The sequence below is a fragment of the Bos indicus x Bos taurus genome, chromosome 5, assembly GCF_003369695.1.
Source record: "Bos indicus x Bos taurus breed Angus x Brahman F1 hybrid chromosome 5, Bos_hybrid_MaternalHap_v2.0, whole genome shotgun sequence".
Classification (NCBI taxonomy): domain Eukaryota; kingdom Metazoa; phylum Chordata; class Mammalia; order Artiodactyla; family Bovidae; genus Bos; species Bos indicus x Bos taurus.
Window position 1 is genome coordinate 97,975,567 of NC_040080.1, and position 72,089 is coordinate 98,047,655.

The following is a 72,089-nucleotide window of genomic DNA, read 5'->3' on the forward strand; positions in this document are numbered from 1 at the left end:
TTTTCCCCTTCTATTTGCCATGAAGTGATGGGACAAGATGCCATGGTCTTAGTTTTTGAATGTTCAGTTTTAAGCCAGCCTTTTCACTATCCTCTTTCACCTTCATCAGTTAAGAGACTCTTTACTTTCTCTTCACTTTCTGCCATTAGGGTGGTGTCATCTGCATATCTGAGGTTATTGATATTTCTCCTGACAATCTTGATTCCAGCTTGACCTTCATCCAGCCCAGCATTTAGCATGATTTACTCTGCATATAAGTTAAATAAGTAGGGTGACAATATACAGCCTTGGCATACTCCTTTCCCAATTTTGAACCAGTTTTTTGTTCCATGTACAGTTCTAACTGTTGCTTCTTGACCTGCATATGTTTCTTAGGAGGCAGGTAAGGTGGTCTGAAAGAGATTCCCATCTCTTTCAGAATTTTCTAGTTTGTTGTGATCCACACAGTCAAAGGATTTAGCATAGTCAATGAAGCAGAAGTAGATGTTTTTCTGGAATTCCTTTGCTTTTTCTATGATCCAACAGCTTTTGGCAATTTGATCACTGGTTCCTCTGCCTTTTCTAAATCTAGATTGTACATCTGGAAGTTTTTGGTTCACATACTGTTGAAGCCTGCACACAGTAGGTGGCAATAAGTAATAACTCTTGCTAATAATTCATAAGTTTCTGGCTCACTGATGCCTGAAATTTCCCAGTTTAGTTTCCTTCTTCTAGCACGAGACTATTCTGTAGGAGAAGAAGCCAATTAGACTTTATTGGATATGTTTTCAAAATTTTCTCTGAAAGCAGGTTTTAATAATGGGAGAGGACCCCATTTGGTTGATAGGAGAGAGACTGTCATCACCAAGAATTGAAAAATGAGAGGATGAGGAAGTTGGAAACGTGGAAAAATTCATGTGGGGTCTTCTTAAAGACTGCCTTCCACCAGAGCCCAAGCAATTAACCAGTCCTTAACCAGAACATAAAACAGGTCTATCAAAATAAGGTTTGTTGCCTTGGGTCTTGAAAAAAACAAAACTATGCTGTTCCATCATGGAATAGGAAATAAGGAGCTAGACAGAAGTTTGAATAGGGCTACAATACTTTGGAAATTTTTCTGAGTTAACTCATCTGTTGATTTAATCCTTTGTTTGAAAGAAATAAAAAAATGTCAGATGCATTCTCCTTTTAAGTGGAATTGTCTCAAAATACCTTCTAACATCAAAGCCCCATGATTTCTGGATTATCACTCATGACTCTTCTTCCTGTCATTGATAAGATTAATGCAGTCAACTAGTTTACTGGTCTCAGAGATCTCTGCCAATGAGGCTCAGCCAAGATGACATCCTTTCTCCTACCCAGTCTTCCTACCTGCAAATTTGGGCTATAGAAAATAAAATTCCTCTTCCATTCCTTTTTCTGCTCTGTCATTCCAAACAAGAGGCTCTTTTGTTCACGTAAATCCTGCGTTAAAGTTTGTCTTCTTTTGCAGATACTTCCAGGATGCTGTTCTGAACACAACTTGCTCCCCTGTCTATTGCTCCCCATTTCAGTCCCAGCTGTATAACCACTACTTATCTAGTAAACCAGTGGACTCAGTGAATATTTCCATTTAGAGTGCTGGTCACAGCTGTTGTTCTTTTTCTTTCTTCTTCTTTTTCTGGCTTCACCATGTGGCATGCAGGATTTTAGTTTCCTGGCCAGGGATTGAACCCAGGCCCCCTGCATTGGGAGCACATGGAAGATTTTAGTTTCCTGGTTAGGGATTGAACCCAGGCCTTCTGCATTAGGAGCATGGAATCTTAACCACTGGACCATCAAGGAAGTCCCCATAACTGTTTTAAAACCAAAATAATTATCATAGCCAATGCGTAGGTATCTAGAAAGCAAAACCAACAGCTACTTAATGTGGACATTTCCCCAGATTATTTCTATGAATTTGTGAAAGACAGTACCCTTTAAAAATGTTTCACATTACATGATCCTTAATTTTTATTCAACAAAACCTTGAAAGATTCATACACATCTGCAAGAAGGGTTTTTGAAATTAATAAATTTTGGATTCCTTGACACCCATCCGTGAAACATTACTTTTTCTAAGTAAAGAGTAGTCGGCAAAAATAATCTGAGACGTTTCCCATAATCTCTCAAAGAATCTGGCTCAGAATCTGAATCATGGGACCAAATACATATACTGACAAGTCAGGTGGGTTCCTATTTCATCCAGATGAGTTTGTTTTTCTTTTTCCTGGATGGATATTTTTAAAGTGCCTGCTGGTTATTAGTCAGGGAAGAAGGGTGTTATAGGCCATTAACTTTAAAAAAAAAAAAAGACATTTCTTCTCTTGAATTTTTCCCGAATGCTTTGGATGGATTTCTGTGGCTTTGGATGGATTATTGGTTGTGTGTATCCTTACGTGATAATCTCCTTTTAGTAGCTTCATTTACATTAGCTATGACTCTGGGGAGCCATAGTGACAGGCCACTGAATTACTCGAGAGAAATTGCTCTTGGAAGTAATCATTGTGAATGAATTTTTATCACTTGGTCTCATCATTTCATGCTGTTTTGTCTTTGTTTTTTGCCCCTGACAAAAGTGAAGCACAAAGAGTCCTTTGTTATTATCTCATTTTCCTTGGAAAACTTAATCTTATTAAGATAGCAGTCGATTTACACAAACACCTGAAGAGTATCACATATACACACACTCACCCCTGCAGAGTTTGTTTTTTTTTTTTCCTAATTTTATTTTATTTTTAAACTTTACATAATTGTATTAGTTTTGCCAAATATCAAAATGAATCCGCCACAGGTATACATGTGTTCCCCATCCTGAACCCTCCTCCCTCCTCCCTCCCCATACCATCCCTCCTGCAGAGTTTTTGAAATGAGTTTCATCTTCTTGTGGTGAGCACTGTTTTATTTTACTTTACTCTACCATATCTCATGTAAATTTGGTTTTCCTATAACCTAATCGGTACAATTTTATGTTTTAGGCACAAGGGCTTGTTTTAAGCAGGAGAATTGGACTTATTTCAACAAAAAAAATGTTGAAATGTTAAACTCTTGGGAAGAAAACCTAGAATATAGAAGAAATAATATTCAATAAGTATTTAACAAGCACTTAATGTCAGGTGCTATTTTAAAAGATTTCTTAAAGGGGATTTTTGTTACTGTTTATTTATTAGTTTTACATACTTTCATTTGCCCCATGAATTTGATGCTACAACTTTTGTTATTTTCCTTATTTTTCAGGTGAGTAAACAGGATTTCAGCAGATAAATAACTTGCCTAAACTCACACAGTTATCAAACAGTGGATCCAGGGTTACAACCCAAAAGTCTGATTTCTCAATCTTTCTACTACATTCCCTTATATGGTATCTGCTAAGGAACACTAAAGTGAGTGGAAAAAATAGAAATTAAAATTCTTGTCAGTTACTACTTATGTGAGATTGCAAAGCTACAGATTATGACTGACCTAGTTGCTGAACTGTTGAAAAGGTTTCTCCCAAAATGTAATATGCCATTTAATCAAAATGAAACTAAGTTCCTACATGGTACCTAAAAACTAGAAGTTCTGGATTTTTTTGTGTTTTTTTTGTCTTTTAAAATATCTAAAGAATGGGCCAACAATGAGTAACCATTGGGGAAAACAGACACCAACAGCTGTTTTCTTCACCAAAATACATTTGTGTTCAGGGTCACATCCAGCTGTACCAAGTCAGAGTTTTGTATGTTAAGAAACTGCTAGAAATTTTGACCAGACCCAATTTTTTAAAATAGAAACTTAAAGTAATAAAAAGTGATTACAAATGTTACTGTTTTTCATTGTTGAGTTTAGTTAGTACTGTTTCCGGATGTCTGCTCTGCATTTACTCCTTTCTGCAGACGGCCGTTGACACCTGCTCTGTGACCGATTCGGCCGAGGCCCCAGGAAGACAGTGGTAAACAGAACAACTGGCTTTCAGAGGTTCTGCTCTGCTGAGGGAAGCGCTAATTGATAAACTAAAAAGAATAAGCATGTAATATAACATCAGGAAGTGGTAAATTTAGTGAAGAAAAAAAAAAAACTGGGCAAAGCAATAGAGACAGGGTAAATAGTGAAGCCTTCTCAGATACAGTGACATTTGAAGGCTTTCTCTGCGGGCTTCCCTGGTGACTCAGATGGTAAAGAATCTGCCTGCAATGCAGGAGACTCTAGTTTGATCCCTGGGTCAGGAAGATCCCCTGGAGAAGGGAATGCCTACCCACTTCAGTATTCTTGCCTGGAGAATTCCATGGACAGAGGAGCCTGGCGGGCTACAGTCCATGGGATTGCAAGAGTTGGACAAGACCAAGCGACTAACACTTGCACTTTCTGAGAAGGTCACAGAATCTATACAAAAGGGTAATGGTTCACTTAACAAGGTGAGGCGTGGGAGAGGCCTTTCTGCATGTTTTTAAGATTTGAATGTAAATAACTCTGCCACTACCAGCCTCTCCCCTCAAATAGTCTTTTTAAAGCTCCATTCAGAGTGTAAGTTAATAGTTGCTTTGCAAAGAGCTGGCCCTTTAGGTTTTATTAATGTTTGGTTGTTTTATTTCCCACATGTGGAAAAAGAAACATGGTTTAACCAAATATTTGTGAATTCTTTTTCATCTTACAAATATTGTTAAAATTCCAGTGTGCTTTGATGCAACATTTGATATTTTCATTTCCCCAAGCATTTGCTAATCATCCATTTTGAGAGGAGACAAGGTTTTTCTTCATGGTTTTCAGGAATGGGGTGCTTTGACAAATGTCTTGCTATTCAATACAAATAAACTTAGTTTGGCTTCAGATTTAATGATAAAATGTTCTCTGGCCTGTGTTTATAAACACATACCTTAAAAGCTAGTCATTTGTAAAAACGAGTAAGGGTCCCAAACTTCATCTTCCACCTGGGTCTCCTTTCTTGAGCCCTCATTGAGTCAGCTGTTCTTGTTTCCTTGGGATTTCTGACCCTGCATTTGGTTCTCTCCAGTCTAACCACATTGGGAGAGCTCATAAAGCAGCAGTGTATTATGTCATGGATTCCACAGAGCTGCTGCAGCCTTCTTTCCCAACAAAAGTGGTTACAGCAGCTCTGAGGTCCTCTGTAGCTCTGTTTTTCAAAGATTCTCCTGTGTGTCATAGAGGGGCAGCACTTAACGATGGAAGGATACAGAGCTGGGACCTGGGCATCCAGAGGTTGAAGGAAAAGTAGGTTTGAGGGTTAAGGAGTTACAGCCCCAGTAAATGGATTACCCCAATGGAATCATAATGGAAATTAGGTGCTCCATACATCTGAGTGGCCTGTACAAGGAAATCTTGCTTCTGTTTAGTATCTATTTCCTTTCTCTCAGATTGAGTGGGACCTCCCAGGGTGACCAGATAGCCAGAACTGGTCAGTTCAGAGCATTTGAGACCCCTGCCTCAGGATGGGTACCTCCTAACCCAGGTCTGTGCTGTGAAACACACTCCCGGGCCTTCGGTTGGACCGTGGGGAGAGAGAAGTTGTCCTTTTGGGAATACTAAGCTGGTATTGTATGGATCTGGGGCTACCAGAGGCTGTTTTGCCACCTCACTGGGGACAGCCTGTCTGAAAAAGAATCCAGTAGAATGAAAAGCATGCAAGAGGTTGGGGATGCCGGATCACGTTCTATCACATCATCTGGTCTTGGATCTAGCTAGTTCTTTTTCTTTCTTTAAACATTTCTTTATTTACTTCTTTATTTTAGCTGCACTAGGTCTTAGTTGTAGCATGCAAGATCTTTAGTTGCAGCATGAAACTCTTAGTTGCATTGTGTGGGATATAATTCTGTGACCAGGGATTCAACCAGAGCTGCCTGCATTGGGAACATGGAGTCTTAGCCACTGGACCACCAGGGAAGTCCCTGGATCCAACTAGTTCTAAAGCCAGTTTTACTCATGGACTTCTTGGTTCTCTGAGCTCATAAATTTTTGCAATTTGATCTGGGTTTATGTCACTTACAGCTAAAGGACTCCTAATCAGATACTAACGAAGGGAAGACCAAAGACTGGTAGGCAAGCAATCTGTCAAAGCAGGATGAAACAAAAAGGTCTAGGTGACCAGTGGCTTGGGATTCACATGACTGCATGTTTTGAAATGATCATAACCAGGCAACAAAAATGCCTAAATAATCCTGATCCTAGGGTAGGGGCTACTTACACTCTGGCCTATATTTTTGCATGATGACTCTGAGGTTACAGAAATCTAGGATTCAGCTGGAGCTGGAGAGAGAATCTACAGAGGTAGACGTGATCTAGTCCTGGCTGGGGCCAGACAAGGACAGTTGGGATTATTAGGTGATTCTTCCTATTCCTTTGCTTGATTTCAGGACAAGCCTGGAGTTTCTGTTATTTACTACCTGTGACCATCAGTAAAGTATTTCATGCTTTTTGAGCTTATTTTCCTCTTTGAAATGGAAGAAAGTTCTATTATTACTCGACCCTTGAAGTAGTTCTAGTGTTATCCAAAGTGGGACATTTCATCATGATGAAGGCTTGTTGTTGTTCAGTTGCTAAGTCGTGTCTGGCTCTCTGCGACCCCACGGACTGCAGCACGCCAGACTTCCCTGTCCTTCACAATCTCCTAGAGTTTTCTTAAACTCATATCCATTGAGTCAAAAAGATGAAGAGCTAGCCAGCCTCAATTAGGGCTGTTCCAGGCAGATCAGGACCTATGGGACCCCCTTTCTGAGTCATTTCTCCTGGTTCTTTTCCAGCTGGGTTTTTCACACCTATCTTCTCCCTTCAATCTTTTTTTTTTTTTTTCCAGAAAAAGCATTCTAGGTGATTTCTCTTTTTTGCTGTGTATACAGCAGGCTACATCATGATGCTACTATGAGTCAGGTCCTGTTTTATATTCACTTTGTCTCATTGCATCTTCCCAGCATTGCTGTGAGGTAAGAATAATTTAGACTTGAGAAACAATCCTAGAGAAGTTGAATACATGCCCTCTGCACTGCCAGGCAGTGGTGGACCTGCCCTACAGAGCAGGCAATCAGAAGCCAGAGCCTTTGCTCTGCTCACAGTGCCTGGTTGCCTCTTTGTCATTCAGATGTGCAGATGAGAACAGTCAGCCTCATTTTCCTCTGTAGCATTTTAAAGCCTGGGGGTTCAATAAAAAGGAATGAAATCTTGCTATTGGCGCAACATGAATGGACCTAGACTGTATTATGCTAAGTGAAATACGATAGACAGAGAAAGGTAAATGCTGTATGATTTCACTTACATGGGGAATCTAAAAAAGGCAAAGCAGACGAACAAACATAACTAGACAGAAACAGAGTCATAGATAAAGAGAACAAACAGGTGGTTGCCAGAGGGGAGGGAGTGTGTGGAGGAGAGAAATAGGTGAGGGAGGTTAAGAAGTATGAACATCCACTTGCCAAGAGTATGAAATTTACAATGTGGGCAACATAGTCAATAATTATGTAATATCTTAGTATGGGGATGGATGCTAACTAGACTTATCATGGTGATCATTTGGAAATGCATAGAAGTACCAAATCACTATGTCATGTAACAGGGACTAACATAGTAATGTAGGTCAATTATACTTCAAATATAAACAAGCAAATAAAAGTATAGGAAAGTAGATTAGATTTCTGGGTGCCAGTGGTGGGAGGTGGGGGAAGAGAGAATTGAATGAAGGTGGTCAAAATATACAAACTTCCAGTTATAAGTAAGCATGGTGAATATAATCAGCACTTCTGTGTGTTATATATGAAAGTTGTTAGGGAGTAAATCTTAAGAGTGCTCATCACAGGAAAGCATTTCCCCCTCTTTCTTTAGTTTTGTATCTGTATGAGATGGTGAATGTTCACTAAACTTATTGTGCGATCATTTCATGATGTATGTAAGTGAAATTACTATGCTATACACCTTAAACTTATACAGTTCTTAGTGGTTAGTCACTAGGCTGTGTCCAACTCTTTTGCAACCCCATTGGCTATAGCCCACCAGGTTCCTCTGTCCATGGGGTTTCCTAGGCAAGAATACGGGAGTCAGTTACCATATCCTTCTCCAGGAGATCTTCCTGACCCAAGGATCGAATCCATGTCTGCACCAGGGAAACCCCAAACTTATACAGTGCTATATGTCCATTATATCTCTATAAAACTGGAAGAAAAAATGTCTGAGAGCTCATAATTTTCAAAGATAGAGGTAATATTTTTTAAAATCAGAGGTCTCCCTCAAAGTGTTTCCACTGTGGCTGCTGAAGGCTGGTGCTTTTAAGAAAAAAAAGGAGGCTCCTCTCGAAGTGTTGCTGGAACCTGGTTCTCTGGGCTCCAAGTGGTGATCTTTCCCTAGGTCTGCTGTGGCCCAAGCTCTGCCGTCTGTCACAGAGCCTTCTAGGAGGGTGACAATGCGAGAGAGTTTCTAGTTCCATCTTAACTGTTCCTGGAGGCAATGATGTGCTTGTGTGTTTGACAATGAAACATTTTCTACACCCTCTTCCTCTATTCCACGAATTTATTTTCAGTAATAATCCTATAATAATCAGTGAAAATTATTCTTTTTCTGATTCTTTAGTTTTTAAGTTCAGTTCAGTTGTTCAGTCATGGCCAACTCTTTGTGACCCCACGGACTGCAGCATGTCTGGGTTTCCTGTCCATCACCAACACCCTGAGCTTGCTCAAACCCATGTCCATTGAGTCGGTGATACCATCCAACCACCTCATCCTCTGTCATCCCATTCTCCTCCTGCCTTCAATCTTGCCCAGCATCAGGGTCTTTTCCAATGAGTCAGTCCTTGGCAACAGGTCGCCAAAGTTTATTGGACTTTCAGCTTTAGCATCAGTCCTTCCAATAAATATTCCGGACTGATTTCTTTTAGGATTGACTGGTTTGATCTCTTTGCAGTCCAAGGGACTCTCAAGAGTCATCTCCAACACCACAGTTCAAAAGCATCAATTCTTTGGCGCTCAGCTTTCTTTATGATCCAACTCTCACATCCATACATGACTACTGGAAAAACCATAGCCTTGACTAGATGGACCTTTGTCAGCAAAGTAATGTCTCTGCTTTTTAATATGCTGTTTATGTTGGTAATAACTTTTCTTCCAAGGAGTAAGCATCTTTTAATTGCATGGCTGCAGTCACCATCTTCAGTGACTTTGGAGCCCAAAAAAATTAAGTCTCTCACTGTTTCCCCATCTATTTGCCATGAAGTGATGGGACCAGATGTCATGATCTTCATTTTCTGAATGTTGAATTTTAAGCCAGCTTTTTCACTCTCCTCTTTCACTTTCATCAAGAGGCTTTTTAGTTCCTCTTCACTTTCTGCCATAAGGGTGGTGTCATCTGCAAGTCTGAGGTTTTGATATTTCTCCCACAAATGTTTAGTTGTAAAACAAATGTAAAGTAAATCTTTAGTTGTAAAACAAATGTCAATTCTATAAAGAAAGGAAATTATACTTTTAATGATACTGTGGAAGCTTGGAAAAATATTTCAGGTATTAAAAATTTATGGTTAAAAACCAAAAATATTACATCTTGCACTTAATTCTGCTTCACTGTTTGAAATTTTATATACAAATTAAAATTTCAAGCCATCCCACCAAATGACACATTTAATGCAATTCCAAGGTCTCTGTCTTTACAGTTACTGTATTATTTTTTCTAATTTTGAATCTGTGCTTTGAAATCAGGAATACATGGTACCAAAGTACCACACAGACGAGGGCCATAATTTGCCCCTGAGTCTGTGTAAGTTGAAGGCTGACTGTATGCCTGGATGTTTTCCACAATCATTTTTATGTCAGAGTCAATTAAATGATAAATAATGAAACTATGCTAATTTGAAGCTTCAGTTCAGTTCAGTCACTCAGTCCGACTCTTTGCGATCCCATGAATCGCAGCACACCAGGCCTCCCTGTCCATCACCAACTCCTGGAGTTCACCGAAATTCTTGTCCATTGAGTCGGTGATGCCATCCAGCCATCTCATCCTCTGTTGTCCCCTTCTCTTCCTGCCCCCAATCCCTCCCAGCATCAGAGTCTTTTCCAATGAGTCAACTCTTTGCATGAGGTGGCCAAAGTATTGGAGTTTCAGCTTCAGCATCAGTCCTTCCAAAGAACACCCAGGACTGATCTCCTTTAGAATGGACTGGTTGGATCTCCTTGCAGTCCAGGGGACTCTCAAGAGTCTTCTCCAACACCACAGTTCAAAAGCATCAATTTTTTGGCACTCAGCTTTCTTCACAGTCCAACTCTCACATCCATACATGACCACTGGAAAAACCATAGCCTTGACTAGAAGGACCTTTGTTGGCAAAGTAATGTCTCTGCTTTTGAATATGCTATCTAGGTTGGTCATAACTTTCCTTCCAAGGAGTAAGTGTCTTTTAATTTCATGGCTGCAATAACCATCTGCAGTAATTTTGGAGCCCCCAAAAATAAAGTCAGCCACTGTTTCCCCATCTATTTGCCATGAAGTGATGGGGCTAGATGCCATGATCTTATTATCTGAATGTTGAGCTTTAAGCCAACTTTTTCACTCTCCTATTTCACTTTCATCAAGAGGCTGTTTAGTTATTCTTCACTTTGTGCCATAAGGGTGGTGTCATCTCATATCTGAAGTTATTGATATTTCTCCCAGCAATCTTGATTCCAGCTTGTGCTTCATCCAGCCCAGTGTTTCTCATGATGTAATCTGCATGTAAGTTAAATAGGCAAGGTGATAATATACAGCCTTGACATACTCCTTTTCCTATTTGGAACCAGTCTGTTGTTCCAAGTCCAGTTCTAACTGTTGCTTCTTGACCTGCATACAGATTTCTCAGGAGGCAGGTCAGGTGGCCTGATATTCCCATCTCTTTCAAGATTTTCCACAGTTTATTGTGATCCACACAGTCAAAGGCTCTGGCATAGTCAATAAAACAGAAATAGATGTTTTTCTGGAATTGTCTTGCTTTTTCAATGATCCAACGTATGTTGGCAATTTGATCTCTGGTTCCTCTGCCTTTGCTAAAACCAGCTTGAACATCTGGAAGTTCACAGTTCACGTATTGCTGAAGCCTAGCTTGGAGAATTTTGAGCATTACTTTACTAGCATGTAAGATGAGTACAATTGTGCGGTAGTTTGAGCATTCTTTGACATTGCCTTTCTTTGGGATCAGAATGAAAACTGACCTTTTCCAGTCCTGTGGCCACTGCTGTGTTTTCCAGATTTGCTGGCATATTGAGTGCAGCACTTTCACAGCATCATCTTTCAGGATTTGAAATAGCTCAACTGGAATTCCATCACCTCCACTAGCTTTGTTCATAGTGATGCTTCCTAGGGCCCAGTTGACTTCACATTCCAGGATGTCTGGGTTTAGATGAGTGATCACACCATTGTGATTATCTGGGTCGTCAAGATGTTTTTTGTACAGTTCTTCTGTGTATTCTTGCCACCTCTTCTTAATATCTTCTGCTTCTGTTAGGTCCATACCATTTCTGTCCTTTATCGAGCCCATCTTTGCATGAAATGTTCCCTTGGTATCTCTAATTTTCTTGAAGAAGTCTCTAGTCTTTTTCATTCTATTGTTTTCCTCTGTTTCTTTGCCCTGGTCACTGAGGAAGGCTTTCTTATCTCTCCTTGCTATTCTTTGGAACTCTGCATTCAGATGCTTAGATCTTTCCTTTTCTCCTTTGCCTTTGGCATATTTAATCCTGCTCATTCCAATTTTGTCCATTAAATGTCATCTGTAATAAAGCAATGGGTACTGGAAAATTTTTTTGCAACTTCTATGAGATCTTCCGAGTGCTTTGTTATAAAGTACAGTTGTTGAACCCCTGACATGCATAGGCTAATGGCCTGGGATTCTCTCAAATGATAACCACACCCCCATCAGGAGGACAATTATCCCCATTCACATGCCTCCCCTTCTTTACATACATTTAATCACAACCCTGAATTTTGAACTATAGTCAACATACAGACTAACTGATTAGTGACTCCTTATTTCTTTATGTAATTGGCAGTGAAGACTTGTTGATGGTCTGTGTACTTGATTTTATAGTGACCCAAAGGTTTTTAATCAGTACTCAAACTCGATTTCGTTCACCCTAGCTCAGCCTGAACTTGAACTTCAGTTAAAAGTGATGAGGCAGTAGCAACATGGATCAACTTGGAGAGTATTATGCTAAATGAAATAAGTCAGACAGAGAAATATAAATATTGCATTGGCCAAAAATTTTGTTTGGATTTTTCCTTAAGATGTTATAGAAAAGCCTGAACAAACTTTTTGGCCAACCCAATACTGTATGATTATCACTTATACATGGAATCTAAAAAATATAACAAACTAGTTAATACAACATAAAGGAAACAGACTCAGCGTTGTAAAGAATAAACTAGTGGTTATCACTGGGGGAGGGGAAGCATAGGGTTAGGGGCAGGGGAGGCTCAAACTCTTGGGTGCAAGACAGGCTCAGGGATATATTGTACAACATGAGGAATGGAGCCAATATTTTGTAGTAACTATAAAGGGAAAGTAACCTTGAAAAGTTATATCAAGTTTTTAAAAAAAAATTTAAACTTAGAAGGAAAAACAAAGTGATGATTCTGTGAGTTCTTGGATCTTGTTCCTGGGAACTAGGCAATGAGAGAGGTAGTAACATTTCCTTTTGATGGAATTCTCTTCTTAGTGTCCTTGCTAAAAAGTTTGCCTTCCAAGCAATGCGATTTCAGGGTAAAAGCAAAGAACTACCTATGTGTACATTGTTATTGTTCAGTCACTAAGTTGTGTCCAGCTCTTTGCAACCCCTGAACTGCACCACGCCAGGTTCATTTGTCCTTCACTATCTCCCAGAGTTTGCTCAAACTCAGGTCCATTGAGTCAACGATGCCATCTCATCCTCTGTCACCCTCTTCTCCTCCTGCCTTCAATCTTTCCAAGCTTTAGGGTCTTTTCCAATGAGTCAGTCCTTGGCATCAGGTGGCCAAAGTATTGGAGTTTCAGCTTCAGTATCAATCCTTCCAATGAACATACAGGGTTGATTTCCTTTAGGATTGACTGGATTGATCTCCTTGCTTTCCAAGGGACTCTCAAGAATCTTCTCCAGCATCACAGTTCTAAAGCATCAATCCTTTGGCACTCAACCTTCTTTAGGGTCCAACTCTCACATCCATACATGACTACTGGAAAAACCATAGCTTTGACTATCTGGATCTTTGTTGGCAAAGTGATGTCTCTGCTTTTTAATATGTTGTCTAGGCTTGTCATAGCTTTTCTTCCAAGGAGCAAGCGTCTGTCTACATGACAGCAGGCAAAGGAAATGTTCAGACAGAGAGGATGCTTTCTGGCCGTGTTTCCAGGGTGACGGCCGCACAGGAGGAAAAGTGAAATGTGCAGGCGAGAGTAGGAGAAAGCTGTGTTGTGTGGGAAAGCAGCCATCATAACAACAGCAACACTGATTTGGAAACTAGAACCACTGCACACAGCGTACAGATAAAGCCAATGAAGCCTGAGAACGAAAACCACCCAACAAGAGAAAGCGCAGCTACAGCAGATGTTTCACATGACAACTCAGAACCAGATGACTGACCCCGGCAGCAGAACAGGAGCAACATGAGAAATGGCCGAGACCTGCACATTTTGACTCCTGGACTTGAGTTCAGACCTGTGTCAGAAGAATTAGTGACCAAAGGAAACTATCTTTGGTTTAATTATATAAGTAAGAATATAACTACTTTTATAGTTAGCCACATATGTTTAAGATCTTAATTTGTCTTTAGTTAAATCATAATATATTAGATTCAATCCTTTGAAATTGCAAACATGCACTTTTTTTTTTTAACTTAGAAAAACTATAGTTTTGCATGGTTCAAGCTCATAGATCTGAAGATATTCTTTTTTTTTTTTTTATTGGAGGACAATTGCTTTACAATGCTGTGGTGGTCTCTGCCATAGAGCAATGTGAATCAGTCATAATTACATATATACCCCATCCCTCTTGTGCCTCCCCTACCCCATTCTACCCTTCGAGGTCATCACAGAGCACCAGGCTGGGCTCCCGGTGTTACACAGCAGCTTCCATCTAGTTATGTATTTTACACACGATAGTATATATATGTCAAGGCTACTTTTCCAATTTGTCTTACCCTCTCCTTCCCATGTTATGTCTACCAGACCATTCTCTATGACTGTGTCTCCATTTCTTCTCTATAAAGAGGTTCACCAGTACTATTTTCTAGATCCCATATGTATGCACTAATGTGTGATATTTGATTTTCTGACTTACTTCACTCTGTATAACAGGCTTTAGGCTCATCCACCTCACTAAAACTGACTCAAATTTGTTCCTTTATGTGGCTGAGTAATATTCCATTATGTACTACAAGTTGTTTATCCATTTATCTGTCCATGGATATATAGGTTGCTTCCAGTCCTGGCTATTGTAAATGGTGCTATAATGAACATTGGGGTGCATGTGTCTTTCTGGATTGTCATTTTTTTCAGGCTATATGCCCAATAGTGGGATTGCTAGATCATATGGTAATTTTATCCCTAGTTTGTTAAGGAATCTCCATAATGTTCTCTATGGTGGCTGTACCAGTGCAGACATTTTGGTTTTCTTTTGAAGTCCATGTTGGAGACCCAAGGAGAACTTTAGCCTTTACTAAGGTTCCTCCCTTCTCCTGGAGTTTGTAATTTATGAATTTGATGCCATCTGGGGAAGTGACAAACCCATGGTGTCCACCCTGCCTCTGCCCTGGAGGTGAAATGAAGTTGGGGAGAAAGAAAAGTTCCAGCATTGGATAAGCTGAAGGAGGCGGTTGTAGCTTCTGTACATGTTTATTTCTTTTTATTGCTTTGTTTTTTATTTCTAACGCATTTGACTTGGGGTTCCAGATTTGTTTTTCTCTTTGTAAACTAGATTTTGAAATTATTATCTGGCCCATCTGTTTGCTTCTCTTAAATGAAACATAAATTGGCTCGTTTTAAATTTCAGGTACTTTAGATTTGATTCTACTATTCATCTCCTTTCGGCCTTGGCAATAAATTTTTTGCTGCCAAGAAGAGAGAAGCTTTGCTGTTTTGAATCTTTTTCTTTAAAAGAATGTGCATTTGGGTATTAAAAAGAATTCTCAGTTTTTAATAGTCTGATTTCTTTCTTCTGATCTTATGTCTACTTTCTTTATTCTCATTCTTTCCTATGACTCCACATTTATGCTACCTTTTATTTCTTTTCATATTCTCTACTTCCACAAGGAACTCAAGATGAGATACTATCTGTTCCTGTCTCAAAATTTAAAAGAAAAAGTGTGGGATCAGGCTGATTCCTGTGGGTCTCTGGCATAAATGATCATGGTACATTAGATAATGACCCTTCGTTGGCCAATCAATAATTATTGAGTCTCTAGTTTGTGCAGAATCCTGTACACACAATAGTGTGGGTAATAATAGGAACACATTTCATGGGAGACATTGAAATATTTATGGACATGGGCTTCCTTGCTACAATTGCTTTCGAGATCCACTTATAATGGACTCATATTTGGAATGGAAGGAAGCTTGAGACTCTCCGAAAGGTATGATGCAGTGCCTTTTAAATGAATCTAACCATTACGAAGCTTGGCATTATGTGTGTATCCATCACGGTGTACCACTGGTGGTGCCATGCTGTGTAAGGCATGCAGGTTACCAGGCAGACAGCTGTTCTGAGGGTGGGGAAGGTTCTGCCTTACAGAATATTCTCTCCTCGCCACACCTCTGTCATACTACTAAGATGTCTTCTTCTCGAGGATTATCTTAAAGGTACATTCTTCTACATAGTATTTTATTACCTAGAAGAGGTGCTTCTCAGCTCACCACACATTAAACGGAGCAAGTGGTCTGCTTCACATGGCAGGAAACAAGGCCATGAGCCACCAGGAGCAAGGATGATTTGACTTTTTTATTTAGTATATAGGTTTATTTTGGAACCATGCACATGCTTTACATAGTTTAACAAATGAAAGAGAAGTAAGACTTTGACCTCATAGAAATCGCTTGGGAAAGAGCTTAAAGAAAGGTCACCTTGCACTGCTCTTGGGAAGGAAAAAAAATGTCAGGACCTTCAACAAACAAGAGTAGTGAGAAGGAGGAACAGATGCCAAAAAAGGGAACTGAAGCAACACCGCCGAAGCATCCACTCTTGTTGCAATTTAGCTTTGGGCCAACCTGAGCAGCAAAGTTGTGTGAACAGTGCAGTAACTTGCTGGAGTGCGTGGGGAAGCTTTGATCGGCCATCTAGTTGGGGAGACGCACATGCAGACACCAGCTCATCCAGGTTTGCCTAGGACTTTCCTGGTTTTAACACCGAGAGACCCATATCCCCAGGACCCCTCAGTCCCCATGTGCCCCTACCTCATACCCCATATACTGAGAATACCACCATCTTTCTCACAAATGATTTTGCCAGGAAATCTGCATGAAAGTCATCGTTATATGAGCTATGTGAAATAATATGATCCAAATTCAAATCTTTTGTTTTTTTCCTGAGGTTTGGGACCGTCCTTGCAGGTTATACTGTCTTTTTTTTTGGAGAGCATTAGCCTTTCCTTCTGGTAGAATGTTACCTCACCTCCTCACTCCCCATAATTGTTTTCCTCTTTAATTTTAGAAATGGATTCATTCTAGGAATATCACCTCTTAAAGATATTGTTTGCCGCTATGTGAGCAGATTCTCAGAGGGCTCTAACTGGGATTGTGAAGCTGAGATATTCCAGAGGTGTCATTCTCACTAGAATCCAACAGTGGCCACCTATTTCCACTTGGAGATGAGTGTGAAGTGTGCTGTGACTTCAGGGACATCAGGTCCTTGGTCCCAGGAGGTAAGCAGTTAGTGATTTTCTCCCAAGAAGCATAGACTGTTTCAAGAAACACAGCATTTATAAAATATGTGCTTGCCTTTGTCCTGACAAGTCCTTGTTTAAGTTATCGTTTACAGAAAGACATTAAATCCCGGTTATAATCTTATATGTTTACATGAATCTGTAGCATTATCATAAAATCATTTATACATTTCATAACTGGAGAAAATTTAGAAAATTAAGAAAATTTAGAAAATTTAAGCCAGATTAAATAATTCACTAAAAGATCATCTGGGTGAAATCTAATACATTCTACTACTTGAAAATATGTATAATAAAATTCCATCCCACGCAAATTGTTTGCTACAAGATAGTCAAGTACTAATGTCCTTAACAGGAAAGACAATGGAAACATTCATAAATTAGGATTTTGCTCATAAAGTCAACTTTCATTAATTCGATTAACAGTGGAAAGAAAATGCATTGTTTTGTTTTAAGCTGAATTATAGTTAAAAGTTGACAAAAAGTGGTACAAAACTCAGTCAGTTAAAAATGCATCCCATATTTAGAAACACAATTACTATTGAATAGAGATCATCCCAAAGTAGAAAATTAATATGTCACTAAGTTTAGCAACATTAGACATTACATAAACTCTTGGTGAGGGGAACATGTGTGAAGTGGGGTGACTAGCTGTAAGGTTTTGATCTGTCAGAATAATCTACTACTGTTGGTGTTTCTCAGCTGAGCACTTTTTTATTCAAATATTTGAATAGTAAGAATCCTAATAACTACAAGCATATTGATTTCTGTGCGAAACATGTAAAGTTCACTGGGTTTGCTGGTTTTTACTTACATATAAAATCTCGTTTAAATCACCTAACAATCATATGAGGTAGGTACAGCTATAACTCCTTCACATTTACGTCTTGAAGGATAGGTGGTACCTACAAGGGTACCTACTGTGTAGCGCACACCTTCTGAATTAGTGTCTCTGAAAGTAAGCTCAGGAATCCTCATTAACAAGGTCCCAGATAATCCGGATGCCCTCAGAATGCAACGTGTGTGTGTGTGTGTGTGTGTGTGTGTGTGTATGTTTTGATAGCTCAGTCATGCCCATCTCTTTGCAACCTCATGGACTGTAGCCCACCAGGCTCCTCTGTCCATGGAATTCTCCAGGCAAGAATACTGGAGTGGGTAGCCATTCCCTTCTCCAGAGCATCTTCCTGACTCAAGGATCGAACCCAGGTCTTCTGCATTTCAGGTAGATTCTTTACTGTCTGAGTCACCAGGGAAGCCCTAGCAATTAAAGGTGTGTTATAACCATTGTTGTTGTTGTTTTTCAGTCACTCAGTCATATCCGACTCTTGTGACCCCATGAACTGCAGCATATCGGGCTTCCCTGTCCTTCACTATCTCCTGGAGCTTGCTCAAACATCTACTGAGTCAGTGATGCCATCCAACCATCTCATCCTGTCATCCTCTTCTCCTGGCCTTCAGTCTTTCCCATCATCAGGGTATTTTCCAGCGAGTCGGCTCTTATTATTACTCTCTAGTGACTTCCCAGAATTAGGCAGTACCTTGCTCTCATTTTCAGCCAGAGCAGATACACTCATTTCTCAAATTAGTCTATGGTGTAGAAGAGTTCTGAACATGAGAAGAAACTTTTCTTAATAGAACTCATACAAAATTTGGACGTAGGAAGTATGAGAGAGAGGGAGAGTTCATTTTTGATTCTTGATCTCCTCCTACAAATGCCATTCCTGGTAAAGTTTATGAAGAAGTTGACACTGAATTGTTTGAATATCTTTGTAAGAATATCATCTAGGAGGTTTATTTAAAGACAAGAAACACATGGAGCTAAAGAGAGCTCAAGAGCAGACTCAGTGGAGAGACTGGTTAATGTAAGGTCAGAGAGTTTGGGCAAAAAAGCATGTTCCTTTATGTGGCTTGGAGAAGTGGAACAAGTGTTTTGAAACCAGGGTTTTGAGAAATATTTCATAGTGGGGAATAGCTTTCTTTTTTAAAAAACTGAAGTAAATATTTACTGGCCTTTCCCCACCACCCCCACAAACACATATTTACTGTCATATAAACCTGAACTTCCAAACTTGAATTTCTGGATTCACCAACAAGGGTGCAAGTGCATTTTGCTCAACATGGTCTTTTAGGAATTGCCACCTCTCGTTTTATTGCCTTCTGTAGTGCAAAATCCGTGGCTTACCTGCCTGCCTCTCTCCTTCCTCATTCCTCCTGCCAACCTGTTTTTCCTCATTTCTTCTTGCCCCTGTTCTTTCTCCCCTCTTTCCCCCCACCCTCACATTTTTTTGTTTGGTTCTTCTCTCTGAATCTCACCCTTTCTCCAGTCACATGGCAGCCCCTCATCTCATCTTGCCAGCCCACTCTAGCCTGTAGTGATGTCTCCTTTTCCTGATTCGTCATATTACTAAATGTCTGCACCAAAGACTTTGGTGCATGGTTATTCTAACACACAGTGTTGTCCAGTTGTATTTCATGTATAAATCCAGTTCCCTCAACTAGATCCTAAATATTTGAGGCCCAGAAAGAGAACATACATTAATTTTACATTTTCAACAAGAGTACCTAACCAATGTTCAGGAAATATACAGTATTTTGAATCACATGAAATTTTTTACCACCTTCAAAGTCAAATGTGTCTCTTTCCTTGTTCTTATCCCGCCATGCTAATTTTAACTTGTAACTCCTTTGACAGGCTGAGGGAGGAAAAAGGAGTTAATAATCACAATCAAGTTATTCATTTGTGGAAAGCAAAGTGTTAAAGAATATTGCTATTTATTTATTTATTAAAGAATATTTATTCTTCTATCAAGGAATAAAAAAATAACTAATAAATTTAATTTAGACTGAAAATTTGTTCTCAGTTCACACAAGGAAAGTGAAGACAGTTATATTTCAAATAATGTTTAAAAGTTGAATGACAATAGACAGCAGTCAGCAGATAGATCCCAGATACTACCTAGAGAAGCTACAGATTGGCAAGATAAGTTTCAGCTCAATGAAGTAGCCATGTGAAATGAAGAAAGAACTTCAATCTATAAAAAAGCCTTTCCTACTAAATTTGACCATTGATTACATTTGATATGAAGGCTTTTTATATAATTATTAGATGTTGCATACTGAGATTAGCCATATTGTGGAACATGTCTGTTTGATTTTCCCCTTTATAGTCAAATAATGCTTTTTAATAACAATAAAACATTACTAAAGGAGAGTAGAGCCCCAGAGGAGAGTAGACAGTGATAACAGCCAAAGGACAAGAAGTTAGCAGGCTTCCAGTGAACTTACTGAGTGAGTGTAAGATTTTTAGAAATCACATATTCAATAAACACTGGAAATATATGAGATCAAATTAATTCATGATTCATTTCCCAGTGTTATGAGATGAGCACAAGCTGGGGTGCAAAAGAACTTCAGTTCAAGACCCATTTATCTGCTTTCTGGCTGTAAGACCTTGGTCCCAATACTTAATGTATTTGAATATTAATTTCCTCATCTGCAAAACATGTAAAAGTATTTCAGTGGGTTTTTGAAAGTTACCTTAGAAAAGTCTGTAAGTACTTGGTGAGAAAAAAAAAATTGCAGGTGCTTTTTGAATGATGTCATCCATACCTCAATTTCTCCATATTGCATGGGATCAGACTGACAAAGGATGCTATAAAACAGAGATAATCAAAATTTACAGTGTGCGACTCAAAGATCAAGAGAGATGACTTAAGGATTGAGAACTGATCTATGAATTGAATCTGAAAAATTGTGCTTCTCTGTGTGTCTGTCATCAAGGAAACTAACATTCACTATTTACTGTGTGAAAAATGGCCACGATTAACATGGAGGTCTACAACACAGAGCCACAATGAGGCAGGCTGGGGGCCACTGATAGCCCAGAGTGCTCAAGTGCAGGAAGCCTGATGGGAAGCACAGTGGGCAGCTACCCACAGTGGGCAGCAGTGGCACAGAAGCCCCCAAACCAGCGGTAGCATGGCACATGCAGCTCTGAAGCCAGGATTGTCCTAGACAGTCCTGTGGACTGACCCCTAGCCACAGTTCACATCTTTAGCATTTACTGCATGCACTGGCTTCCCTGGTGGTTCAGATGGTAAAGAATCTGCCTGCTAATGCAGGAGACACAAGAGAGGAGAGTTCAATCTCTGGGTTGGAAAGATCCCCTGGGGAAAGAAATGGCAACCGACTCCAGTATTCTTGCCTGGAAAACCCCATTAACGGAGGAGCCTGGCGGGCTACAGTCCATGGGGTTGCGAAGAGTCGGACACGACTGAGCGACTGACACTTTCACTTTCACTATTGCATGCAGGCATTGTGCTTTACATCTCTTTCCTCACTTAATCTGCTAAAGAACCCCATGAGGTAGGTATGCCTGGTATCTTCAACTTACTGATGAGTAAATTGAGGCACAGAGAGGTTATGAAGCTGGTGCTAAGGTACACGCCTAGGAAATCAGCAGTAAGAGTCGAGCCCAGGCCCAGTGACAGGCTGCTCTCTTAAATCCTTCTGAAAGGAAAAAACCTTTGGTACCTTTACATGAACACCAAGGGAGGTGCCTCCAGGATCTGGGACGGGGTGATGGATGTATGAAGGGAAGGGCTGTTTGCTCAGGTGGCCCTGTGTGATTCTGTCAGTCCAGTGTGCTGCCTACTCAGCAGAGAATCTGCTTCCAGACGGACGCTGGGGGAGAACGTCTGGCGATAAGAAGGGTTGTACGTGCTGTGTGTCCCAGCCACTGGGTGGGTTGTCTATTTCCAGGGCCTGGGGGCAGCTCTCCTTGACTTGACCCAGATAAGTGCCAGACATGGGAGCACAGTTGTGAGATCAACTGGTCTGCTTCTTGTGTGGAATTTTCCTGCTCAAAAAAAAAAAAGGAAGGTGCAGGAAAACAACAGCTTCCTATGACCTCATTCTGCTTAAAATTCCTGGATATGTCTCCGTTTCCCTTCTGGTTCCAGACTTTTTCTTACTTACTTTTATACTAAGTTCAGCTTCTCATAAAAGGAAACAAATATCAGCTTTATAAAGAAGTGGCATTAATTTTTTTTTCCAGAATATTTTGAACTATAGAGCCCAGTTATCTTATTTAATTGACCCCTGATTAAATTTTTTCCCCTGATGGTCAACCTTTTAAGACAAGGTGGTTCATATACTTTCTGCATTAGATTCAGAGGACATATTCACTAAATTCAGCCATTGATTTATCAAAGCTATTTACTGAGTGTATACTATGTGACAGGTGTTATGTTAGATTTTGATTGGTGGTCCTCTCCCCACACCTTCTGAATTAATATCTCTGGAGGAAATTCTAGGAATCCTCTTTTTTTTTTTAACTTCATTTTTTTATTGAAGGATAACTGCTTGACAGAGTTTTGTTGTTTTCTGTCAAACCTCAGCATGACTCAGCCATAGGTGTACACATATCCCCTCCCTTTTGAACCTCCCTCCCATCACCCTCCCTACCCCACCCCTCTAGGTTGATACAGAGGCCCTGTTTGACTTCAGGAATCCTCATTTTTAACAAGTTTCCAGAGAAATGTTATGCCCTCAGTGCTTTGAAAACCACTGTCCTTTATTATAAACTCTTCAAATATAAAGCTTGGGGTTTTATGTAACTTTGTTTCTAGCCTCTCACAGATTGCCTGGCAGGATAGTGTTGATGTGTGAAAGTGAAGTGAAGTCACTCAGTCGGGTCCGACTCTTGGTGACCCCATGGACTACAGCCCACCAGGCCCTCCATCCATGGGATTTTCCAGGCAAGAGTACTGGAGTGGGGTGCCATTGCCTTCTCTGTTAACAGCAGCTAGGCATATTATATTTACTTGGAGCTGGTATACTTGGTGACAGCCTTAGTGCCCTCGGACACGGCGTGCTTGGCCAGCTCCCCAGGTAGCAGCAAGTGCACGGCCGTATGGATCTCCCTGGATGTGATAGTTGAGCGCTTGTTGTAATGCGCCAGGCGCCACGCCTCGCCAGCGATGCGCTTGAAAATGTCGTTGACGAAGGAGTTCATGATTCCCATGGCCTTGGACGAGATGCTGGTGTCCGGATGGACTTGCTTCAGCACCTTGTACACATACACGGAGTAGCTCTCCTTGCAGTTGCGCTTGCGCTTCTTGCCATCCTTATTCTGGGCCTTGGTCACAGCTTTTTTAGAGCCCTTTCTAGGGGCAGGAGCAGACTTGGCCAGTTCAGGCATGTCTATAATGACAACACCCAACAACACAGAAAGATCTTGAAAAGTGTTGATGTGTGGTTGGTTACAATTCAGGGAAGAAACAAATTTCCAAACTCACTGCTTAGAGTGATAAAGGAAGATCAAACCTATCATTTCCTAAAAAAAAAAAAAAAATTATTTAGCTGGACTGGGTCTTAGTTGCAGCACTCCAGATCTTTAGTTATGGCATGTGGGATAGTTAGTTGCAGCGCACAGGGTATTTTTAGTTGTGGCATTCAAACTCTTAGTTGCAGCATATGGGATCTAGTTCCCTGACCAGGGATCGAACCTGGGCCCCTTGCGTTGGGAGCAGAGTCTTAGCCACTGGACTACCAGGCAAGTCCCTGTCATTTATTCCTGTTCATGTGTTTATACTTTTTAATTTGCTGGTCCTGGACCTAATTTAGAGAAGGAAATGGCAACCGACTCCAGTACTCTTGCCTGGAAAATCTCAGAGAGAGAGGAGCCTGATGGGCTACAGTCCAAGGGGTCACAGAGTTGTACACAACTGGAGAACGTAGATATTCTAACACCTGTAAATCAAAATCTGCTTCTTTCAGAGTTTTGATTTTTATTTTGTCCAGGAGGGTATTGATCATCAGATTGTGATTTTCTTTATTGGGGGATTCTCAAAATCCACTTTGCTTTATTACTCACAAATTAAAGAGTGTCAAACTTGAGCAGACTTTAAAGGAGAAGAATGCCAACCTCTCATCAAGTACTTAAATTCTCCCGACAGTACTGTCTTTGTATTAGTCAGAATAGGGTTACCGCTTTAACAAATAACCTTAAAATTTCACTGGCTTCATCACAATGAAGTTTATTTCTCACTCACAACTTATTCCAAGGCAGATAGCAGGAGGAGGCAGTGTCCTTCAGGGACCCAGGCTCCTTCTAACTTGTGGCTCTGTTCTCACTTAGATAACCAGGGTCTTCCCTGCTTTAGCCAGCAATGGTGTAAGGGGGTGAGGATCACACAGTGATTGAAAGGGCAGCCCAGTATGATGGGTACCACATCCACTCACGTTTCATGAGCCAGAACTCATCCACTGGCCCATGCCTGACTGCAGAGGGTACTGGCACATGCAGTCAGAGTAGATGATCAGATGCCCCCAGTCTTAGCTGCCAGGTAATTACATGGCCTCCCTAGTGACAGAGAACTCACTACTTTTTCAGTAAGATAACATATTCTTTAAACATCCCAGTTAGAGTTCTTTCACTGAATTAACATATATTTTGCTGCATTGGCAAGATTGCATAGTACTTAAGAGTGTGGCCTCTAAACCCAGACGGCTTCAATTTGTATCCAAACTGATCAACTTTGGCTACTCATTTCTTGGAATCTATTCCTCATAAATTAACCCATGTTTTTTTGCCTGGGTTTGTGCCTGATAAGTAACAAATTCTCAGTATATATGAGTTGTTAATGCTTGGTATATTGGCCCTTGTTCCACCTCTGTGCTCAAAAAATAGGCATCTTTGTCCTTGGATATTTAAATGTATCTCTGCCCCCTATTCTGAGTATCTTTCAGAATCTTCAGCTGCTCCTTATATGACCTTATTTAACATTCCTTCTTCATGCTGGTCACTCTTCTCAGGTTGTGGTCCGGTGTATCTATGGCCCTTTGAAGGGAATAGCCCTCTTACAAGAATATAAGATTCTAGTATGCTCTGATCAAGGGAAAGAGCAGCAAAACTATAACCTCCTTGTTTTTAGCTGCTATACATCTATGTATGTAGCCTAAGATCATGTTACTTTTTCTAGCTACCACATCACCCAATTGATACCTATTGATCTTATTTTCTACATGATAATTACATTTATAAATTATATTTATAAAGTATTTATAAATTTATATTTATATATGTAATTATAATTACATTTATAAAATTTTAAAAATGTATATAAATGTAATTGTTGAGCCAAGTCTCTTTTGTTGTTGTAGACTTCTTTGGATTCAAGAGAAGATTCTTATATTGCTAGCTATACATTTCTGGCATATTCTATTTGATCTTCTATTTTCAATGTTTTCAATCTGAAAGGAGGAGTCACTGCACCCTTAGGGCTCTTCTGTTTCTTAACAGTGGTTAATACAGGTTAAATCAATATCCAAGGGGAGTGACTAAGACTCACCTGTTAGTGTGAATTTCTTTTGGGCCAACACTTGCAAGTTCGCGCCCAGTCATGTCTTTGCAACCCACCAGGGTCCTCTGTCCATGGAATTTTACAGGCAAGAATACTGGAGTGGGCTGCCATTTCCCTCTCCAGGGGATCTTCCCAACCCAGGGATTGAACTCTCCTCTCTTGCATCTCCTGCATTGGCAGGCAGACTCTTTACCACTGAGCCACTTGGGAAGCCCTTTTGGCCCAGAGTACTCGAGAAAAGACCACTAATGCCAAGGATATTTATTAAGCTGGTGTTTGGGATTTTTTCCCCCTCTATTTTTGAAAAGCTGAAGAAAAAAAAAAAAAAAAAAGAAACCGCAGCTCATTTTCTTGACATGTAACTTAAATCACTGTCTTAACCCAAATTTCTTTAGCCTTTTCTTCTTTATGGGCAGGAGTTTCTGTGTGTGTTGCCACATCATGTGTGTTTAGGGAAGGATAAGAAGGAAGCAAAAGATGACATGGGATAAGCAGGCAGATACTGCAGATGCTACTTTGGGCAAGCTGCACCCAGCAGGCTCCTTGGTGGCCCTGATGACTTCTTGGAAACCTATGATTCTAAGACTCTGTATCATAAATAAGTGGAGTCCAGCTCCAGAAGATTCAGTGTACCAACCTGGAAAATGGGAACATTCTGATTTTTTTAAATCCTACTAAGTACTCTCTCAAGAATGATCTACTTTCTTTTTAAAAATTCCTCTGTGATCACTCTTCTACAGTCACTCTCTTCATTCTTGTGAAAACTTGAACTTGGAGCTTAATCTATCAAGCTTTCTGGTCTTCTTTACTAAAGTCAGTCTTTGGTAATGATTTATTTGAGACTGGTACACTGACCTTTTCTGTAACAATAGCAGAGAAAATAATAGTAATACAATAGCTAATACTGATTGAGCATATACTCTGTATGAGGGACGTGCTATGTGGTAGGTATTATATTATTAGCCACATGTCATAGAAGAGGAAATTGATAGATAGAAAATATAATTTGTCCAGGGTTACATAGCAGGAGAGCCAGTTAAATAGACTTTGCATCTGTAGAATGCAAATTACCACTCACAAATGAACAAAGGCCCCGCCACTCACCTCCAGATGGCTCAGCTGCCAGCCTGCCACAGTCAAGTCTCAGACCACATAACATGCCCTTTTGTGGACACTCTTCACTAACTTACTTGACTTTGATATATCATGCTTCAAAGTAGAACCTATTAACCCAGTGGTTGATAAGAAGCTAAAATGGTACTTTGGTATAATTTCTAAATTATCAACATCGAGTCCTGGACAACACTTGAATCAGGAGCACTTCAAGGAACACAGGGAGAGATTTTATAGCATATTAATGTGATGACTTAAAAAAAAAATTCCTTACAGAACTGAGGCTACTAATCCCTTGCATTCCCCTGAGCTGAGGGTGGGGAATCCCCAAGAAACAGAACGATCCAATCACCTTCTCCTGTAGCCCACATGCACAGCTGACTTCTGAGAAATGAATTTAATTTTTAGAGGTTTCATGATCAGCTGCTGGACAACATCCGGCACCAACCTAACTGCTAATCTCAGATCTCATAGCAACACAGATTGTCTGGAACCCAGAATAGTTCTGCCTAGAGCTCTTTTCACTTCTTATCACTTGAGCAAGAGCATGTGTAAGAAAGGTGTCTGTTAGCCGACAGCTGCTGATTCTCAGAGAAATGAATGGGCATGTGGCTGCTTCCATTTAATCAGTCACCATCTATCTCAGCAGTATGAATGCTTCTATTTTATACCAGACACATCCCTGACCGCATATTTCTTTTTATCCGAGAGTCCACTGGACTTTTTCAAATCCACTCACACGTGATACTTTCATAGGGCTTGATATTGAATGAAATCCCCTTTAATCCCAATCCTTCTTCACTTTATTTTGTTTCTTAACATTTTCCTTTTGTAGAAACACTAGGAAGTCTGACTTTGCTACAGGATCTTTAACCTGCCTGGAGCTTTGATATCTTCTGATTACAGCTCCTCCTTTTTTCATCCTTTGGCCTCAATTAGAGACTTCGCCACCATAAAATGGATTTTTTTCTGAATAAGGGCATAGTGCCCACTGTGATAAAGTTGCTTTCATGCATGATGGCTATGGGACTGGCAGCCTAAGAACACTTCACTTGATAGTAGGTACCATTTAGTTTTGACTAGAATTCTTATCTAAACAAAACTCTCTGGGCTTACTCAAGGACAATTTACGTCAGCAAGAGAAGTCAATAAAGAAATACAAACGGAGAATATTGTGGGAGTTTGTTGCAAAGGTGTATTGTTTTATGATGAAAAACCAATAAAGATTTTTTAATTGCATATTTCTAGATCACCTAAATAATTAGCTCCTACACTAAGTTTAATATAAGGAGACAACATGAAAAAAATTGTCATTTTCCCTTAATTTCTGCCCCTCCCCTCTAGTTACATGCAGACTCCATGTTCTTTGCCGTCCTTTTCTGTCCACCTGAAACTATTACAACCTTGTTAATTGGCCACACAATACAATATAATCATTTAATAAAATACAACAAAAAGTATTTAATTAAAAAACCAAGTAAATGCTGCTGCTGCTGCTAAGTCACTTCAGTCGTGTCCGACTCTGTGAGACCCCATAGATGGCAGCCCACCAGGCTCCCCCGTCCCTGGGATTCTCCAGGCAAGAACACTGGAGTGGGTTGCCATTTCCTTCTCAAATAAAGGCAAATAAAGAATACAAAATTTCTACAAGAGAAAGCAGTTGGATAGTTTTATTTGTTCTCTACAATTCCCATATGTTCTTGCTTTAAGGTAAAACCAAGGATACTTTGTTGTTTGTGCCATAGGAGCCAAAGACTCAGAGTTGAATTTAAATTAAACAAAAAGAGATCATCAAGCTCCAAACAAATCCTGGTATGTAAGGGTATGTTTATAAAGATCAAGAAGAACTGCTATATTGCAGAAATACCAAGGGTTTGGTAGAATACAGTTCAATCCTTAGGCAGTCATTAATCATTTATGATGAATAAGCCATTTTTTCAGTATAATGGCTATTATACTCTATAATCTATAGAATAATTATTATTCTAAAGAATAATCTATCCTGCCTTTAAAGCACATTTAAAGGAGAAGAGAAAAGGAGAAGAACGCAGGAAGAGAAGACAGTGGTGATGACACCACCTTCTTAAAGAATCAAAAAGTGGACCTGTTCATCCTCTCCCCAACCCAGACACCCAATCCCTGGTGATGTCCCAGGGATATGATATTTGATATTCACTAGGGTAGAGGAACAGAGGCTAGCAGGACCCTCCTAAATGCCTGCCTTGGCAATATTACCAGGTACCATCCCTCCTTGAGGTTTTAGAAGGGAAGTAATGTTTACCGGGCTCTTTGGCACTTTATGTGCCTTAGCTATATGGTTTTGTTTAATTCTCAGACAAGCTTGTGAAGGAACAATGTTTTCCCATTTGTATAGATTTAGTGAAAGAGGTTGAAAAACTTGCCCCAGATCACATAGCTAACAAGCCAGGAGCTGGCATCCAAATCTGCATTGAGAATGCTATGCCTGGGCTTGTCCCGTCGTCTCATATGCGCTTCATCTCTGCTCTACCAAGAAATTGATCTAGCACCTCCTTTCCAACCTGGTGGCCCTGGCTCTCTGGCATAGCTTGCCCTCAACAGTGTTTCCTGCACTGCTCCGTATCCCTATACCTCACTGGCAAGACCCTGCCCAAGCATATGCGCTCTGCTTTGGCCAATGATTCTCCCAATGTGGCTATGCATTTGTGTTTGTCACCACTTAAGACAGACCCTCCCTGAGACATGAACACTGACAGCACAGTGGATACACTGACAGTCACCACAAGGTCAGACAACTCTCAGTGGAAATGAAAATGCTGGGGAAAATGTGGGAAACGGATAAAGGCAGATGTTGTGTGATTTAATAATATACACAATGTTAATAAAATAATATTTTTAATAAATATTACTAATAAGTTTTAATAAAATATATCTCCTTTCTTTACTTCTAACCACATCAGAAAACGCTGTCATGCATGTTGCTATTTTGAGCTGTGAGTTTCTTTCTTTTTTTTTTTTTTTTTATGAAGGAAGGACTTTTTCAGGGTATGCCAGGGCACTTTGACTGAGATAGAAGAAATCCTCCCCCAAGATTGTTGAATTTGACATAATATTTTTCAAAGGGAGAATGTCAGGGGAAAGATATACCATCATAATCCATACTAAGGAGAGGGGAACATGAGTTGAATGCAAGAGGACTTTAAATTTATCAAATGCTCACTCTGTGCCTTGGTTTCACATGCAGCCAACTTTATTTTCTTTGTTCCTCTCAGCAATTCTGGGAGATATAAATATTCTACGTACAGTACCACCACTGCCACCGCCAAGACTCAAGCAGCAACACTTGGTCCAGGCTCCAACAGCTGTTGAATGGTAGAGCTGGGGTTTGAACCCCTGTCTCCCTGGGGTAATAGCGCTACACTGTGCAATTTCTTAATAAGCGGGGCTCTATTTAAGGTCTGGAGAATAAAAGGGTGACAAAACATACACCCTGTGCTCAAGAGGCTTACAATTCAGTAAGGAGACAAACAGATGTAAAAGATCAATAACTATATATACTTGCCAAAAATATGGCTAAGGAGAACCACAGGAAAGGTATAGGACCTCAATGGAGACATTGATTATGGAGACCCTGAGTGGTGAAAGAGCCCTGGTGAAGGACAGAGATTTGAATGACATTTAGAGGGAAAACGGAGAACTTGGAAATGGAGAAGAAGCCAGCAGTTGTCTAAAAATGGGGATCATCCTGAGCTAAGAATGTGCATGTTGGATTCAGGAAATAAGTGGAAAGTGGTGGTGGTTATCATTGTTGTTTCCAGAAGTGAACATAGAGGAAGAGCTGAGAAATGACTCTTTGGAAGGTGCCTTAGGCCTTTTCTCCTCAAAGTGTGGCACCAATGTCATCTCCATCATTCAGGAACATGTTTGAGATTCAGAATCTCAGGCCCTGGGCCAGGTCCATGGAGCCAGAATCTGCATTTTCAGAGGATTCCACATGTGATCCAGGGGCACAGTAAAGCCTAAGAAGGACCACCTTAGAAAAGTGGATCTGCTCCTCTTATTTTCCTTCCCATAAATCCCAAAACAAGAATGAAAAGAAGACAGGAAAGTTCTCTTTTCTGCCTTTCTGCCCCCTTCTTTTCTTTCTCTTTCTGTAGAAGCCCAGGTGGCTATTGGTGAACTCAGGGACTTGAATGGTGCTTCCTTTCTGCTGCTTTGCCTAAAATTCAACATCCTCTTTCTGCAACTTCTGTGCGTCACTCTCCTCTTCCTTTTCACTAGCATTCACTGATCTGTGAATGTCACACTGAAGAATGTGGAGAAGATGTATTTTGTACACAAATGTCCACAAAATGGAGCAACTCAATTGTCTTTCCGGGAGGCAATCCTGAAAAACTGGCCTATCGGTGAAGCTGGTTGATCTCCACACAATAGAACCTCCTGTGTGAACATTGCCCATTTTAAACAGTGGAGTTTAAAAGGTCAGTCTTCCCTTAGTGAGACTGTTTTGGAAACAGAGCACCTCAAGAAGACGGAGGCAGCTTCAAGTTGTGAGCCCTGCCTTGTGATTCACCCAATTTGTTTAATTCAGACTCTTTATTCCTGTTAATTTTATTGATCTTCTCGCTTGGGACCACCGCTACCATTTTGGGAAGAGATCAGATTTAGGAGAAACTTGAGAAAAGGAACACTGTACGTAAACGGGGGGCACTTCTAGTTTCTGAGCTGACACATAAAGAACTTGGAAGTCTTCACTTCTATCCACACAACAGGAACAAAACTGAACAAACAGGAAACCAAGAACTCTTCTTAGATCTTTCAGATAATTGAAGTCACAGGACAAACCACTGTCCCCCAAACTGGACAGACAGATAGATATGGAGAATTACAGCTTACCAGGAGCAGAAGCTTTTCAGAATCAATACCAGAGAAGGACAACCTCAATTATAATTGACAACTTACCAGAAGCTGTGTGTAGAGAAGTCTGAGAATTAAAAGCTCGTAGGAGAAGGCAATGGCACCCCACTCCAGTACTCTTGCCTGGAAAATCCCATGGATGGAGGAGCCTGGTGGGCTGCAGTCCCTGGGGTCTCAAAGAGTCGGACACGACTGAGTGACTTCACTTTCACTTTTCACTTTCATGCATTGGAGAAGGAAATGGCAACCCATTCCAGTGTTCTTGCCTGGAGAATCCCAGGGACAGGGGAGCCTGGTGAGCTGCTGTCTATGGGGTCGCATAGAGTTGGACACGACTGAAGCAACTTAGCAGCAGCAGCAGCAGCAGCAGGAGGGCCACAGTTCTATGAGCTTCACCTCCAGGAGCTCCATCAGGTTCCCGCTGTGAAGATGAAGGTGGTGGGAGGTTGGGGCGGCGGTCATTCTCTCCTGTTTCCTGCAGGGGGAGGACAACAGTGGCTACTTACTACACCTTAAAGTACCCCCAGAGCCCTCCAATCTCCTTAACAAGACCTGCCCTCAAGGAAAACTACTTTATCAGAGCCTGATCCACTGGAGTTTCACCAAAGGACTTGGAGGAGGGAATTGTCCAACTCAGTCAGTGAAAAACAGACCTAAGCATAGGACGTTAGAGTGCTTCCCCACCCCACATCTTACCAACCTGTCTACAGTGCTCCTGAATAATAACAAGAGAGTATAGCTGAAAGAGCTGGATGGGAGGGGAGCTTGGGGGGGAACGGACACATGTAATATGCATGGCTGAGTCCCTCTGCTGTTCACTTGAAAACTATCCCAACATTATTAATTGGCTATATGCCAATACAAAATAAAAAGATTTTTTTTAAAAAAAGAACTGCAAGCCTCAGACTCTAATTAAGGTCTCTGCGGGAAAACTCAAAGACAACCTGGGTGACTAAAATGACATGAGAAGAAATTTTAGCCTCTGACACCACATAGCATGAACATAGTCTAACTTAATATAATAGCTAAATAATAACTTAACAGCCAAATAAATATGAAACATCACACCAAATACTTATTTACAATCAACTGGGGGAAATTTGTAATGTAGGTATGCACTTAACCAGATGTAGTCTCTGCTCATGTAGCAGAGTGTTCTAGATTTTCTGCTTAGAGAGGAAACAAAGGACAGAGAGAAGCAGTCATATGAATTTGGGATTTAGACAGAAGAGAGAATCACCTTCCTGCCTACAGACTCTACCTTCTTTGAACTTGACAGCTGTCATCTAGCCACAGGCAATTATTTACCTGCAGTTCTTGCCATCAGTGAAATAACTTCAGCTGATATTTTACAGATTACAGAATCCAGGGGGTTTATTTGTTGCAAGTCATCAAGATTTCTATGAAAGTTTTGTAGTTGATTATAATAATGAGTTAGGTAATTAATGCTAAATATTTATAGGGATAACTTTATCTTGACAAACCTTATGTGTTCAAGTGTTTTTCCAGCCCATTTGTCAGACCTGCTTGCCAATGTGTGGGTGTCATGGGAAAAAAACAGATTCCTGAGAACTAAGGACATCTAGCTTCTAGTTCTGATTTTTCCAGGCATTTGTTGTATAATCAAGGGGAAGTTGCATGTCCTTTCTGGGGCTCAGTTTTCCTAGCTGTAATATAGGATAATAGTAGGTAGACTATTTCAGCCCCAAAGACAGAATCCAGTAAAGTCCTAAGATGTCATTTCAATGCACAGTTATTCATGTCTGTAAGCTTGTAAGTATGTATGTATACAATATGGTGGCAGTAAAAAAGAATTATGAAGATTAAACCTAATTCAGATGCAACTTAAAAGCATGTCCTCAGAAAATATGGATATTTTTGTAGAAATCACGAGTTTCTCTAAGTTTCATTTTATTTTTCTAATTTCTGCACCTTCTCCCCATGCAACTCTCTGTTCCATCTCTTTTTAAACCTCTCTTCAGAGCTCTACGTATGTTTTGAAGGTATGGTGGAGAAATAGAGTTTTGAGATTTGCAAACATCTTTGAGGCATGCCAGTCAGCTTAAATTTGGCTGTATGTGGATTTTCTCTAACAGGAAACCAAATAAACCACTCTTGACATGACAAACAAACAGTCATCCTGAGAGCAATATTTTTAGGAGCTAAGTGTAAATGAATAAAAAAAAATTGATGGTGATTTGTTTTCCCTGAAACATAAAAGGAAGCTAAAAAATAAACATCTCATCCCAAATGCAATTTGGATCTTATTGAATTGAAAACAATTGTGCAAAGTATTGAGGCCATTTGAGGATCACATCAGGCAGCTGGATCCCACATCCGCCTAAAAATCTTACCTCTTATATGTAGCACACAATTACGGGTTCGCTGAGCAAGAATAAGTCATTCCAGTGATCCAGGAGAGGACAAAATTGGAAAAACACAGCATTAGTCACCTCTCCCCAGGGATGCTCATGAAGACAGACCTGTGAAGGGAAGACACCAGGCTTGGGATTGGTCCTGGCTGTTCGTGTGTTAATGGGAGGTGGTAGTTGAGGCCAGGACTGAGAGCCCATCGATGGGCGAGGATCTGGAACTTGCGGTGAGTTCCATGCAAAATTGACTGGTGATGAAAATGAAGGAAACGGATCAATGCCAGGACTATTCATGTCTTCAGAATAATGTAAGCTGACATACAAGTTCAAACAAGGCTGTGAGCAATGAATCAAGCATTAAAGGAATCAGTTTACCCATGGGTTTTTGTCCACTACACCCGCTTTTCGGAAGTCAGGAGAGCACAGATGTTAATTAAGAAAGAGATCTGGAGTCAGATAGTAAACTCCTAAGTGCCTGCCTCAGTGTCCTTGTCCATAAAAGAGTGACTGTGATAATGATAGAGCCCAACCCACTGGGTTGTTGTAAACACAGTAAGAAAAGAATTTGAGCAAAACAAAGCACCTGGACTTGTGTCCTATCCATAGTGGTTATTGTTACACAGTCCTCTTTATCTGTTCTGTCCCAACACTTCCCAGCTGCCCTTCTTCCCTCTTCACAACCTCGTCTGACCTTAGGATTCCTTCTAATAGCCTGTGCTCTAAGCGTATCCCGACTAAGGCCCCTTTATCGTGTGTGGTTGCTAAGTTGCTCAGTCGTGTCTGACTCTTTGCAACCCTATGGACTATTGCCCACCAAGCTCCTCCGTCCATGGGATTCTCAAGGCAAGAATCCTGGAGTGGGTTGCCATGCCCTTCTCCAGGGGCTCTTCCCCACCCAGGGGTGGACCCTGCATCTCTTATGTCTCCTGCATTGGCAGTCAAGTTCTTTACCAGTAGCACCACCTGGGGCGTCCAAGGCCCCTTCAGACCTTCCTCCAACTCAACTTTACAAGGTTTTGTCGGACCAGCATTTTTCAACTCCAGTGTGCATAAGGGGCTTCTTGGGGAATCCAGATAAAGTGCAGATCCTCAGTCAATAGGACCAGCATTTTTCAACTCCAGTGTGCATATGGGGCTTCTTGGGGAATCCAGATAAAGTGCAGATCCTTATTCAATAGATCTGAGTATATCCTTGGGACATTCTGCCTTTCGAACAGGCTTCAATGCTTTGGGTCTCTGGGCCACAGTTTCAGTTGCAAGTCACTAGGTATCCAAATTAACCAGCATGTTCTTTTTCTGATCCACTTGAATGATTGAGTTCTTCAGTCAGATACTAGGTTACTGTCTGTAATCTACAAGTAATCTGATCCTCTTTCAGTCGTGGAATCCAGTTGCCAGATAGATTCCTCACATGGCTTCGTTTCTCTGTATGCCAAATTTAAAATTAACCACGTTAATTTAAACTAAGGTATTTGTGAGAAATGACACCTTAATGTGTAGACCAGCCAGCAAGTAATTTCGCATCTAAGGAAGCTTGGTCTAAGGCTCAAATATGAGACTAGTAATTTTAGGAAGATATATGTAAGGGCAAAGCTACTCTGTTAGCCATCCTGAAATTACTAGACAGGTATTTACAACATCAAGCCATCCCATAGTGGTTGGGAAAAATAAATGGTGAACACAGACAAATATTTTTTTCCTGTAAATATTTCCACACAGTTCAGTTTAGTTCAGTTAGTTCCATTTAGTTCCGTTTAGTTCAGTTCAGTCACTCAGTCACGTCCAACTCTTTGTGACCCCATGGACTTCAGCACACCAGGCCTCCCTGTCCATCACCAACTCCCAGAGCTTGCTCAAACTCATGTTCATTGAGTTGGTGATGCCATCCAACATTCAGGACCTTATTTAGAAATAAGGTCTTTGCAGATGTGTTTAGCTGAAATGAGTCCATATTGGATTAAGTGGGCCCTAACATTGGAGTTTTCACAAGTGACACAAGGAGTCCAGGGTGATAAGACACACAGGGAGGACAGCATGTGACAGTGGAGGCAGAGACTGGAGTTCGCTGCCTTAAGCCAAAGAATGCCAATGATTACCAGTGATCACCAGGAGCTGAGGAAGAGGCAGGGAACAGACCCCTCCCCTGAGCCAACCCTCAGACACCTGCATTGTGAACTTCTGGCCTCCTCAGCTGTGAGAGAATGAACTTCCGTCATTTAAGCCATCTTGTCTGTGGTAATTTGTTACATCAGCCGTAGGAAATGAATATACCATCCATGAAGGGAGAAGTTCAGTCCAGGTGCCGGCTGAACCCTTGGTGTTCAATGCTTAAAGGCCGTCTGCCCTTTTGATCTCTGGCAGCTGAGCTGGCAGTGGAGAATTAGGGGATACTGCCAACATGGATGCCCTAGTCCTCTTTAGTAACAGGGGAGAAGGGGAAACTTTTTTCTCTTTGGTTTGAAGAGGAATCCTTTCAAAGAAAAGATAATTGAACACTCATAAGAGAGAGTTCCACCGGGCCCTCAGCTTTCACATCTGGCCAAATTGCCTGACCACAAACCTCTCTGTGTGGTCAAGTCTAAGGGGAGGCAGGTAGCGAAGGAGAGGCAGTGGTAGAGGAGGCACTGAATGAAACCTCCTGGGGATGATACCCCTGGACACAAGCTAAAGGAGGATGATGAACGATGTCCAAGAGGTGAGGGGTGACAGCAGTGAGTGGATGAGATGGAAGCAGTCTAATCCATCAGTGCTATTTTAACCCCCCCCACCCCCACATTTGCAGGCACTTTGGTTTGTGCTTTCTTTAGAAGGAATGATGCTAAAGCTGAAACTCCAGTACTTTGGCCACCTCACGTGAAGAGTTGACTCATTGGAAAAGACTCTGATGCTGGGAGGGATTGGGGGCAAGAGGAGAAGGGGACAACAGAGGATGAGATGGCTGGATGGCATCACTGACTCGATGGACGTGAGTCTGAGTGAACTCCGGGAGTTGGTGATGGACAGGGAGGCCTAGTGTGCTGCGATTCATGGGGTCACAAAGAGTCGGACACGACTGAGCGACTGAACTGAACTGAACTGAACTGGTTTGTGCTTCTTGCCTCTGCCTGGGTACCAAGGCTTGCCTCCTAGGCTTTCACAAACTCAGACAACTTGGAAACTTTTGCTTTGACTAGTGAGGAGCCTGAGATCCACATTTATCTCAAGAAAACATATTCAATTAAGGAAAACAGACTCCTTACCCATGATTATTCTATATTCAGTAACGCTGGTTAAACATAGGCCTCCTGCCAAAAAGAGTCTTCAGTCTGTTTAAACAGAATGAGGAAAAGGCCTCAAATTATTCTTTTCCCATTTCCAGCCCAGTGTACTCTTATCTTCTTTATTCTACTGTGTGGTTTAAGGAAGAACAAGGCATTCAGAAAGGACCTTTTATCTATAGAAATTAAAATGTCCTGTTGAAGTGCTCTAAACACTTTTAATCTGCTAGGGTTGGCTGAAAATGTTATCACCACGTGTTTGAGGGGATTGCCAAAGTGAATATGTGCATCTGAGGAAATTCAAGTCCCATCCTCTGTCTTGAGTGGATCTGGGACTTGAGCAGCAGATTTGGTGTTGAAAGGACTCTCTGAGCTCAAGATCTGCCAGTTACTAAGGAACCTGAGAACATTTCTTCAAAGTCTTTGAGCCTCAGTTTATTATATATAAACCATTGACTACTTAGTTTGCAGAGAAGACTTTATAGCAGATTTATAAGTCATAATAGATCACCTAACCAATAAATCATTCACACTCATCATCTGAGTGCAAAAATGAAAAAAGAACTTCACTTGAGAAGTTTCATCATTTTCATCATTTATGAAACCATCCTCCTTTCTGTTGAAAGTTCTTCTTTCTCTGATTTTTTTTTTAATGTGGCTTGAACTATATTTACAATGGCATCAGCCCACTTCACTTTTTTTTTTTTTTACCAAATATGGCCTCATTCACAATATACTCTATATCTTTAGTCTGGGTTTAAAGACATATCTCTAGAGTTCTCTGCCCACCTTTTCCTCTAACCATTTAGATAATCAGGAAACATATGAGTATTAGTTCTAGAAGCTTCTGGTGTTGGTGGAGTTTGAACTGCAGTCTCAGCCTTATTTGGTGATTCAAATTCACCTTTCTCAACCATCGTCATGGAGAACAAAAGCAATAAAATATTTTGATTGTTATACACATAAAATGAGATGTTATATTTAAACATCCATTTAAAACTTTTAAAGCTCTCTAGAAATGTATTAAAAATTAAATGCCTTTTTCATTCAGTAAAAACTTTTTGAGCAAGGGAACCTGGCTGAGTTCTCCCATGTCACACTTTTCAGCTGTCTAGGCTTACTTCTAGCCTTTTGGTTGTATGGAAAACTGTATCCTGAGGGTATTAAGGATGTGTATATTTATTCCTATAACAAATATTTTCTGGGCATTTATTAAATAACCAGTACTTCTCTAAGCTTTGTGATAGCACAGAGAGAAAGAAGTAAGTCATAATTTCTGCCCTCATGAAACCTATGTTCTAGCAGTGGAGACCAGTGGTAAGTACACAAACTAATATAATCATTCCAACTAGATTTTGTATGATGAAGAAGATGAAAACAGAAGCTAGCAAGCCAGGAAAGAAAACCTTTATATGGTCCATCTGAGATGGCATCTCTGAAGAGGGATGTTTAAGCTGAGACCAAATGACAAGAGATAGACCTGTGTGAGTGACTTCCAAGGGAAGGATGTTCTTGAAAGAGAGATTTGCCTGAAATAGCAACTGAACAGAGAGATATGCAGCTGCAGTGTGGTGAGCTGTAGAAGGAAGCTCTTGGGGAGGTTAGAGAGGGGCCAAGGGTCAGATCCTACAAGACCCTTCAAGGGCCATGTGTTGGGTTTTATTTCAAAGTCGATAGAAGGCCATTAAAGAACATTAAGCACAAGTGTAATGTAATTTGGTTTATATGTCAGTAAGATCACTCAGAGTTCTGTGAAGAAAATGAGCTGGAGCGGGGACAAGAATGAAACCAGAGAACCAGTTAAGGAATTGTTGCAGTGCTCCAGGCAAAAGGTTCTATTGGCCTGTATTCTTTTTAATGTACAAAGATTTTATTGGAAGGAACTCCTATGAGAGGCAATGGGGAGGAAGCTGAGAAAGGCTGGAGAAGCTGTCAGAGCACCATGGAGCCTGACACTGAGGGATGGTTGGAGGGAAGGCAGTTGGCACCATGCTGGCTTGTACTGACCTGGCTGCAGAAGAAAATGTAGAAAGGCAGATACAACAGACAAGTTTTGGAATTGAGCTGAACAGGACTCATTAAGGGACTAACTGATAGCGGAAGTGGGGATGAAAAAAGGGAAGAATTAGGACTTGTCTATTTAGCACAATGCCTAGCACATAGTAGATGCTCAGTAAGCATATTCAGGATTTGTCTTTCTCCCATAAAAGCAAGATCTCCCAAACTGATAATCAAGGAAAGAACAGAGGATTGTAGAAAATAGATAGATAGGGTGAGTGAGAACCTAGAGGATGAATAAAGGAGGAAAAGACCCAAATTTCCTTTTGGTGAAGCTAGATAATGACTTTACTGTCAGTGGATCAAGGTTAAAATCTTTTTCCATGTGTCTCCCTCCAGACAGCTTTTCAATAAATGTCAAGACATCCTCTCAGGCCAGCAGAGGCAGAATTGAATATTGCATGGTGAATAAGCGACGGGACTGTACAGAGAAAAGACATTTTTAAAGTTACCTTGTGATCTAGGAAATAATTTTTCATCATTTCCTTGGTTGACTTTGAAGAGAGAGCTTAAGAATAAAGAAAAGACTATGAAGCATATAGTCTGAGAATGATGGAACCGAGCGATTCTGTCTTGGTCCATCTATTTGTATATTACAGGGGCATTTGTTAGCACTCCACTTTAGCATAAATATCGCATACATGCATAGCCACGTTTCTTTTGAACAAGACCACTAAAACAAAAAAGCCCTGAAATGGACAACATAATCCTTGCAAAGATTTTTAAATAGGAAGCACAAATATTCCCACACTTCAGACTGGCAAGGTTAGAAAAAAATAGATGAGGGTCACACATATTAAATACTAATGTAAGTGATTGCAAACACCCATGCTTTAATTGGCACCGTGGTTTAATTCAGGACATTTTAGAAATTCTGATAATCTTAGAAAGGAGTTTCAGACATCTATATTTGTCCTCAGTCTTTCTTCCAAGATTCAATTTATGGACCATTTTTTAAAATCCTGCTAGCTCTTCACATTGTGCCTTCTAAATTTCCTCTAAGTGAACTTAAAAATAAAATGTACTTGCCTTCATGCTAATACCATTTGGAGTCTAAAAATGGTATTCAGGACTTTAGTCCTGCTCTTTCGCCTCTGGCTGTGGTTTTTAGTCTCCTGGATGTGACTGACGCATTGGGAAGGGACCGCATCACACACATCTTCGTTCTACTCAGAACAGTGATGCTTAAGGGGTCTGCTTATTCTCTAACTATAGCTCCTTCACTACCCTTTCAGCCAAATGTTATCTGGAATATTGATAGCTTTGAAAAAAGTTATGTTTAAAAAGGGGTGACCCAGCCATTACAGGGATTAAAGGAAATTGTTGTTAGGTCGCTCAGTCATGTGGGACTCTTTTGCAACCCTATATACTGTAGCCCGCCAGGCTCCTCTGTCCATGGGATTTCCAAAGCAAAAATACAGGAGCGGGTTGCCATTTCCTTCTCCAGAGGATCTTGCTGACCCAGGGATCCAACCTGCATCTCCTGCATTGGAAGGCGAATTCTTTACCACTGAGCCACCAGGGAAGCCCAAAAGGAGATAATAAAGGTTGTAAAAGGGAAAGGAAGAATATGTCTAAGCATTGGGAAGTGGCATCAATAAACACTGACTTAGAGGCTGAAAGGTCCTTGGAAGGGTCCTTCACATTAGGTATCTGACTTGTTGTTCTCTTTATGCTGTGGTCAACTCTGAAACTCAGACCTTCTCCAGAGGTGCATTGTGTGCATAGACAGGCACAGTGCATGGCCAGTGTCCTCTGTGTGATATATCGAAGGCCACCCACGTTGACTTGTAGCAAGATTTCTAAAAATGCACTGGGTAGTCTGACCTCACTTTGCAACTACCTTTTTTTCCCCAGCCTGGAGTGATAGGAATGAAGGTTTTAGAAAATGTGTGTAATTGATGAGTAGTCCATAGCAGATATTTCTTCTTCTTTTTTTCTTGGAGTATAATCGCTTTACAATGTTGTGTTACTTTCTGCTGTACAACAATGTGAATCAGCTATAAATACACACACATCCCCTCCCTCTTGGACCTTCCTCCTACCCCCTCATCCCAACCCTCTAGGTCATCACAGAGCACCGAGCTAAGTGCCCTGTGTTGGCAGCTATCTATTTTCTATAGCTAGCTATCTATAGCTAGCTATCCTGCTAGCTATCTATTTTCCTATGGTGGTAGTGTATACATGTCAATACTAATGTCTCAGATTGTCCCACCCTCCTTTCCCTCCCTGTGTCCGCATGCCCATTCTCTATGTCTGTGACTCGGTTTCTGCCCTATCTTTTCTGACCCCTACTCCCTCCTTAGGTGGCATAAGATGGCCACATCCTTTGGATCATTTGGTACCTGGGCTTACTCCCCTACCCTACTACACACAATGCTTTATTGTATTTATTCATATACGGGGCTGTCTCTTTCCCCCACTAGTCTCCTTAGCAGAAGGGACTGAGCTTTATTTGTACTTTCATCCCTAAATGCAAGATATAGATGTCTCAGCCAGGTGAAAGGATCAGGAAGCATTCTCCACTTCCTGTATGAAAGCCTGTAAAATCCTGCTCCCATGGGACCTTGTAAAGTAGGAATTCACATAGTAGAAAGAGACAAACACATTAATTCTTCCCTGTTCCAAATCATCACTAGTGTGGAAGTTTTAACAGAACAACACGTACCACAAAATTTTTATCTATCCCTTGTCCTAATGATGAAGCAAAAAGGAGAAATATAGGGGGTCCTGGCTCCTCCAGGCTGAATTTGGGGGAGCCTGCTTCTGGCCTGAGAGAATCGGTGTTGAAATTTCACAGGGTCAGCCCGCCTCACAGCCCTGCGGAAGTGTAGGCTTGCTTCTTTATTGTTATCGTCAGCCAACACCTTATCTTAGCAGAGATGGGGATGTTCTGCAGCTACAGAGGAGCCAGTGGCTTTCATTTATCTTAAATGAACTTTCCTGAGTTCAGCCAACACTTCTGATGAATTTTAAGCCACAAACTCAGAAACCCAGAAGTCAGTGCCACCATTTCCAAAGGACAACCTTAGTCAATTTAACTCATTACCCTTGACTATGCAATCCCTGAAAATGCAGCATTTAAACCTTCACTTCAGAATAGTTTATTGAATGACAAGGGCTGCTAAGGTAATCATCTGATTTAATCAGCACTACAGTCTCTGGTCAGGAGCAAAGTGACCCTTTTAAAAGAGAAATTTCTGGTGTCACTGGAGGTGATGCCCAGTACATGTTTGGTGAGGGAATGAATGAAGCAGTGAATGACATCTCAGTTCAGTTTTCACTCTTTCACTCAGCACTCTGCATAATCACCTCTCCTGCCAGCAGGTGCTCATGTGTACTAGCATCACTGTCTGATTTTAGTTCTAGAAGACAGTAAATGTAAAGAAGAAACTTGGCTGCTGGTATCACAAAAGATGCATCCTATGAACCTAGAGCTTATTATAGAGAGCAAGTCAAAAAGAGAAAAACACATGTTGTACATTAATGCATGTGCATGGAATCTAGAAAGATGGTGCTGATGAACCTATTTGCAGGGTAGTGATGGGGACTCATAGAGAAGAGACTTATGGACGTGACAGGGGTGGGGGAAGGAGAGGGTGGGATCTACAAAGAGAGTAAGTAGCATGGAAACATATATACTACCATATGTAAAATAGATAGCCAGTGGGAATTTGCTCCATGATTCAGGCAACTCAAACGGGGGCCCTGTGACAACCTAGAAAGGTGGGAGGGAGGTTCAAGAGGGAAGGGACATAAGCGTACCTATGGCTGATGCATGTTGGTGTACGGCAGAAACCAACACAACACTGTACAGCAATTAGCCTTCAATTAAAAATAAATACATTAAGAAAACAGTGCATCCTAAAGAGTTTAGGTGACTCTCAGAAGGGGACTTTTTGGAATTACCATTTTTTAGTCAACAGAAGAGTTGGAGAAATTTTCCAGCCCTTCAAAAAATTAAGGGTTGATAGGTTTATAGTCTTTGTCCCTTGGGAATATCAAAGTATTATACACATGAAGAAAGTTGCAACACCAAATAATTTTTTTAAAATACTGAATATCTTTCTCCATTATTTCAGAATATGACATTAGGAGAAAACTCTGAATGATTCCTCAACAGGTCACTTTACTCATGGTACCATCTGTATCTTTTGTCACTTGGGTCATTAAGTCCTCTTCCCTTCCTTCTTCCCTTCCTTCCTCTCTTATTCTTCCTTTCTTTCTCTCCCTCTCATTTCCTTTTTATTAGTCACCAGGTTTAGATGTATTCATAAACATTATATAGTCCTCACAGCAATGAAATATAAGTATTAGTGTAAAAACTGAGTCTCAGAGACATTAAGTAACTTGTCCTGGGCTGCACAGTACAGCCAGAATTCAAAACCAGGACTGAAAGGCTCCAAGGTCCATGACCAGTCCATGTTATCAGTTTGTTTCTGATATTGTTCTTGAACTGACTGTTGAAAAACAGTAATGTGTTTTGCGGTTTATTAAAAGCTAATGAAAAAGAAGAAAAAAGTTGCAAAATATAAGATAAATCAGGAACATAGCATATTTTTATAGCCCTAAGCCAAAGACAGAGAAAAGCAGAATTAAACAAAAATTAAATGCTATTTCCTTCACGATTTTTCTTAATATATTGTAAAACTTGATCATGTGCCCTTAAAAGCCATAATACAATTATCTGGATGCAATCGTTTGACAATGAAATGCAATTCTTTGAGTCTATTTTGATATTCAAAGACAGCCACAATGGCCTCTAGGGACAGAAAATAAAAATACAGATAGAGACACGTGAAAGGACGTCATTTACAGGGAAGTCTCAAATATTTTACTGCCCTCATTTTTTTGGTGGTTGTTGTTGTTGTTTAGTCACTAAGTCATGCCCAACTCTTTGCTACCCTATGGACTGTAGCCCCCAGGCTCCTTTGTCCATGGGATTTCCCATGCAAAAATACTGGAATGGGTTGCCATTCCCTTCTCCAGGGGATCTTCCCAACCCAGGGATAAAGCCTGTGTCCCCTGTGTTGGCTGCCAGGTTCTTTTCCACTGAGCCCCCAGGGAAGCCCTCTTCTACCACTCACCATGGTTATTTTTTCCAGAGTGCCATGCCCGTGTTCCTTCCATCTCAGAATCTGCACCTTTTCATCATGTTTCCTTTGCCCATCCCCACCCTCCATTCCTGTCCTCCCCTATCTTCTCACCTCTGTCACCCCTTCTTATTTATCCTCCATGTCTCAGCTTACCCTTTCCTTAAAGAGGCCCCCCCACAGCACCAGCTGAGTGTGTCTCCCCATCCCACCAGCTGAGCACTCGCTAGTTCTGGACACTGTTCTAAATATTTCCCATGTGCTGCCCTTTATTCCTCACAACAACCTTCAGAGGGAGGTACTATTATAGCCCCATGGCATAGCTGGGGAAACTGAGGCACAGAGCAATCAAACAACTGGCCCCCTGTCTCCGGGCTGGTGTGAGGAAGGACAAAACTGGAGCTTCCTTGTTGTAATCCAGAGCCCATCATTCTCGCAACCATTCGGCTGCACTTCCTCTCTTAGGAAACCCTGCCTGCTCACTCCTAGCATCCATGAAGAACTGATCCTCACAATTGTTTGTGAAATTGTTTGTCTTTTTTCAATCTTTTCCACTATAATCTTTACGGAAGCAAAGTCTGATTATAGATCATAGTCCCTACATCTAGCATTTGTGCCTGGAGTATAGGAGATAGCTAATAAATATTTGAAGAGTAAATAAATAAATAGATGATCAAATGGAGGGACAGATGGATGGGCAGATGAATGACTTGGTTGGCTTATGTCTTTAAAAAACGGTGCCAGTGAATCTTGGATTTTAAGCTTTATCCCTGTCCCTGGGGTAGTAATATCATCATCTTACATGAAGAGCAGGGTGTTTTGGGCAGACTGGGTCTTGGTTCATCTTGATTTTCTTTTTCAATGGGAAACACTGATGTAGAATGTAGAATGTCCTACATCCAGCTAAACTTTTAAGAGGTCAACAATAAAATTGGGATGAGATAGAGAAGAAATCAGATAAAATGGTATAGTATTTTTTAGCTGAAAGAGACCATAAAGATCACCAGATTCAGTTTCTTTGTGTTACAGGAGCTGCTGTAGTAATGATTCTTAGGTACTTAGGCCAGATTGCTTCAACCTCATCTTCACCGGTTTTCAGCATAGATGGCAGAATTCAGAATTGTTCTGCCAGTGCTGTGCTGTCTGGCGTGCTCAGATGCTGTCAGATAAAGATAAGACATGGGCATTTTAGACAAGCCATATGACTCTGATATGACCCTTTCATCCAGCTATGGAACACACAGTGACTGATAATGACTTCAGAAACATCACCTGCTTACCAGGTGTCTGAACTCAAACATAAATCAACAATCTGAAGGGATAAAGCAATTATTTCACTGAAGTGTGAGGTTTGAACACAGGTTTCTACAGGAAAAGGATTTTACAAAGGTATTTCATTTGAAAATAGTATAGCAATTTTTGTTAAGATCAAAGGCTGATATCAAAGGAAAGACCTCTCTGAATATTTTCATTATTCGGGTGTCTGACCTGCATAGAAATACAACTGCAAATCCAAGTTTGCCTAGAAAAAAACTGCACAGAGAGCAGTATTCGATGGCGGAAAATTGTCCTCTTTCTAGCTGTGACCTTGGGAAACCACTTGATCTGAGTCTCAGTGTTCTCATCTGCAAATTGGAGTTAGTTCATCAACAATTACCTCTATGGTGTTTTCTTTGGGTGAAGTTTACAAAAGATGGCGAGTGCTACCATTTCTCAAGTGCATACCATGTTTTGGGAACTTTACCTACATAACCTTACTCTGTCCACAACAAAACCCTGTTATCGAGACATCGGAATTGCAGCTTGGAGAGTTATCAACGCAGTGAGTGGAAAAGCCAGGATTCAAACCCAAGTTCGTTGACCCCAAATCATTGCTTCTTCCACTCAGCTTGATATCCAGGCTCTTGTAAGAGAAAGGGCTTTGAAAGCTGTGAAGGGCTAGGTATGTGATTACTATTGTGTTTGTAGGTGGCCTTAACTGGATTTATGCTCCCTCCTAAATCCATTTTTTTCTCCTTATTCTCCCATTTTTATCTCAAAGGGAAATCCTTACGGAAAGTTTCTTTACCCTCTGCAGCTCCCCGGAGGAGACCTGGAATGGAGCTTGCAATAGCTTTGCCTGCCTGCCTGTCCTGTGGCTCTGCCCAGCTTCTTCTGTCTTTCCCAGAGGAGAAGAATAGTTGTGAGTGCTTCTTCACACTCCACAGGCTGGGACAGCAAGCCACGCCCTCCTTCTCTTTCTCTCTTTCCAAGGGTCAGAGCATCTTCAGGCAAGAGCCCCTCATTTCCTAGCAAAATCCTACACTTTGGGGAACACTTATTTTCTTGAAGATAATCTACCATTAAAGGTCTTGAATGTTTAAAGTATTGATTATTTTAATGTTTTCCAGCTTTATTGAGGTGTAATTGACAAAATTGTATATATTTAAAGTGTACAATAGGATGATTTGATACAAGTATACATTGTGAAATGATTGTCACAATCAAGTTAATTAACATATCCATCACCTCATATACTTTTTTTTCTTTTTTTATTTCTGGTGAGAATGCTTAAAATCTACTCTCTTAGCAAGTTTCAAGTATACACTATAGTATTATTAACTATGATCACCATATTGCACTTTAGATACTCAGAACATAGTCATCTTATAACTATAAATTTGTATCCTGTGACCAATATCTTCCCATCCCCACCCCCCAATGCCAACCCCTAGCAACCATCATTCTACTATACTATGTTTCTGTGAGTTTGACTTTTTTAAAAATTTCACATATAAGTGATAATGATACAATATTTGTCTTCCTCTATATGCCTTATTTCACTTAGCATAATATGCTTTAGTTTTATCCATGGTGTTGCAAATGACAGGATTTCCCTCCTTTTTTGTGGTTGAATAATATTCCCTTATGGGATTCCTATTTTACCCTTCCTCAACTGTGCTCCCAGATAGGCTTTTTTTTTCCTCAAATAGAGACAGTCTTTACTTGGATTCTTCAATTAAACAGACGTGAATTTTGATTCTAGCTTTCCAATTACTAGCTGTGGCAGTATTTAGGCAAGTTGCTTAAATATCCCCTATTCTCTGATTTCTCACGTGTGAGGTAGGAATGATGAGATTACCTACTTCATACAGTATTGTGAGAGTGAAATGAAGTACAGTGGGTAAAGTGATTGACAGTGCCTGGCACAGAGCTGTGTTCAATACACATTTGCTGTGTGTGTGTGTGTGTGTGTGTGTGTTCAGTCACTCAGTCATGTCTGACTCTTTGCAACTCCATGGACTATAGCCCACCAGGCTTCTTTGTCCATGGAATTTTCCAGGCAAGAATATTGGAATGGGTTGCCATTTTCTACTCCAGGGGATCTTCCTGACCCAGGGATCAAGCTCATGTCTCTTGCATCTCTTGCACTGGCAGGCAAATTCTTTACCACTAGTGACATTTGCTATAATTACTAGCTATTGTTCAGTGCTGATAAAAAGGCAGGGATTATATTATCCCTCATATTTTACCCTGGAAGACCAATAAATATCTAGAACAACATCACTCAGTGCTCCCAGTAAATTGATCCCTTTTCCTGTTTGACTTGTACTCTCACACTCCTAGTAATGTCTATAGTCTGTTATGCCCAACTGGACTTGTATCTATTTCCTCTCATTCTTTTCTTCTTCCTATCACTGATACCTAGGACTGCCTCACCCATGGAACATGCTCAGTAATTCAAATTCCACCAAGAATGAGTTACAAAAGACTGTCCAAATTCTTTGCAACTCAGTAAATCAGTGCCTCACTTTGTACCATGTCTTTGAAACTACCCCCATTGGCTCCTTTGGACTGGTAAGTACACACTTGAAGTAGACACCAGAATAGAGGTCTGGCCTTGGGCTGAGTAGGTCCATAGTCTGTTGTGCTGGGCACAACATGTGAGCTGGCAGCAACCACATGAACTGAAGTGGAAAGAACGAGAGTGTAGGAGCCAGCCTGGAGTGTTTCCTAGCAGTTCTACCAGCTTTGAGACTTCGGCAAACTTTAGAACACTCACTGAGCCTTGCCTTCCTCAGCTGAGAAGTGGAAATGATAACTATATTTTTAGTTAATCTGAGTTAAGAAATGATATCAAGTATGTGACATGTTAGTGGGAGTGCAATAAATGGTAACTACTGCTCTCCTCGACTTAAGAGAGGAGGTAAGAATTCCTGGCAAGGCAAAGATCAATTTGCAAATTCAGTCACAAAGCAACTTAGCCAGAGTTATCAACACCCTGGAAGCAGAAAACAAGAGAAAGCTTGTGTTGAAAGTTGACCAGAGGGTGGAGAGGTACAGGGGCGGTGATGCAGGGCGGGGATTCAGGATGGGGTGGGGAACACATGTATACCTGTGGCTGATTCATGTTGATGTACAGCAAAAACCATCATGCTATTGTAATTATTCTCTATTAAAATTAATTAATTAATTAGAAAAATAAGTCTAAGACTGACCCAAGATTGCAAAGATTAAAAAAAAAAGAAAATTGATCAGGTTTCAGACCAAGGATCAGACAAAATTATTTAATTAAAAAAAAATAAATCTATGAATGACCCAAGATTGCAACAACAATAACAACAAAAAGAAAGCTGACCAGGTGACCAGGTTTCAGAGCAAGGGTCAGACTTCTGCCATAAAATAAACCCAAATCCCCAGCTCAACATGGGTACCCAAATCAGGTTAACCAAGGCATTTTGTTGTACATCAATCTTAGGATAAATGCTACCATTTAAACTCTAGCCTTACTACCTAAAGTGCAGTCCAGGGACCTGCAGCTTCAACATCACCTGGAAGCTACTCTTAGAAATGCAGGTCCTCAGGCCTTACCTCAGACCTCTAAGTCAGAATCTGAAGTGCATGATGATCCCTTAGTGATTCACATGGAATGTTCCATGAGTCGCACAGATCAACCCCAGTGCAGACTCGGGGGAGGGGGAGTATGCAAGGGTGTGAATGCCCTTGAGGAAGGTGGGGAGGTGGGACTAGTGAAAGGCCACCTTCAGGTCTGGGTCCCACATGTGTGCACCTTATGAAGCACTTAAACAGTGCCCTGCACGTCCCAGCATTTTGGCCAATATCATGACCATTATTTGGTGCTTCAAGCATCTGGGGAAAAGTTTATTTATATCTGTTGAGCATCAGGATGTCTCAGTGAAATCAGTTTTAGTTGAGAGGAGAGAAGAGGACAGGGAGAAGAAATATACCCTTCAATAAACCAAAAGAGGGTAAAAGGACTCAGCCTGCCAAGAACAGAACGAGGCAGTGAAAGCTCTGGCCAAAGGGGAGAATTTGACAAATGGTGGAAGGAAATAGAGTTAAGGGGTGCCACGCTGGCAGATAGGGGTATTTGAGCACGCTTACTGACTGTAACGACCCACCCTGTCTTGGTTCTCCTCTTCCTTCTCAGACTGAAATGTTTTGAACAGCTCTGCGGGCTCATTCTTCCTGCATCCTGGAATGACCTTCCCTACTTCCAAGACTGACAACACTCCCGCCTCTTGGCAGTGTCTCTCTCTCTGCTCTCACAGTGCACCCTTTGTACCTGTGACCTGACTCTTATTTTGTTCTGTTTGATTTGATTGCCAGTTGTTTACCTCCATCTCTAACATTAAATTTGAACTTCCTGAGCCCAAGGACTGTGTCGTATCTAGTTTGAGACTTTCCGAAGTGCCTGACGAGTAGTAGATCCTCTATATATGTTGGTGGGAATGACATGTGACTGCGATTCAAGTTCTGTGTTCTTTCATCTAAAATGTACAAAGCCTCATGGTCTTCTTATTAACCACCAAATTAGTCAACCTCCAACAGAAAATAATGATTCCCTCTCCTCACACACACATTCCCTTTTTGGAGCCTGTGACTGTGCAGAATTAAATCGGGCAGTATTTATGACTTTAGCTATGATGGTGACAATTGATGTTGAAATTAAAAAGAAAACTGTAAAGTATTCTTTTTTATAACTTTTTAAAAAACTTTTTATTTTGTATTGGAGTAGAGCCAATTAACAATATTTTGATAGCTTAAGGTGGACTGCAAAGGGACTCAGCCATACATATATACATGTGTTTATTCTCCTCTAAACTCCTCTCCTGTCCAGGCTATCAGATAACATTGAGCAGAGTTCCATGTGCTATAGTAAGTCCTTGTTGGTTATCCATTTTAAATATAGCAGTATAGTTTTCTGTGTAAAAGTCTTCCTTCATAGGATTTATTCCTGTGTGTTTGATGATTTTTCTTGGTATTGTGTCATTTTTAATATTCATTTTCTAATTATTCTTATATGGAAATATGATTTATGCATATTAACCTTGAAAAAAAAAGAAATTAAAAAGGACACAGAGGGACAGATTACCTCTAGACAAAGAGGAAGACTGGTTTAAAAACAGACTATTTCAGACAGCTGTGGGCCAGTCAGGAACTGAAGCAAATGTTTCATTGAGTTTTGCTTATAGTTGCCAATTCTTGTACTTTTTCCCCTTTATGTATCTAAAGCCATGTGCTTATAATATTCCTTAAGCACCCTTTTCATCATTACTTGCTTTTACTTTTCTTTACCTGCTCCTGGTAATTCCCTAATTAAAAATCCATCATAATACCCAACTTTCTTTTTGTGAATTGAAGGAAGTTTTTATTTACAGTAGATGGAATTCTATTATACCTTTGCCATTTTGGCTACATGGTATCCTTTTCTTCTCCTAGGACCCTGAGTCCCAAGTACTTTGTAAGGTCTGTTCATGGACAGGCACCCTGGGGCATAGCTTCAAGGGCTTTCCAGGTTGGGAGAAAAAAAAATCACAATGATCTCACTCTTGGAAGCGCAAGTAGGCCAAGTGTCCCAGGACAGACCCTGTCAACAACACAGAGTTCAGTACATGTGACCTTAATCTGCCCCATCGTTGAAGTCCTTGTCCTGAGACTCAAACTCAAACCTTGTGACTAGGTTGAAAGTACGGAGCTGTGAGCCCCACCCGTGGGTGGACTCCAGAATTAATTAGTCCTGGTTGCCAGTCCTGCCATCTGCGGATGCCTTTCCCCATAACGTGCAGGGAATTTACAGGCATCAGTCAACATGAGTAAGGGCTGAGTATTAGGATGGGACTTTGTGTTTCTCTTTTCCTATCTAGTCCTTTAGTTGGGTCCAGCGTGAGAGGCAATGCGAAATACTTAATAGAAAGAAACACCAATCTAGAGTCAAGCTAATCTAGTCTTCCTCTCACTTCCATTTCTTATTATTGTTTGGTCTTGGGCATATTATAATCTCTTTTCTTACTTGGAAAATGGGAATAATAATGCTTGCATTATTATTCATTACAATAATTAAATGACCAGAGGGATGTGCAGATGGTATTATTTTTGTTTCTGTCTTCCCTTAGACTGGAGTTCTGTCCTTCCAATCCAGGGGGTCCAATGAGGGTAGCACCCCAGATCCTATCCTCTGGTGCAGTGTCCACCCGCCAGCTCCCTCCATTGATAACTTGACTTCCACTTGAGTGCACTTCCATAACTCCTTGGAAGTAACAGCGGCCCAAATAAACACAAGGTCATTGTGTCCTCTGGACTTGTTATTCTGGATTGGTGGTTGCTTTCCTTGGGGCACAGTTTGGCTGTTGATTCAGTTTTCCCTCTCTTAGCCTTAGCTGGTTCAGGACCCTCCCATCCCTCTGCTCAAGGCCAGTAAGACACAGGCAAGCAGAGTAGAATAGTGAGTGTTCAAGTTTACAGGCGTTGAGGTTGCACAGCTTGAGCTTAATTCCCATTGCCACTACTTCCTTACTGTGAGACTTTAGGCAAGCCTCTCAACTCCTCTAAAGCCTCAGTCCTTCCATCTTTAAAGAGAGCTTCAGAGTATTATGTAACTCTAAGACGGTGGGGAGAGTCACTTGAAAAAATACGTATGAAGCTCTTAGCAAAGTTGTTGTTGTTCAGTCACTAAGTCGTGTCCAACTCTTTGTGACCCCATGGAGGACAGCATGCCAGGCTTCCCTGTCCTTCACTGTCTCCTGGAGTTTCCTCAGACTCGTGTGCATTGTGTCAGTGATTAGCATAATGAGTGCTCAATTAGTACTGGCTACTATTTTATGCTTTGTGGCTGAGCCCAGCTGTGCGCTGATAATAGGCACTAATCATGAAGCAGTATTTCTGTCCTGAATACTGCTTACCTGTCAGTATTGGAATCAGGCCACTACTGTCGTCTGTCAAGTTAGGCAGTTTCAATTTTGTGTGATGTATTTTGGGTAAAGGGATGAGTGATTCACTGGCTACATGTACACTGGAACATGGTTTTCATTTGCTTTACCTCCTCTAGTCACAACTGACCTCAGAGTTTGGGTTTGAGGTAAGGAAAGAGTAATCAGTCAAGATTCTTACTTTATCTCCGTTAGTATGTTTATTTCGTTGTTGTTCAGTTGCTAAGCTGTGTCCAACTCTTTGCGGCCCCAGGAACTACAGCATGCCGGGCTTCCCTGTCCTTCGCTATCTCTCAGAGTTGGCTCAAACTCATGTCCATTGACTCAGTGATGTCATCCAACCATCTCATCCTCTGTTGCCCTCTTTTCCTATTGCCCTCAATCTTTCCCAGCATCAGGGTCTTTTCCAATGAGTCAGCTCTTCGCATCAGGTGGCTAAAGTACTGGAGCTTCAGCTTCAGCATCAGTCCTTCCAATAAATATTCAGGTTCATGAGGCTAAAGGAAAAATTTGAATCTAGAAGAAAAGTGATCTGTAAGCAGTCTATTGTGATAATCTCAGTGAGAATCTCTCAAGGCCTCAGCTAAGCAGAAGGATATGAGAGTAAACGTCCCCATGAATTCTGGGCTTTAGAGCACCCTGCATGTCAAACTACATTGATGAAAGAATACCTGGGAGCCTCTGTGACTTGGAATCCTGCACTCAGGGCCAGCAACCACATGACGGAAACCCAAGACACCATTCTTTTGCTAACACCATTGGAGCCCTAGGAAAATACTTCTCCAAGTCAACAGACTTGGAGAAGTATTCCTCAGAAGAAACAACAGTTGCATCCATATGCCATAAAGGTTTGTGGATTGTGCTGCTGCTCAAGTGGAAGTCAGAAACTGTTTAGAAAGACAGGGAGCACATTTGGCTGGCAGGAGCACCCAGATTAAAAAAAAATAAAAATCAATTGTTTAACTTGTCAAATTCTTCCTCTATGAAGCAGGTGTGAATCAAGATATTGGTTCCTTACATTGGCAGCTAAATGTAGAATTGTGTTTGTTTTATAAAAGCATTAAATAATCTATGTAACTTTTTGAAGAAAATAAATCAGAAATTTTATGTAATAATTTTGATTTATATTTTGATACTTCATAGTTATAACTTGTGTTTGTCATTTAATTTTAATAATTTTATGTTTGAGAGAAAAAATGACTTTTGAAAGCACATGAAAAATACTTTTTTACATTTTAGGTTTGCTTTATTCTGTATTTTTTATTAAAATATATTCAAATTTGTCATGCTTTGGACATAATTACACTTTCATTTGTATTGCCTTAGATCACTATTATTAATGGAATGAAACTCTATGAGAATTTTGAGAAGAATAATATAAATAATGATGTTGCTGAAAGGAAGGCAAAAGCATGAATTTTGCGAAATAAATATGCAATAATTTTTTATTATGTATGCTTAAATTATGTATGCTAACAGAATCAGAAGATATTAAGAAGAGGTGGCAAGAATACACAGAAGAACTATACAAAAAAGATCCTCATGACCCAGATAACCATGATGGTGTGAACAATCACATAGAGCCAGACATCCTGGAATGCGAAGTCAAGTGGGCCTTAGAAAGCATCACTACAAACAAAGCTGGTGGAGGTGATTGAATTCCAGTTGAGAAATTTCAAATTCTAAAAGCTAATGCTGTGAAAGAGCTGCACACAATATGTCAGCAAATCTGGAAAACACAGCAGTGGCCACAGGACTGGAAAAGGTCAGTTTTCATTCCAGTCCCAAAGAAAGGCAATGCCAAAGAATGCTCAAACTACCACACAATTGCACTCATCTCACATGCTAGTAATGCTCAAAATTCTCCAAGCCAGGCTTCAGCAATACGTGAACCATGAACTTCCAGATGTTCAAACTGGTTTTAGAAAAGGCAGAGGAACCAGAGATCAAATTGCCAACATCCATTGGATCATCGAAAAAGCAAGAGAGTTCCAGAAAAACGTCTACTTTTGCTTTATTGACTATGCCAAAGCCTTTGACTGTGTGGATCACAACAAACTGTGGAAAATTCTTAAAGAGATAAAAATACCAACCACCTGACCTGCCTCCTGAGAAATCTGTATGCCGATCAAGAAGCAACAGTTAGAGCTGGACTTGGAACAACATACTGGTTTCAAATCAGGAAAAGAATATGTCAAGGCTGTATATTATCACCCTGCTTATTTAACCTATATACAGAGTACATCATGAGAAACATTGGGCTGGATGAAGCACAAGCTGGAATCAAGATTGCCGGGAAAAACATCAGTAACCTCAGATGTAGAGATGACACCACCCTTATGGCAGAAAGCGAAGAAGAACTAAAGAGTCTTGATGAAAGATGAAAAGTTGGCTTAAAACTCAACATTCAAAAACTAAGATCATGGCATCTGGTCCCATCACTTCATGGCAAATAGATGGGAAAACAATGGAAACAATGACAGAGTTTATTTGGAGGGGCTCCAGAATCACTGCAGATGGTGATTGCAGCCATGAAATTAAAAGATGCTTGCTTCTTGGAAGAAAAGCTATGACTAACATAAAGCATATTAAAAAGCAGAGACATTATTTGCCAACAAAGGTCCATCTAGTCAAGGCTATGGTTTTTCCAGTAGTCATGTATAAATGTTAGAGTTGGACTATAAAGAAAGCTGAGCACTGAAGAATTGATGCTTTTGAATTGTGGTGCTGGAGAAGACTCTTGAGAGTCCCTTGGACAGCAAAGAGATCCATCCAGTCCATCCTGAAGGAAATCAGTCCTGAATATTCATTGGAAGGACTGATGCTGAAGCTGAAACTCCAATATTTGGCCATGTGATGCGAAGAACTGACTCATTGGAAAAGACCCTGATGCTGGGAAAGATTGAAGGCGGGAGGAGAAGGGGATGACAGAGGATGAGATGGTTGGATGGCATCACCAACTCGATGGACATGAGTTTGAGCAAGTTCCAGGAGTTGGTGATGGACAGGGAAGCCTGGGTGCTGCAGTCCATGGAGTCACAAAGAGTGGACACACTGAGTGACTGAACTTAACTGATGCTTTTATTTGGGCTTTCCAGGTGGTGCTTTGCTCTTTGCTGGAGCAGCCGTGAAGAGATACCCCACGTCCAGGTTAAGAGAAACCCAACTAAGATGGTAGGTGTTGCAAGAGGGCATCAGAGAGCAGACACACCAAAATCATAATCACAGAAAACTTAGTCAATCTAATCACATGGACCACCTTGTCTAGCTCAATGAAACTAAGCCATGCCATATGGGGCCACCCAAGACGGGCAGGTCATGGTGGAGAGGTCTGACAGAATGTGGTCCACTGGAGAAGGGAATGGCAAACCACTTCAGTATTCTTGCCTTGAGAACCCCATGAACAATATGAAAAGGCAAAATGATAGGATACTGAAAGATGAATTCCCCAGGTCGGTAGGTGCCCAATATGCTACTGGAGATCATTGGAGAAATAACTCCAGAAAGACTGAAGGGATGGAGCCAAAGCAAAAACAATACCCAGTTGTGGATGTGACTGGTGATAGAAGCAAAATCCAATGCTGTAAAGAGCAATATTGCATAGGAACTTGGAATGTTAGGTCCATGAATCAAGGCAAATTGGAAGTGGTCAAACAAGAGATGGCAAGAGTGAACGTCAACGTTCTAGGAATCAGAGAACTAAAATGGACTGGAATGGGTGAATTTAACTCAGATGACCATCAAATCTACTACTGAGGGCGGAAATCCCTTAAAAGAAATGGAGTAGCCATCATGGTCAACAAAAGAGTCTGAAATGCAGTACTTGGATGCAATCTCAAAAATGACAGGATGATCTCTGTTCATTTCCAAGGCAAACCATTCAATATCACATTAATCCAAGTCTATGCCCCAACCAGTAACACTGAAGAAGCTGAAGTTGAACGGTTCTATGAAGCCCTACAAGACCTTTTAGAACTAACACCCAAAAAAGATATCCTTTTCATTATAGTGGACTGGAATGCAAAAGTAGGAAGTCAAGAAACACCTTGGGTAACAGGCAAATTTAGCCTTCGAATACGGAATGAAGCAGGGCAAAGGCTAATAGAGTTTTGCCAAGAGAACACACTGGTCATAGCAAACACCCTCTTCCAACAACACAAGAGAAGACTCTACACATGGACATTACCAGATGGTCAACACCGAAATCAGATTGATTATATTCTTTGCAGCCAAAGATGGAGAAGCTCTATACAGTTAACAAAAACAAGACTGGGAGCTGACTGTGGCTCAGATCATGAACTCCTTATTGCCAAATTCAGACTTAAATTGAAGAAAGTAGGGAAAACCACTAGTCCATTCAGGTATGATCTAAATCAAATCCCTTATGATTATACAGTCGAAGTGAGAAATAGATTTAAGGGACTAGATCTGATAGATAGAGTGCCTGATGAACTATGGACGGAGGTTCATGACATTGTACAGGAGACAGGGATCAAGACCATCCCCATGGAAAAGAAATGCAAAAAGGCAAAATGGCTGTCTGGGGAGGCCTTACAAATAGCTGTGAAAAGAAGAGAAGCGAAAAACAAAGGAGAAAAGGAAAGATATAAGCATCTGAATGTGGAGTTGCAAAGAATAGCAAGAAGAGATAAGAAAGCCTTCTTCAGCAATCAATGCAAAGAAATAGAGGAAAACAACAGAATGGGAAAGACTAGAGATCTCTTCAAGAAAATCAGAGATACCAAGGGAATCTTTCATGCAAAGATGGGCTTGATAAAGGACAGAAATGGTATGGACCTAACAGAAGCAGAAGATATTAAGAAGAGATGGCAAGAATACACAGAAGAACTGTACAAAAAAGATCTTCACGACCAAGATAATCACGATGGTGTGATCACTGACCTAGAGCCAGACATCCTGGAATGTGAAGTCAAGTGGGCCTTAGAAAGCATCACTACAAACAAAGCTAGTGGAGGTGATGGCATTCCAGTTGAGCTATTTCAAATCCTGAAAGATGATGCTGTGAAAGTGCTGCACTCCATATGCCAGCAAATTTGGAAAACTCAGCAGTGGCCACAGGACTGGAAAAGGTCAGTTTTAATTCCAGTCCCAAAGAAAGGCAATGCCAAAGAATGCTCAAACTACTGCACAATTACACTCATCTTACACGCTAGTAAAGTAATACTCAAAATTCTCCAAGCCAGGCTTCAGCAATATGTGAACCGTGAACTTCCAGATGTTAAAGCTCGTTTTAGAGAAGGCAGAGGAACCAGAGATCAAATTGCCAACATCTGCTGGATCATCGAAAAAGCAAGAGAGTTCCAGAAAAACATCTACTTTTGCTTTATTGACTATGCCAAAGCCTTTGACTGTGTGGATCACAATAAACTATGGAAAATTCTGAATGAGATGGGAATACCAGACCACCTGACCTGCCTCTTGAGAAACCTATATGCAGGTCAGGAAGCAACAGTTAGAACTAGACATGGAACAACAGACTGGTTCCAAATAGGAAAAGGAGTATGTCAAGGCTGCATATTATCACCCTGCTTATTTAACTTATATGCAGAGTACATCATGAGAAACGCTGGGCTGGATGAAGCACAAGCTGGAATCAAGATTGCCGGGAGAAATATCAATAACCTCAGATATGCAGATGACACCACCCTTATGGCAGAAAGTGAAGAGGAACTAAAAAGCCTCTTGATGAAGGTGAAAGAGGAGAGTGAAAAAGTTGGCTTAAAGCTCAACATTCAGAAAATAGATCATGGCATCTGGTCCCCTCACTTCATGGGAAATAGATAGGGAAACAGTGGAAACAGTGTCAGACTTTATTTTTGGGGGCTCCAAAATCACTGCAGATGGTGATTGCAGCCATGAAATTAAAAGATGCTTACTCCTTGGAAGGAAAGTTATGACTAACCTAGATAGCATATTCAAAAAGCAGAGACATTTCTTTGCCAACAAAGTTCTGTCTAGTCAAGGCTATGGTTTTTCTGGTGGTCATGTATTGATATGAGAGTTGGACTGTGAAGAAAGCTGAGTGCGAAAGAATCGATGCTTTTGAACTGTGGTGTTGGAGAAGACTCTTGAGAGTCCCTTGGACTGCAATGAGATCCAACCAGTCCATTCTGAAGGAGATCAGCCCTGGGATTTCTTTGGAAGGAATGATGCTAAAGCTGAAACTCCAATACTTTGCCCGTCTCATGCAAAGAGTTGACTCATTGGAAAGACTCTGAATCCGGGAGGGATTGGGGGCAGGAGGAGAAGGGGACGACAGAGGATGAGATGGCTGGATGGCATCACTGACTCAATGGACATGAGTTTGAGTGAACTCTGGGAGTTGGTGATGGACAGGGAGGCCTGGCGTGCTGTGATTCATGGAGTCGCAAAGAGTCGGACACGACTGAGGACTGAACTGAACTGAACTGAGGTGGTGCTAGTGGTAAAGAAACTGCGTACCAGGGCAGGAGATGAAAAAGACCTGGTTTGACCCCTGGGTTGGGAAGATCCCCTGGAGAGAAGGGCATGGCAACCCACTCCAGTATACTTGCCTTCAGAATTCCATGGACAGAGGAGCCTGCCAGGCTATAGTCCAGAGGATTCCAAAGAGTGGGACATCATTGAAGCGACTTAGCCTGCACACACACATGGTTTTATTTAATTACTCACCTTAAGTTTGGCAGCCCATCAACTGACTGTTTAGACATGTAAATATTTTAAATTAAATTCAGTCATCCTTGATAATTTTTAGACTTTATATAAGCTATAAAAACCATAGCTTATATAGTTTTAACAAATGTGTCATTAGAAAGATAGACTCTTATTAAGAGAGGTGATAGAATCAAGAAGATAGTATCAAGTAGTCTGTACGCTTGAGTTGTACTTTTACTCCATTCGTACTCCTGAAGTGAGAGCAAGGTTGGGATCTGGTGGTTTATACATCTTCTCATCCAAGATTGTTAAGCCTGAAACAGAAAAATGAAGGCAGTGATGCCAATTTGAAAACCAACCAACTAGCCAAAGACAGAACAGAGAACAACAAAAAGCAGTCACTGAATCTGTTTCCGCCTGCCCTCATAATGTACTTTAGATCCTAAACACAGACACTCTGAACTCCAAGTGCATTGCCCATAAATTTTAGGCAAATTTGCCCTTTATTATTATTATTTTATTTTTTTACAAAAAAAGGTAGGCACAATCTACAGAATGTTTCATTCCTGATTTGCTCATGTTTGACTGCTTGCTAACAGTGGAATTCAGTTGTAATGCACTTAATTCAGAAAGCCAGTATCCAGGTATTTTGACATTCTTAGAATAAGGATGCAGTCATAGATAATGATTAAAGGTGACCAGGGACACAGAGCTCCAGTTAAGACAGATTGACCAGACAAATTTTCTGGTTTAAAATTTTCAGAGATTAAAGGGCAAATTTCTCATCTTGTGTCCCTCACTCAGTCAACATTTTTCAAATAAAGAGGAAAATGAAAAAGTTGGCTTAAAACTGAGCATTCAGAGTAGTAAGCTCATGGAAGCCAGTTCCATCACTTCATGGCAAATAGATGGGGAAAAAGTGGAAACAGTGACAGATTTTATTTTCCTGGGCTCCAAAATCACTGTGGACAGTAACTGCAGCCATGAAATTAAAAGATGCTTGTTCTCTGGAAGAAAGGCTATGACAGACCTGGAGAGCATATTAAAAAGCAGAAACGTCACTTTGTCAACAAAGATGCATATAGACAAAGCTATGTTTTTTCCAGTAGTCATGTATGGATGTGAGAGCTGAACCCTAAAGAAGGCTGAGTGCCAAAAAATTGATGCTTTTGAACTGTGGTGCTGGAGAATACTCTTGAGAGTCCCTTGGACAGCAAGGAAATTAAAACAGTCAATCCTAAAAGAAATCAATCCTGAATATTCATTGGAAGGACTGATGCTGAAGCTGAAGGTCCAATACTTTGGGCACCCGATGCAAAGAGCTGACTCACTGGAAAAGACCCTGATGCTGGGAAGATTGAGGACAGAAGGAGAAGCGGGGGAAGAGGATAAGATGGTTGGATGGCATCACCAATTCAATGAACATGAGTTTGAGCACACTCTGGGAGATGGTGAGGGACAGGGAAGCCTGGCATGCTGCAGTCCATGGGATCACAATGATTCAGACATGACTTAGTGACCGAACAACAACTTGGATACTACTCAGATGTCAAATGGCATTACCTTCTGTACCACCAAGGACAGCACTGCCTTTCCAGAACAATTAGGTGGTCATCAAGGTAGAAGCGGAGAAGGCAATGGCACCCCACTCCAGTACTCTTGCCTGGAAAATCCCACGGATGGAGAAGCCTGGTAAGCTGCAGTCCACGGGGTCGCTAAGAGTCAGACATGACTGAGTGATTTCACTTTCACTTTTCACTTTCATGCATTGGAGAAGGAAATGACAACCCACTCCAGTGTTCTTGCCTGGAGAATCCCAGGGACGGGGGAGCCTGGTGGGCTGCCGTCTATGGGGTCACACAGAGTCGGACACGACTGAAGTGACTTAGCAGCAGCAGCAGCAGCAAGGTAGAAGACACCTAAAATGTACAACAAGCAAGACCCACCCCCCACCCCCCCAACACACACAGATATATGCATAGTTACAAATGAAAAATACCATATCATCAGTTCAGGGTTCTGAGTTCAGAAAGATCTATGCCAACACACTTTGTAATTTTAATGTTCTACAGGGCAGTGGATAGAGAGCAAATTTATTCTTCCTGAAAGTAGGTGTTTAAGAAATTAGCAAGGATTAGGAAAGCCTTTTGTAAATATCTCTTTGGACTTATTTTACAAGGTTCTGTGAAACAATGAAATCAGTGTTCTGCATCAGAGTCTGATCTCCTTGAGTTTAACATTTTACTATCTGGTTCCACTGCTTTGTAGTTGAGTGTGTGTTCAGTCTGTGGTCTATGTAGAAGGCACAGGGACGAATGGGTTCCTCCCATAGTCCTCACTGCCACATTCTATATTTGTAATCAGACAATCAATATGTCTAACTTGTGCCAACTTCCCTGAAGGAGAGTGAGTGATCATGTTAGAGATTCGTGATACTAAAGAAATAATGTGAAGAAGCCGTGTGAATGGGACTCATTGTTTGCCTGTATTTTAAATGGTCTCATTTTTCGTAACATTTTATGGAGAGCCCTTAAAAGGCCTATACTGATAGAGATACTCATTAAATGTCAATTTTAAAAGAGATGTTGTTGATGTAGTGTAATATAATCTGCTTTTGCATAAGGCTTTTCATCCCAGTGTTTGAGGAGTACTTTGCCAAACCAATCCTATCACCAAAATCCCAGACGGAATTCACAGAAGCTAAGAAAACTGCCTTCTAGATTTAAACTCAGATGCATGGGACATTTGTTAGATCCAGTACCCAAAAACGACTAGCATAAATTTAGTATGTGACTTTCTATCTCTGTGATAATTAGACATCACATTCAGATATCGTTTATTGGGAACCTACCATATACCAGGTGCAGTAAAAAAAAGCTGGTATTTTTACCTTATGATGACAGGGATAGACTTGTGGGTACACTGATAACAATGCAGAGCGGCAACTGCAATTATGTGCAGTTTAAGTAATATAAGTGCAATGTAGGAACCTATGCAAGTTAGTTTAAACAGAGCATGTGTGTGTGCTAAATCACTTCAGTCATGTCTGACTCTTTACTACCCTACAGACTGTAGCCTGCCAGGGTCCTCTGCCCATGGGATTCTCCAGCCAAGCATAACTGGAGTGGGTTACATGCCCTCCTCCAGGGGATCTTCCCCACCCAAGGATCAAACCTGCTTCTCCTGCGGTTCCTGCATTGCAGGTGGATTCTCCACCCCTGAGCCACTGGGGAAGCCCATACATAGAGCACTCATTCTCAAACCATGGTCCCAGGCCCAGCAGAATCAGCATCTGGAAACTTATGAGAAATGCAAATTCTCAGGCCTCAGAACTACTGAATTCTAAATTCAGAGAGTAAACCCTGCAATCTCTGCTTGAACAAACCCTCTAGCGGATCCTGATCCTTGTTCAAGTTTGAAAACCACTGACCTAGAGCAGTGTGGAGAAGGCGATGGCACCCCACTCCAGTACTCTTGCCTGGAAAATCCATGGACGGAGGAGCCTGGTAGGCTGCAGTCCATGGGGTCGCTAAGAGTCGGACATGACTGAGCGACTTCACTTTCACTTTTTACTTTTACGCATTGGAGAAGGAAATGGCAACCCACTCCAGTGTTCTTGCCTGGAGAATCCCAGGGACGGGGGAGGCTGGTGGGCTCGGTTTATTTGACAAACCATCTATGGGGTCACACAGAGTTGGACACGACTGAAGTGACTTAGCAGCAGCAGTTTTGGACAACAAATAGAGCTCATCAGCATTATATGCTCCCAGAAAACAAAATATGTATGTTAATACTGTTTCATTTCCTTGTGTTTCATTACTTCCCAATTTGGGATCATTTGAAATTTTAGTAAATTTTTTTTTCTATTAAGCATAAGAATTTAAGCTTAACAATACACTTTTGTTTCTTTTGTTCTTTTTACCAATCTTTCTTATATCCCTAATCTTTCCTTATCTCAGCTTCTTAGTTTCATTGGTATATAAGATTGAATAACTTGTTCACATTTTAGTAGAAATTGGCTCAGATTATAGAGCTCATCTCAGCGTTTGTGGAGGCACTTATATGCAGTGTTGCTTAACTTGGGTAATACTTTAGAATATTTCTGCTGCTGCTGCTGCTGCTGCTAAGTTGCTTCAGTCATGTCCAATTCTGTGTGATCCAAGAGACGGCAGCCCACTGGGCTCCACCATCCCTGGGATTTTCCAGGCAAGAACACTGGAGTGGGTTGCCATTTCCTTCTCCAATGCATGAAAGTAAAAAGTGAAAGTGAAGTCGCTCAGTCGTGTCCGACTCTTAGCGACCCCATGGACTGCAGCCTACCAGCCTCCTCCATCCATAGGATTTTCCAGGCAAGAGTACTGGAGTGGGGTGCCATTGCCTTCTCTGCAGCAGCAGAGCAGTGAGTCTCAAAACTGGTGCATATTAGTATCACCTGGAGAGTCTTTAAAACTCCCAAGGCTCAGGTCACAACCCAAGCCAATTAAATCAATCAATGGGTGTGGATAAAGCAGTGTCAATGCCAGGTTTTAAAAGTTAAACGAGATATTTCCAGGAAGACAGTGGGTCTTCCCTGTGGTTCAGTCAGTAAAGAGTCTGTCTGCAATGTAGGAGACCCAGGTTCAATGTCTGTGTTGGGAAGATCCCCTGGAGAAGGAAATGGCAACCCACTCCAGTATTCTTGCCTGGAAAACCCCATTAACAGAGGAGCCTGGTGGGCTACAGTCCTTGGAGTCACAAAGAATGCGACACGGACTGAGCGACTCACACACACCCAGGAAGATAGTGAGGTGTTTCAGGCAGAGGGGAGGTTCCACAAAGACTCAGACGCAGGAAATGACTCTGGATATTGGAGGTAAAATCAACACTGTTGCTGTAGTATAAAGTTTGAAGGGAAATGTAAGGGAAAAATGAGCTGGAATAGTAGGCAAGGGTCAGGTCACAGAGAGCTATGACTTGGAGGATGAGCTGAATCTTGGTTACAGGTTTTTTCTGTTCTTTATTGGGAAATTGGTTTGGGTTCCATCTTACTACCTACACCCATTTTGCTTCCTGGGCTTGGCTTTCCTAGCATTAATGAAATCCTCTCTCTCAGCTGAGGCTGTTTATAATTAAGACCAGTGATTATTTAGCGCTCAGTCGAACTCAGCCACTGGAGAAGGAAATGGCGACCCATTCCAGTATGCTTGCCTGGGAAATCCCATGGACAGAAGAGCCGGGTGGTCTATACAGTCCATGAGGTCGCAAAGAGTCAGACACAACTGAGTGGCTACTACTGCTAGAACTCAGTCACATGCTGCTCTGAGTGGAAGGAGAGAGAGGACTGGAAGAAGATAACAAAAGAGAGGATCTGGGACAAAGTGGAGGAGCTTCAGAAAAGAAAAGGGTTGCTTCAGATTTCTGGTCACAGTTGCTGTTGCTGGTCGCCGCTGAATCAGGGAGCGACTCTGGAATATGTGCATCTGCCCTCTAAGAAATCAAAGCCAGACACAGGAAGTGCTGGAAGAGCCTCAGCCACACGCCTTCCGTCTGCTGTGGACGCAGCAGCTGCACAGACCCCTCTTGTTAGGAGACAAGACAGGATCCTTTCAGTCCCATGACCTCAACCTCCTCTCCAAGGGGAGAGAAGAGGGAGATTGAAATTCTTCTCTGTGACTGAGTGCACGAGAATATGACAATTATTTAGGGTAATAGGTTTCCTGAGGGCCGTGGCAGCCAACAAGGGTGGTTGTGTGGAGCAAGCACCCCCCGGCTTGTGTCAGGAGAGGGGACAAGAAGAACCAGGAGGCAGGCTTGGTTCATTCCCTGATTTGCAGAATAGGAGTGAGGGGAAATCGCTCAGTGGCGTTCGACTCTTTGAATACTTCTGAAAGACAGAGAAGGGGATTTTCAGGGTGTCCAAACCTCTGCCGTTTGAATTGGATTCAAGGTCAGCTCTAACGAGGTGTTCACTTTAGCCGCAAATGGACGAGGTCAGCGTGACTGTGAATCAGCTGCAAAGATAAAGGCTTACAGCCAAGCCAGTACGAACGTTATTAGACCCAAGTTGCCACCATTACAATAGATATGGAAGGAAAGGAGACATGTGAAATGGAAGGAAGCGGGGATGCATATGCTTTGGACAGGATGTATCAACTAACCGAGCCTGAGATTGTGATGAACAGTTTAGGCTCATTTGAGCTTATTCCCAGTAAGCTCATTGTTTGATGTTGAATTGGGCTCTGTCAGCTACTTCAGCATCATCTCACATCTCCATACATAATACCACAGCACGTATTTGGAATACAGGGCCAAGTCGGTTTCCTTCTGGCAGGTTATTTGGTTTTCTTCCTCAGTTAATTTTGAATGTATCTCTTTTGACGGACTTTATTGAAGCCTTACTCTATGCCAAGGTATGATAAGCACTTTATATGGCAATATGATATCATAGTTCTTAAACCACAGGCTTTAGAATCATTCTGCCAGGTTCAGATCTCAGCTTTCTCTCTTTGGGCAAGTCACCTAATCTAGTCTAGCTTCAGTTTTCTCATATGTTAAATAGGAAAACAGTAATAGCACTTGCCTCATTGGACTAATATGAGAGTTAACTTATTCATGTGACATTCTTACTCTAGTGTCTGACACATAGTAAAGTGCTCAATGAATGTTACTACTGTCCTGAACCATTGTTTTCACTAAGTACGTATTGTGTGCAAAGCAGAGAGAGGAATGAGACTGAGAAAGCTTTAAGTTCTAGTTCAAAGTTACATGATTTGTAAATGGAAGGGAGGTTGAAGATTCAAACTCAGCACTGGAGGTGGAGTCTGTCTTGTTCAACACTACACTTGACAGTTTCTACCAGTCACTTTTTTTTTTTAATTTGGTTATTTAAATCTTCGTCTCCTTCTCAAAATGATTACCAGTTCGTCCTATGCATAATTTATTCTCAAATCTTACACTTTTCTGCCCCGATTTGATTCTTTGTCTCAGTTTTTTCAATTTTACTGTTGTGTTTCTGCCTTGTACTCACAACAGTTTTAATGCCGTCTGTTAGAAACTAGTCATTTTGCTTCCACGCATTCCTAAAGATAAGACTATTTCTTAAGAAAAAAATAGAATAAAGCAGGAACAGATTCTCAGATGTAATCATCACGATGTGCAATGAATATCTGAGTGCTTACGGGCTCATTACACTTTCAAATATTCCTTTTCTGGTCTGCATGGTAAAGACTCAGTAACACTTTCTAAAGACAGCTGGCTATTGTAGTCTGAGTGAAAGCTTCACTAATAGATCTGTGCTCAGTTTAACAATGCGAGAACAAACATGGTGTAAGTTTTAGATGTGCATGCTAAGTCACTTCAGTTGTGTTTGACTTTGTGCGACCCAATGGACTGCAGCCCGCCAGGCTCCTCTGTCCATGGGATTCTCCAAGCAAGAATACTGGAGTGGGTTGCTGTGCCCTCCCTCCAGGGGATCTTCCTGACTCAGGGATCAAACCCGTCTCTGTAACATCTCTTGTGTTAGCAGGCAGGTTCTGTACCACTAGAGCCACCTGGGAAGTGTACACATATGTACATACATTTATATATGTATAAAGGCAGTGGCACCCCACTCCAGTACTCTTGCCTGGAAAATCCCATGGATGGAGGAGCCTGGTGGGCTGCAGTCCATGGGGTTGCTAAGAGTTGAACACGACTGAGCGACTTCACTTTCACTTTTCACTTTCATGCATTGGAAAAGGAAATGGCAACCCACTCCAGTGTTCTTGCCTGGAGAATCCCAGGGACGGGGGAGCCTGGTGGGCTGCCGTCTATGGGGTCGCACAGAGTCGGACACGACTGAAGTGACTTAGCAGCAGCAGTGGCAGCAGCATATGTACATATATATGCATTCATATATGTACACACACACCTTAGAGAAGATACAGTTGGGCTCCACCAATAGATCTGTGCTCAGTTTAACAATGAGAGAATGTAAGAGATGTGAGTTTTAGATATGTATGTACACATATGTATATAAATATATATATATATGCATTCATGTATGTACATATACACCGTGATAGTCATTTTGGACTATTAAAGAAGATAGAGTTGGGCTCCTATAGGCTATGTCCACAAACCCCCACCATAAACTGAAAAACAATTTAGTCATTCACCAACTTATTAAATTGAAACAATTGAAACTGGACAGTTTCTCTGGTACTATTAAGATGTTGATAATTTGAGAAGTCAGTTATTGAAAATCAATTGTTGTTACATGTATATGATATCAAACAGATTCATTTTGGACTTTTGGTATCAAATAGGTTTTTCACCGTTATGGCAAAACATGTTTTATAATGTCCAATGCTAATGAATGCAATGTATTTGTAGAAATGCTACTTCTTACATCTTTTTCTGTTTGAGTTTCCAGTGAGCCATGTAGCTGTGAGCCATGTAGCAAAGGAGCTACACTTTGCTTGTGTTTTTTACACCCCCTCCAGGGTGTAGTACTTGGCATATAATTTTTCACTCAGGAAAGATGTACAATTAACTGAAACTCATTCTCTCTCTTTTTTTCCACCTACTGTTTAACTGGGTAAGAAACAAGTTAAGACATTTTTTTTTCCTTAGCCCTTTAAAACGAGTTAAAACACACACACACAACTAGTCACCATTTATTGAGCACTCACTGTTTGCAGATGTGCTTTAGAGAAATGCAAAGTGTTAGACAGAAAACAAGTAAGCCCATCCCTATCTTTAGTTAGCTCAAGACCAATGGCACTACAGGCCTGATCGAAATCACTATCAAGCTGCAGATCTTGTCACTGGGCTGTGAACCTCTCTCCATATTCTAGAAACAGACATTATTTCCTGTGTTAGGCTTCACAAACAGAAGAAGTCGTGTACACCCTGTTCTTCACTTTTCCTTAAGTTAGCTCTTTCAGGTTGCAGAAGAACTCAGGAAAACCGCATAAGAGGAAGCACAACTTCTTTTTGGTTTTCAATGTATGAACATACTAGATAACACAAATTATTAAAAAACAACTCTCTGTTGACACAGGCTGTGGGCCACGTGCTCATCCTGGGCCCCGTGCTGACTCTTTCTCTAGTGACCTTGCAGAACTTTGTATTTTATCCACTGAGATAATTGTCACAAAGTTAGGAGATTCCAGAAAGGGCATGTCCACTGACAACGGCACCGTCACCATTCAGTAATCACAGTGACCACTTCTGGAGGCTGCTGCTGCTGCCGCCAAGTCGCTTCAGTCGTGTCCGACTCTGTGCGACCCCAGAGACGGAAGCCCACCAGGCTCCCTCGTCCCTGGGATTCTCCAGGCAAGAACACTGGAGTGGGTTGCCATTTCCTTCTCCAATGCATGAAAGTGAAAAGTGAAAGTGAAGTCGCTCAGTCGTGTCCGACTCTTAGTGACCCCATGGACTGCAGCCCACCAGGCTCCTCTGTCCATGGGATTTTCCAGGCAAGAGTACTGGAGTGGGGTGCCATTGCCTTCTCCGCTTCTGGAGGATAGATAGAGGGAAAATGGAGGTTCCAGGTAGTGTGGGGCTCTAAAATGGCTCAAAATGATCATTTTCTGGACATGACATCTCTGGAATATTTCATCAGAGGTCTGCCTCTTCTGTTATTTATTCTATACACATTTATTTCACTGTCCCGGGTTTTGTTTACATGTCAAGGACGCATGCATGAAAAGATGTAGATCCTGTTCATAGGAATTTATATGTCTGGCTAGACTATTCAAAGGCCCCAGATGTGTGGCACCCACTCCTAACCATTCTGAAGAAACAACTGTTAGGTTCTGAAACTAGATACAGTATTTGCTTTAAGAGACTACAGCACAGGAAGTCCTGAAATATACCGCAGAGTATGAATAGCTTGTGAATGATATTATGCTGTGGCTTAATGCATACTGTAGCCAAGGGCAAGATATCTCATAACTAATTATATTCATTTTGCATTTAACAGAGACATTCAAAATACAGATCTTAAAATGTGTAAGTTGAACTTCTGTTAAAATTACACTCTCCCTAAGGAAAATAGCTCTCTTCCCTTGCTATATATTAGGCTACATTTACCGGCTGCCAAAACACTTCATTTAATTTGGAGGAGAAGTCTGTCCAACTGTTGTCAAGGATCACGTAACAACCAGTTGTTTTGCTGATTTTTTTTTTTAAACCTTGTAACTGTATGTTTGCGTTTTGGTGGCCTAGCCTTAGACTACTTGAGAGAGATGGAATTCAAAGAGTCGATTCAAATAGGCAATGAAAAAGAGAATGTGTATCCTTAAAGAGATCTGGAGTTTATAACACTTCCACATGTATTATCTCATTTCACGATCCCAAAGGCTCTGCAGACAGAGGTACTATTATTGTCCCTAATTTTTAGATGGGTTATTATTTGAAGAAAAGAGAAAGAGGTAGATAGAATATATGGAGGTGGCTTGCCTCAAAAGCCTGTTTTCCCCCCACATCATATTTCTAAGGTCCAGTGTGTGTTGGGATGAATCTTTGCTCAGTTCAGTTCAGTTCAGTCACTCAATCGTGTCCAACTCTTTGCAACCCCATGAATGACAGCACACCAGGCCCCTGTCCATCACCAACTCCCGGAGTTCACTCAGACTCATGTCCATTGAGTTAGTGATGTCATCCAGCCATCTCATCCTCTGTTGTCCACTTCTCCTCCTGCCCCCAATCCCTCCCAGCATCTTCTCCAATGAGTCAACTCTTCGCATGAGGTGGCCAAAGTACTGCAGTTTCAGCTTTAGCATCATTCCTTCCAAAGAAATCCCAGGGCTGATCTCCTTCAGAATGGACTGGTTGGAATCTCCTTGCAGTCCAATGGACTCTCAAGAGTCTTCTCCAACACCACAGTTCAAAAGCATCAATTCTTCGGCACTCAGATTTCTTCACAGTCCAACTCTCACATCCATACATGACCACAGGAAAAACCATAGCCTTGACTAGATGAACCTTTGTTGACAAAGTAATGTCTTTGCTTTTCAATATGCTGTCTAGGTTGGTCATAATTTTCCTTCCAAGGAGTAAGCATCTTTCAATTTCATGGCTGCAATTACCATCTGCAATGATTTTGGAGCCCCCAAAAATAAAGTCTGACACTGTTTCCACTGTTTCTCCATCCATTTCCCATGAAGTGATGGGACCAGATGCCATGATCTTCGTTTTCTGAATGTTGAGCTTTAAGCCAACTTTTTCACTCTCCTCTTTCACCTTCATCAAGAGGCTTTTTAGTTTCTCTTCACTTTCTGCCATAAGGGTGATGTCATCTGCATATCTGAGGTTATTGATATTTCTCCCAGAATTCTTGATTCCAGCTTGTGCTTCTTCCAGTCCAGCATTTCTCATGATGTACTCTGCATAGAAGTTAAATAAGCAGGGTGACAATATGCAGCCTTGACATACTCCTTTTCCTATTTGGAACCAGTCTGTTGTTCCATGTCCAGTTCTAACTGTTGCTTCCTGACCTGCGTAGAATTTTGAGCATTACCTTACTAGAATCTTTGCTAGAACCATGTTTTCAATCTGATGGCTGATGCCATAATGCCAGTGTTGCTTAGTTTTCTCAACTAAGGATCTTTACTTGCGGGACACAGACTCTCTAGCTGTAGTGTGTGGGCTCTGGGGTGTGTGGGCTCTACAGTGTGAGGGTTCAGAAGCTGCAGTGTGTGGGTTAGTTGCTCCACAGCATGTGGGATCTTAGTTCCCCAACAAGGGATCAAACCCATGCCCCTCACATTTCAAGGTGGATTCTTAACCACTGGACGACTCTATGTCACTTTTGAGAGCAATGATGAGAGTTATCCAAAATGTTGAGAATATATGAAATATACCCTAGGGTAGAGAACCTGTGGTTCAGATTTCATTCTCCATTGAGGAAGATCTATTTTGTTCTCATCCTTGGCTGGACCACACTAGACAATATGAAGTTTTTATCAATAAAGGGAACTGCAGAGTATTCATAGTGTCTTGGTTGAGGGTCTTTATTTCTCTCTGATTCTGTTCTTATTTCCTCCTCCTCAGACTGATGCGGACATTCATGTGATGCTTAGGAAGTGTGATGCTTCTGAAACAAGAACACATTCTACAAAAATGGCCCTTAAAAACACTTTCCCTTCTCTATTCTTGCAATGAAGGTGCATTTTGGTGTTAAAAATATAAATTCTAGGCTGGTTTCTCCTGTGAACAGTCTTTCTCTGATTATTTAAAGGCTTCTGCTCTGTGGTTACTTCCTGTATTGGGCCATTAAATCTCCTACCCACAGGGTCCTGTCCCCATCTTCCATCTATTTCACAGCTGTTTTAGAAGAAATTCTTTGCTGCCTCACTAAGGTATTTATTTTTAAGACTTTAATGTTTGCTTACACAAGAATTACACTAGGTCCTGTGAGTGATAAGAAAGAAACAGTAAATAATGGCTTCTAACCTTAAAAGAGTGGCCACACATTATAATTTGCTTGAACAGTTCAGGTTCATGCCTGGACTGAACTATAATTATTAACAACATCTCTTTTTAGTCTCAAAAGTGTCCCAATTTGGATAATACATTATATGATCCCCTAGACCTAAGAGGCCTTAAATTCAGTTAGGGAGACTGGAGACACAAACAAGAAAAGGCCACTAATGCAAGAAAGCAATGTGTGATGCATGCTAAGTATATGACCTGTACCACCAGTGAATGGAACCACATTTTAGAGGCAGAAATTGCAAGGGCTTGAGGACTGACATTGGCTCTTAAAGAACACATCAAATTCAAATAGGCAGTGAAGAAAGAAGTTCGTGCAATAAACCCCTGAGACTCTGCTAAAATCAAAGCAAAACATGATTTTTTCAATTTGAATAAGTGCTTGTAAAAATGATTCCCTCTGCTCTTCAAAGCAAGCTGATGTCATGGGCAAACCAGCTTAGTGTCTTGAGCAGAAAAGCCATTTTAGTCTATTTAAATATGTGAGTGTTTTCCAAATGTTCACTCTGGTTCCCAACCACATGAATGAGCCATTTGCTTTGCTAACATAATCACTACCCCATGGTTATGGAGGGACCAGAGCATGGGCCCAGGGAGCCCCAGAAGGTAGCCTGGGCTTCAGTGGCAGTTCCAAGATGTGGAACTGTACACATCATGCATTTCCTATTTGACTCATGTTTCAACCATCTCTTGATCCAAATGGGTACAGGGACACAATGAGAAGGAAGTGACAAGTAGGAACATATACATAAGGCTACAGTTCAATTTTCAAAGGCTT

At 41.1% G+C, this 72,089-nt stretch overlaps 1 protein-coding gene across 1 annotated transcript; it reads right to left on the reverse strand.

Annotated features, from left to right (window-relative positions):
• Positions 1-19,502: 19,502 nt before the first annotated feature.
• Positions 19,503-23,035, reverse strand: LOC113893587 (histone H2B type 2-E-like). The gene is made up of 2 exons (XM_027543502.1): positions 22,715-23,035; positions 19,503-19,526 (listed from the first exon to the last, which is right to left on the reverse strand). The coding sequence occupies exons 1-2, from the start codon at positions 23,033-23,035 to the stop codon at positions 19,503-19,505; spliced, it is 345 nt and encodes a 114-aa protein (XP_027399303.1).
• Between the last annotated feature and the right edge of the window lie 49,054 nt (positions 23,036-72,089).

What these genes read in the sequence shown, in the direction of transcription:
- LOC113893587 (XM_027543502.1), bottom strand. Translation starts at nt 23,035, where the DNA reads ATGCCTGAACTGGCCAAGTCTGCTCCTGCCCCTAGAAAGGGCTCTAAA. An exon ending in TGCTGCTACCTGGGGAGCTG is followed by an intron (nt 19,527 to 22,714) that starts GCCAAGCACGCC and finishes TTCCTCCCTCAG; the next exon opens with CCTGTCAAAGGAGTTACAAG.